A 72,089-nucleotide genomic window follows, 5' to 3' on the forward strand; every position below is an offset into this window, starting at 1 on the left:
CAAAAATGTTTGGCCAAACCTGAAAACTTCATTAAGGTTTCAGATTGAAAATTGATATTTGAGATGATCTATTATTGCACAAGTACTCTAAGCAAATCTGATCCAACTTTCTCATTTTAAACAGACTTGATGCTTCTGAAACAAACTACAATACTCCTCATACCAGCACCAAGTATGAACCAGGTCCTAAAATACCACATTCATGTAAAATCTAACTCACCCTAAACCCAGGTAGAGCTGTAAGCAGAAAGCATTTGGGAAACATCAGTATATGCAAGCAACACTTCTCCAATCTGGGTTGACAAGACCACACTTTAGGGGATATTGCTATAAGGTAGAGAGAATTTGAGTAGCAGGAAAAAAGGGCAGCTTGAGGATCTTCCTTGAGGAAGAAATATAAAAGTAAGATTTTTAGAAGGAGATTGGAAGAAACAGAAAGGAAAGGTAGGTGATAATGTGCCAAAGAAACGGTGAAAGAGAAAACTAAAAATATCAACACAGAAATAGCAAAATCAAAAGAGAAATAAAGCAAAGTAAAACTTTCAGGAGTTTTCTGTGAAGGAAAAATTACATTAGAAACCACCTTCCACTAAAGCTTAACATAAAAAACAAAACAAAAACAAAAGCTCTTAACAAGATAAAATTAACAAATTAGGTTGAATGTACTTCACATGTTTTAAATGTAACGACAAAATAGAAACATCCTGTCAAACACACCAGGCAGTGAAATACAACATGTGACCAAAGAGAAGGATGAGTTCCACACTTTACTGAAATGAGAACCTAGGCATTAGAGATGACCCTTGCCTCATATAGATAAAACTGTACAACCAAGGAAGTGAAAACTTTTATTCTAATAAAGTATGGACAGAACATCTTCTGAAGAAACAAAATGTTTGGGGAGAAAACTAAATCTGGATGGATTCTGTGTGGTTTCAATTTGAAGGGAAAACTGTAAATGATAATCGTTTCCACACAAACGAAATCAAGACAACTTAAAAGCTAATGATCAGCTTTGAGAAAAACTTCTGTAGAGGAAGGTTTCTGTTCTTCAATGGAAGTTTTTAAGTACACTTTTAAAAGACATGCAGCCAAAGGCATAATATATGTATAAAAACTGAAAACCTGACTGCCACCTTACCAGAAAACTGCAAGGTAGCTGAATGAGAGGATGAGAAGGAACTTTGCTATGCAATCTTAGCATAAATCACTTAAACACAATTTACTGATTTCTTTAGTTAAGATATTTTACAAACAGGTTATAATTGTGCTCTCCTCCTAGTCAGAAGTAGATGCTCACAGAGTGCTAAATGGAGCAGCAAAAGATTTTGACAGATTTCAGAAGCGAGGGAAAGGAAGCTTCCCAGGAACTAGGAATTGAGCAACACTTGCTACAAACCAGCATGGCCGACCACTGACTGAAAACAAGCCTGGAAGCAAAACCCTCCTGCTTTTGAATTTCTTAGATATTTGAGGATTTTACCCTTTTTTTTCTTTTTTTTTTTTTTTTTTTTAACATGATACATTGCTTTGATCAAATACAGAAAGCATAATCCCTAGAAGACCTCTTATGTTTCTGCAACTTTGACTCGTGCTTAAGTCTGAAGTAGGTTAACTACTAATGCAGAAAAGATGCTTTAAGACTGGAGAGCACATCCTTCAAAACACTTTATATTACTTTGCATTCCTGTTGCAGCAATGGTGAAGAGAAAAGTAGTTCCTATTCTACACTGCACTACACCCACATTAAATAATGTGACAAACCCTCCCTTTAGTTTGTATTTCTCAGGAATATTCTGGCAGCCAAAATCCTGACAGCCTAGCGAAATAATTACTGAGAACATGAATATTCCAAGGCTGGAATGACACGGATATAACTGTATGGGGAGCAACTGATAATAAAACAGCACTGAGGATATCTAGCAACTGACAGAGTAGCAACTATGAGGTAAAAAAAGAAACGAATCAGCTGAACAAAAATTCCCAGTGAAACCCGCAATCATCTTATGAATATAAAAACTTAGCCCATGAATACTGTTTCCTACCTATGAAATAGCAGATTGCCAATTAGATGTGGTACTCCCTCATTTTAGGTTGCAGAAGTTTCTATTGCGAAGGAGACTCTAGGTTTCCAGCTTCTTCACCTATCTGGTCCAAAGTGTACATGTGCACGCACATTTGTTACAGAACTTTTTATCTTCACTTAAAAAATAATGAAAAAAATTAACGCTGCAGAATCAAGAAGTAAAAAGTTATGAAACATCACACACTGATACAACCTTTTTGTTTAGTTTCACTCCAGTGGGTTTCATCATATAATTTTTAACATAGTATGATTAAAATCTGCATTTCCAGCTTATTTGAAATAGAAGATAGTACAAAGAAGAGCATGAAATCATGCATTTGCCACTTTCAGATTCTCAGCTCCCTGAATTTGCAACTAATAGAATAAATTTAATATTATATATTCACATAGCTTTCTAGAACAACTATGTTTCAAGAAAGTGTCAAGAGTCACCGTATCACATGAGATTGAATGCTCTGGAAAAACAGCATGGGTCATCAAGCTCCCAAAACAATTTAAATAGACATGAGGAGAAGTAGAATTTTTTCTATTTTTTTCCAACTGATGATTTCAAAGAAGCCCTCTCCTCTCTTTGTGCAGTAACACAAAACAGTATCACTAAAATTCAAAGAAATATTTTTAAGTGTTTATTATATAAATGTTTTATCACTTTTCCTTAAGGAATGAAACTGCATATTTTTTGCTCACAAGATGGGCATTCAGGAAAAACCACAAAGTATTGAAAATTGGAAAACTGTATGCTATTCAACTTAACTGCCCAAGTCATGCTGCTCCACAGAAGTTAGTTAATGCAATAGCATCTTTCCATTTCGAGAAACAGAGTACTTGATGTCAAAATATTAAAACCATCTCATAACTAACAGCACAGATTTCGTATTAAAAAGAAGATCTAAGTCTCAGGGTAAATCTTCCTTTGAAAGCATTTATTGATCTTCCCTTCACAGCACTGTTCACCATTTCTGTAAAGCAATACTTTTGAGAATGGTGATGTAAGTAATGAATAAGTCACAATGACAAGTCGGTAATAAATAATGGCTGGCAGAGTTTCAGAGAACATAGGACTGGTCTACAAAGGACAAGGATAACTCTGAAGGTGGCCAAAAGGACTATTGTATCACAAAGCCACTCAGATTACTGAAAATCTGTAAGCTCTAAAAGAAAGTTAAGGCATGTGAAAAAAAAAATACTGACAAACTGTAGCAGAATGAAACATAACTTTACGAACAAGAAAGATTAATAAATTAGTCCCAGCAACTATAAACCATTATCCAACTTTGTAAAATCCCAAACATTACAGTTTAAACTTAAGTTCAACAAAATATTATATATATATACACACACACATTAATCCTATTTTTGTGCTGGTACATTGGCCAGGAAATAACAGAATTTGAAACAACACAAGATGACAAAGCTATGCCAGTTAGTGCAACTATTAGATGACATAATCTGTAATAAACCACGCCTTCCTGAAATACAAGGGTATCACTGTTCTAGATACTAAAAGAACACCACAAAGAAAAAAAAAAAGGCCAAAACCCATCTACTTAACAAGTCACTATTAAGCAAAACAGAAGAAAAGAAAAAAAATGGGGTTTGTGGATAACACAGAAGACAGTAAAACAAGATGCTTAAGGAATGTTGAACAAACAGGTCCTTAAGAAAATACCTCAAAGGAAAAGTGTTCCATTGTTTTGAGTACTGAACTTCTCAGTAACTACTGATGCTTCACAGTCATTTTGAGGATTTATCTATATTTCCTGAAGTTATAAAACCAGGCCATCAAGTAACCAAGTTAAACCTAAATGCTATATTTCTTCCTTTAAAAATAATATGCCATCAAAGATTCTCTCTCATGTGATCAAGTTCTAGAGAAAGAAAGAATGCCTTGAAAGCAAAATAAAAAATATCTTTAAAAGAATATTCTAACAAAAAAGGATTAAAAAAACCTTAAATATAATCATAAAGGCACAATCATATGTCCTAGGGTCATAAAAAAAGAGTCTTATAGATGTCTCCAGTGAGAACTCATTAGTTCTCCTGTTATGTCAAATAATGTTCCATTTTAGATAGCAACATTTGTTTTTCTTCTTATAACTAGTGCTACAGTGTAGCAAGTAGCAAGTGTAGCAAGTGTAGCAACTGTTAACCAAGGAACTTGGAATAGATATTTATTATTTTATATATAAACTACATTCCCAACATTCAGTCTCCACACCTTTTGGTATTTCAAAGAAATACTAGGAATTAAATTAAGACATTCTTCAGAAATACACTTAACTACTTTGCATCAGCTTAGACTTTATGAAAGGACATTTGAAAACGATCATTCTTAAGCAAGTTATTTGAAAACAAGTATTTTCATCTACAAATTCCCCTAAACATTTATTCTCTTTCATTAAAGATTTCAGACATAGATCACATAATCCAACTAAATGAAAAGAAGCTGGTATTTTGGGGGGCAGGTAATGATTATAGAATGGGCTAAAGTCATCGACACTTTAACTAAACAGAAAAATATGTGGACTAAACAGGACATTTCCTAAAAGCATTTGTCACTTCTTTGCCCAGTCTTGGTAAATTACGCCAGCTCTCAGCAGACAGAAAAGCTGTAATTCATCATCTCCAATATTGTAGTCTATATTTATCACTATTTTTTTTACGCTGAATCTTAATTGGCTAGTTTCATTGCAAGAAAATACATATTATTTATTTTTCCAAATAGGCAACATCTTATCTATCTTGGAGGTTGCAGTTTAAAATTAAGATCTTCCTCACTGCTAACTAGATAACACTTATAATATATCACCTGTACTTGTTTTCTTAATTAAAATATTTTAATTAAGAATTCATTTTCTAAGCAAAATTCCCACTGACCTGTATGGTAGATTTGTTTAAAGACAGTGAACTGTGATGAAGTTCCATTAAAAATATAAAAATTACATCTAAAGTAGATGCTTACTTTAAAGTAGAAATTTATATTGCCTCTTTTTTCTAATACTCAATCTCTCCCCTTCCTTCAGGAAGTAAGCTTTCAAGATCACTTTAAAAACAATCCATGGTTTGACCATACTGTTTAAAAAAATAATACTTGTTTTACCATAAGAAAATCCCTATGCATGAAGAAGTTTTTTAATAAAAATGAACACCCTTCTCGCCTCCCAATACTTAACAATAATTATGCAATTGGTGCAAGAATTAGGCTTGATTCAGAGTTTAAATTTAGAGTGAAGGAAAGTACTTTTGACTAAATCATCTTTATTGTCAAATTACTTGACCACTTTACTTTTCTGCCAGTAGAATAAGAGTTGCTTTACTCAAATAACATGGATAATCTTTTCAGTTCTGTAACTGAATTGTGTTAATGAATACTCAATATAGGGTATTTTCTGGATTAGCCAGTGTACATTATGCCACAATAGTTGCTTCCTCCAGCAACATTTTGGTATAAAAAATCCCACAATAAAAAGTAAAGATATTGTATGACTAGAGGCTAGTGATTACCCATAAAACAGAATAAAAAAAAAAAGCTTCTACACACTACAGTTCTGAAGCATCTCACCTCTTAATTTAATATTAAATTAGTCTTCATCTCTATTTATTACCGTATCTCAAATCCTGCAAGTGGTTTGTGATGTACTATTTATTCCACCAAAAATCTTATCACTTGTTACACAAAAACAATGGTCTTCAGATGTAGAAAGCTAGTGCATTTATCTATCTACTGTTCCAAACAAACTAAGCCATGTGGTCAGTCATGTGTTTTACACAAATCATTAGAGATACAGGAATGTTTTGAATAGCCATCAATGGTTACATCATTAACTATAATTTACTGCAATGACTTATGATTTTCATTTCACAGAAGTGCATTAAGAGTGTGTTCTACATGTACATTAACACTCCCCATCATAAAATAAAGCCATTTAACTTTTCACAGAGTGACTTTTATGGTGCTGTTACAGAAGAAACTAATTGTAGTTAAAGCATTTATTTTTTTAAAAGGTCACGCTTTTTTATTGTAGTCTATAATATTTAAATGGCAGCGTAAGAGTATGAACATGCACGTATGCGAATGCAGGGAACATGTATGTTCAATTCTGCACCTATCCAAAGAGTTCTGCAGAAAACACAGACTAAACAGTTATTTGCACATTAGGCTACAATGAAGTAAAAGAGAAATCTAAATTGTAAATGAGTTTTGGAGACAAATCAGTGCTAATGAACAACAATTACTTCACTCACTGTGTGAATTAAACAACATCGTTAATAAAGCTTAGGTGTTCTGATGGCGAGCATGTCTTTAGTCCCTGGCAGATCATGTAAGAACTAATTTAGGAGAAGCAGCAAGCACAAAGGAATTATGTTTAAAATTCTTTTGTTTTGAAGCTCCATTTCAAACAAAAGCTTCAAAAAGCCTAACAACTCAGAAAATTCTATCCAGTTTTAATGACTGCCCTGAATGAATGCCTGATAAAATTTCAGATTTTCACAAGATTAATGACAGGAGATCTTATAGAAGATGACTCAGAACAGCCTCTTTTGTTCCCTTTCTTGCATATAAAACAGTCAGTGAAAAATCAAAATGTTTCCTTAAGAAAAAATGGGCTTTTGTTTGAGCTAAAAATAAGTCTAAACATCCTATTCTTTACCTGAATGCTCAAAGCCAGCTGCAGGTAGTAATCATGTAGGGAGAAACTACAGAGGGCACTGTTGTATCAGTTTTCAAAAGTTATAATGGTGATAGGGCCCAAGAAAAGAAGATTGTCAAGAAAATAAATAAATAACTAAGGAAAGAATCTGGAGTTAGGAGAGCATGCAAATGCACTAAACCTAAAACAATAATAAGGTAAAAAGACAGAAGCTGTATTTCTGAAAGAAAATGGACTGAAAAAAAAGTTCATGTAACAGACTGTCAGGCTGATAGGAACACTGCAGTGCACACATTTAGCATTTTCCTTTGTCGTGCTTTCCATGGAAAAGGTAACTAATCATAGCGCCACCTTATCCTTTGCAAACAGCAACCTATTACTGGCATCCCGCTCATAATCAATATGAAAATGAATGATGACTGTTATGCAATTCTTCCACAGGCAGAATTTATCAGCAGAAAGAATATCTTCACACTATGCTGTCCTTTCACAGTGTAAAAGGCCAGTTCCGTTTTATTTCTTTTCATAATGATAGTTACAAATCAATCATTTCTACTTTGAAACAGTAACATTGGTACAATATAAACCAAACAAAACCCCAGCCTTTCCAGAAGAATTACCTTTAAATATACTGATCAGAAACAGCAAATGTCCAGCTGAAAAAAACGTAACCTTGAGATTGCTGCATATATGACATCCACATGAAAGGGGAAGGTATGTTAAATAAGTCAGCCTAAATGACTAAGTAATTCCATGCAAAATGATTTTTACACAAAGAATGGGCTTCAGAGATACAAATATTTATGAAAAGACACTTGATAAATGCTAGTTTATATGAAAGTTTGCCTGTCCCTGATTGTATTTTATTAGAAATAACCCCAACTACATTTCATTAAACACTAATGAATTTTAAAACGTATATTACTACTGCCTAATGAGAAGTGTAAATAATATAAAACAGCCAATTAATTCAGTACAGAATAATTATTTTTTTATATATATATTTCATTTTTATCCTTTAAAAGCATTATGAAGATGCCAAGCAATAAACCAAAGTATTGAAATAAGATATGGAAGGTATCAATCATTTCATGAAACTTTGGAGAAGAAAGGTGTTGCTTTTTGTCAACATCGCAGTGGCAAAACCCACAAGCAGCATGTTTTGCAATACTACAGCAAAAGAACACAGGACTTCTATGAACACTGACTCAAATTTGCATTTCCAGAGTAAAGACTACATGGAAGGTAATTTTAAATTAATTTAGGTAATGACTTCATAGTAAACCAAAGAATAAACATTAACAGAGAAGATGTTCAAGCAAACTAAACATACCAGAAAATTGTCTAAAGCTATGTGAATGAATGAACAAAACAAACAAAATCAAAACCACAGACGGTGCCTGTGGATACTCACTCACATCCACCTCCATAAGAACTGTGATGGTAACTGTGAAAGAATTGTGTCTCTAAGCATGCAAAGACAGATGTATTACATTAAATTTCTGCCACAGAAAATGAAAATCTATTTTTTTTTATAAATTGCAAAACCAGGCAACACAAATATACTTACTACGCAAGACTCCCAGTTCCTTCACAGACACTAAGACCTAGAATTTCTTCTAAGTGGTTTAAGTAATATTTCAAGCAACTTATTAATAATAGATAAATTGAAACAAAAACTAATTTTCATGTCAGAAATGGGTTTTCATCCAGATTTTGCCATCTCTGGCTTCCAAACAGCCTCTGTATATGCAAAGTTAAGTGGAAAAGTTCACTAAATCTCAAATTCACATATATTCTGTCTTCAAGCTGATTCTAAATAAGAATTGCTTTAAAATTGTTTAACATATTCTACCAGTCTATAATCTCTTTTCATTAGCATCGCTTCTAGCAGTCTAGTTTTGCTAAAATAAAGTTTCACCTTATTTTATTGTTTCCAGCTGTTGATAAAAATTTCACTGGTATTAGTTTTATACTCTTTTTGAAGTGTATATGATTGCAGGCAGGCAGGCAACTTGCATGCATGTAAAGAAAACTAACAGATTTTTAGATACACTGTCTCAATAAAAGACATGCATAAATGCATATTATCCTGCTATATATACACTATGACACTAGGCTAAAACAGGTGAAGTTCTCAAGTTAAGATACATGTTTGTTCTATGTAAAACTTAATTGCATTTTGCAGTACATTCCTAGAGAGATGAAATTGGATCCAAATGGGGCTGCTTCAGAGACTATTGCATCTATGCATGTCATTTAAATAAAATTCAAATGATGAAAAAAGTTTTGATAATGTTTTCAAAATTGACTTAAACATCTTTATATTTTTCCATTTAACTACAATACTGAGTGCCAAAATGTTAATAAATAACTCTCTAAATATTCAAGATATTTAAGGTTCCTTTCTCCCCATGCAATAGAGAACATTAAAACCAATTTTACTATCATAATTTATTCAAAGCTTGATTATGAGCAATAGCTGTGAGAAGAAATACAGCATTGTTGATTCATATACAAGCATTTCACTTAACTACATTGGATAATAGCAGTGCTCCTAAAGGAGTATAAAAGCAAAGTGATTAGAAGTCATTACTGTTAATTAGAATTCACTTTACATTGATAGGGATGAACCTTTTCTGTGCTGAGCAAATGGAAAGCTTTTAGCTGAAAGTCTACCAAACCTGGTCAAGGTAAGCACTGAAATAAAGTGTCAGTGACCAGTAAGCTGAATTCAAAACATCAAAAACAAAAAAAGCAACCCAAAAACTAAGGATGTATCATCATCCAATTAGTGAATTCAGTTTTTAAACAGGAAAAGGTCTGAGGGGAAGGAGTAAAACTGGAAATTCATACTTCACATTCTGCAATCTCACTGATAAAAGGAGGAAATGTGTGTTTATCAAACTTGCTGTGAGTGCACGGTTCATTTGGCATCCTGTAAACAATGCCTGGCTGCCCATTCCCAAATGTATGTGAGAATCTTGCAACCCAGAACATCATATTCAGCAGGCAAGGTCACACTAGAGATGCCCTGGAAATGGGAAATTAGGAAAACCTGGCAATCAGAGGTTTAAAGCTGACCAGAACGAGCCCTCCGGCTTGCTTACCATCTTTCACCACCAGCCTGACTGTCTCTGCTTATTCAATATTAACACAACAAGACTGAGAGTGAGTGAAAACAACTCCACACATCTAACTGGGAAAAATACAGTGACTTTTTTGTTTATGTAAAGCTCAACATTTCTCACAGGAAGAAACTACCTCAAAGATATTGCTGAAGATCCCCTTCTGGAAAAAACCAAAAATTGACCCCGCCTGAACAGTTCAGATGAGACACAGAGAATGACAGGCATCCTGTTGATTAAAAAATTTCCTTGTTCCCATCTCATTTTAAAATTAATACTAAAAAAAAAAACCAACAAAACAAACCAACCTAAACAAACCCTGTCTTTTGAATGGAACAAGTTACTTAATTATTTTTACAGTGCTTAAAGCACTGCCAACTATGCAATTACTTCTTACCCTCTTCCTTTAATTCACACTCTTATTCACTTCTGATGACAATGGTCATCCCCAAGGTGGAGGAAGTTATGGAGCTCCAATCCAGAATTAATTAAAAGAAAAAATAACAAGTCGATTAAAAAAAAGGAATCATTTAACATGATGAGTGCAAAGGGACAATTCAAATCCTTGCAGATAAAAATCTACTCATTATAAAAGAACAAGGAACTTAGTCTTTGAAAAAGACAGTAAATACTTTCTCTCAAAAAAAAATCCTACTTTACAAAGAAGCATGGTTATTTATTTCTTGTCCGTCTAGGTAGCCACATCACACAATTTCTAAAAGTTCACATTTAAGTTCCATGTCCTAGTAATAGGTCCAGTAAATAAATTCCATTGTTTTATCTATGACTGTTCCCCCTAACTGGGCATTGAAGATTTTTTACAAATTTTTCAATATTTGTAATTTCCCTTGTTATACATAAATTCTATATTTCAGCCGCTGAATTATATATAAAATTAAGCTTCCAAAATATCAAGGACACAGTATTTGTGATTTGCAATAATTAAAATACAGGCAAAAAAATATGGAGGAGTGATTATTTTGGAAATTAGCATAAAGAAAAATACTTCTCCCTCTAATTTAATCATTTTCCAAAATTGAGAAATATAACTCTGAGGAGTTAATCTGTACATCTACAGATAATTCAGATCATAATAGGGAAAACACTAGATTTTTTTCAACTGAAAACATGGGAAATTACTAGAACAGAACTCTTCTGCACACTTCTAAACTCTCTGAATCCCATTAGTGAGAGTAGGAAGCTACTTACTTTGTCTGAATTTAAGAACTGGAAAAATAGTTCAGTAAACATCATGGTGAGAACCTCAGATTACGGATTCTTGAAGTCAATCAGGATTCGATAGCTAAGAATTACTGAGATCTTTAAGATTCCTAAGAATTTGTGCAAACCTTATTTCTATGAGTTAAGAGAACACTCCTAGTCTTTATCATGTACATACCATAACTGAAGCCACACAGATATATAGCAAGAGTTGATTTAAAATGGACATCTAAAAGCCAAATGGTTCTTCCCATATACCTTACTATTCTTTTAAATGCATTTTATGACAGTGAAGACAATGAAGCAATGCCTGCAGTAACACACTATGTTACATTTATACATGTATTTTTCCTGGTGGGAGCACCTAAACCTTTGGCTGTACAAAAGCCACAGAAAGTCAGTCACCAAATTGGATCTGAGAACTCTTTTTAACCATTGGCCAAAGCACCTGAATTCTGGAGAAGGGTGAAAGGAAGATTGTTTCCTTAGCATGGAAGACTATTAGCAATACCAAAGAACTGAAAGCTTTATCTTCTGTGAGGGAATTAATCCCTATCTGAAGGCCACAGAATAACCTTGTGTATTTTATCCATTCATCTCCACCCCTGAAGAACTGATTTCTGAAGAAATCCAAGTCTCAGGGAGTTTCACTGAATATTTATAGGATCTAAGTTACTTCTATTCCACCTGAACCCATACAGCTAATGTACCTTCTCTGAGACAAAACACCATCTTAAATAACATCTAAAATGTCATTGCTATTGCAATTTTAACTCTTAGGCAGGAATACTTTCCGCCTTCAGTAAAAATCAGTCTGGGACCATTTAAAAAATCATGATCCTGTCCTTAAAAACAACCATTAAATACAGGAGTCAAACTTCTAATAAGCTCTTTGTTTCTGGAACTAAAAAATACTTTACTTAGTTATAAGATCACCACTCCAGAATGTGACGATACTTCCAAAAATAAATTTTCTTTCTTTGCCCTTCCACATTACTGATACAATGAAACAGTGCCATAAGCAAAGGCTATTATTATTCAAATGGTTCATACATCAAATACATCCAACATCAATTCTTATTTTTCAGTTGATGATCAATAGATGATTTCACAATTAATATGCCTTCAGCCTGGAGAGCCAATACATAAATTTCCTTCAAGTGGACTCCATTTTTTTTGTAAACTTGCAGGTTCTGAATCCACAAACTGCACAATAAAAAGAATTCTGCCAGATATTATATGTTGAAACTGAAAATCCACTAAAAATCCATTTCCATGATTTATAATAAACACAGGGTAATATATTATAAAGGAACTCTATATAGAATCAATTTTAAAAATATTCACTAAACAAGTAATTAAACATGTTATTGAAAAAAAATGAAAAAAAGCAGATAGAAGAAAAACATTTTTATCAAATTCAAGAACTCTGCAAATTACTTCAGCAGTGGAAACTTAGCAAATAAATGCAAAGACTTCACTGAGAAGAGGAGATAAGGAAAGAAATTTGAGAGAAGACAGAACTGTCTACTGAAACCGAGCACTGAAATAAATTATCATGTATTGGTTTGTATAGTCTGGAAGTTGCTAAACAAAAGTTAAGCCATAGTTCCATGAGATACAGAAAATAATCCAACATTCAACCCATCTAATAGCACTTCTGTATGTGTTTGCTTAAATCATCAATGCATTATTTGAACAAGACCATAATTACATAGAAAAGAGGAGAAAACAGTTCAATATACCTAAATTGAGAGGTTGTAGGAAAGTTCCCCAAACCTCTCTGCACTCCAGTCTTTCCCACTACTAGAGGGAATAAAATACAGTTCCCCCCAACATTTCTAAGACAGAGCCATTATAAAAACTGTGAAGGATAATTCAGGTAACTAAGAAACTCTAGTGCTTACATGCTTTGATGGGAAAATCTCCAATACAAACATGGACAAACAAGGGTGTCAGTAATCCCTGTTCAGTAACACTGATTAAATTATTCCTTAGAGTTCAGGATTTACACTTCTCACAATGTAAATATTCTACTATCAGATGAGGACTGCCTAGTGAGATACATTTAGACATCATATAAATACTCTGATATGTTTCACAATATATATTGAATACAGAATCTAAAACATGGTATTAGGCAACTAAAAAAAATACACAAATTTGCTTTATACCTATCAATCACCTGGGTTTGTGACAATAAAATTAACAGGTTTACAGTCATTGGCAGTCAATATCACTCGCTGAGTCACATGGACTAGAACAGGATTGTTGTCCTGGTTTTCCCAGAACTGCAAGGGAGTATTTTACTTTTTAGAAATCTTGTTCTAATAATGTTGTTTTTAAAAACACTGAATGCTTTCAAATTCATACAGTTTTTCAAATGTGCTTTGTTTTAATTTTTTTTGAAGAAATACTTGCAATACAAGCATTCTTTGCAAATGGAAAGTGAGGCACACTATGTTATTTTGATCTAGACACACCTTTGCCGTATTCTTAGCCCTGAACCATTTAACAGAAAAACAAAGCTATGACCAGTGGTTTAAAATTACAACCACTCAAGGATGGCTTTGACAAGGCTTCCACAAAATTCCTCCCCTCCCTTCAAGAGAATGCAAATTGACCTCTCTGCTTAAAACTATTAACATCTGGGGAAAAAAATTCCTAAAGCAAAATCCTCAGTGATTATGACTTACACAGTAAAGCTACTACACAGCAGTTATTGAAAAATATGAAAAAATAAAACCAGAAAGCTTTCAAAGGTACTGTTAACACACAGAAAAAAAATGTTAATGCCTTTTTCTTAAAATTCAAAAAACTACAGCTGCTGTAGTTTACGTCCCTCTGATAATTTTGTCATTAATCATCAAAATATGCAAGACATCTTCCTGAAACTTTTGTATCAGAATTTCATAGCTAGGTTTGACTCAAAACATGGTTATACAAAAACCTAACATAAAGGGGCTATATTGTTAATATGTATGCTTTAAGATATCACACAGTGAAATTAATATTTCTATACAGGAAAGAAATAGTTATTTAGTTCCAGACAACCTGATAACATCTCTTTCAACTCTAGCTATAATTATCATGTACAAACTTCCAAAGCAGAAGTTGTCAAGATTTAACATTAGCATTAATTTATGTCAGGCATCCATTCCTCCAAAGACAGCAAGAATCATAAAGGAAGTATCATCTTAATTGCCACTAATTTGTCCATTTTTAATTAAATTGAGCAGTAATTTATTATCTTACCCAGCAGCAGAAAGCTGTTAGTATGCAGCTTTTAGAGACAGCAGATACTAGTCCTTCCACTTTTTAATACTATCATGGTTCAAAAATAATTTAAAACTGCTGTATCATATTGCCTTTGATTCCTGTACTGCATGATACGCACATTCCATTTAAAACCTCTGTGAAGCAGTCTAGAGCATAATCATAGAATCATTTAGGTTGCAAAAGACCCTTGAAATCATCAAGTCCAACCTTTAACCTAACAGTGCCAAATTCACCACTAGCCCACGTCCCTAGGCACCCAGTCTGTAGTCCTAAATACCTCCAGGGACAGTGACTCAATCATTTCCCTAGGCAGCGAGTTCTAATGCTTGATAACCCTTTCAGTGAAGAAATTTTTCCAGTCTAAACCTCCCCAGAACAACTTGAGGCTGTAGCACCTACATGCACTGTTCTGTTTTGTAGTTTCATACTCCAGCACAGGTGTATGATCTTAATTTTACTTTAGATGAACAGGATTTCCCTGACAAAAATGTTTAGAAGATGTAACATCTGACTGCAAGATGGTTTCAGGAAGCATTCTGCACTCCCACCACATTTTTTGGTCTTATCTGCAGTTTGATCTGTTTTTAAACTGAAACGGAATAAAACCTGAAGCTTTTAGGTTCATGAATCTCAAGTGTCATTTCAGTGAAGGAAAGGGATCTAGACAATTAATGTCCAATACCTGAGCTGAAGACTAAAAACATATTTAATTGAAGTTTCAGAAAATAGTCTACCAGTTTGATCATTAAAATTATGTATTTACTTTCTTTAAGATAATAATTATGATTTTCTGAACATTGTATTGGTTTTAGTGCCATGCACAGCAGTTATCAACATAATTAGCTGAAATGGACATAGCATGTTCATTGAAACTCTGTGGGAAACCTCTAGAGTCAATGGGAGATTTTCTATTTTTTCAATGAGATTTGATTTAATTCTGGTAAAAAATAAAGTACTACATGACAGATTTTGAAAAAGAGTAGAGAATAAATTTTAAGTGTTTTAGAAAATAAGCTCATCAAATCTCCTTTTAATTGATTTTATAGCTAAAAAGGATTGATAAATGGATTGATAAACAGTATTGCTGTTATGTCATATATTAGAATACAGAAACAGGACTACCAAGATTAAAACTATCACTGTAAAATATTCTGTAATACTTTGTACATGATAAGCAACATATAAACAAATAGCAGATTCTGGTTTTCAGAGCTCAAGTGTACTCAAATGGAAATGTCTAGACATTACTTTCAATACACTGATAAACGCCCCAAACACCAAAGATCTCTCATTACATTAATGAAGTGATGCATTATTTCAAATACAAAGCAACTTAAACATTCTATTACAGGTGATTGTCACAGTTATGTTTTTTGTAGTATATGCCAAGCACCTGTTACAGGTGCTTTTACTAAATAGAAACAAGGTTTTGGCTTGAAACGGGGATGAATAAGTCTGATTCACATTGCGGGAAAAAGCAATTTAGTTACATTTTATATTTACAGTGCCAGGAAGAAAGAAAAGAATAGAAATAAAACCCGTAAAATAGTTCCATTTTTTTCTCAAAGCTTTCTGTAAATACCTAAGTGGATCATTTACTTAAGTTCATAAATGAGTTAAGCAGTATAATTATTCCCAACTATATAATTCTTGTCTATCAGCATACCTTAACAAGTTTCATGAGATGGTAAAGGTCTTCAACCTCATCTTCCTGGCATGCTGTATACACTCTCCCAGTATTTACGCTGGTACCCCTTATGAAACCACGATAGAGTGGCAAATCCAATGCATCAGCATACAGGTCAATGGCATGGTGTCCTACTGTCTGATACATATAGCTGTCCAATTCATCAGTCTGCCCTGCCACAATTAAGAAACAAATGTATTAGGTAGATTATTTCAACAATTATAGATAATACAAAGACTTCAAAGCACCGACAAAATCTAAATGTTAATATTTTTCAGTTCACAAACAGATGTTTGGTGACAATACCGCTATAAACATGGAAAGAAAAAAAATAGATTTATCCACCCAACAGACGTATGGAGAGGAAGACATCTGTCACAAACATGCTGCCTATTTGCAAATTGTGGTGCCTTTTCTTCTTCCTGCTTTATCTAAAAATCTCATACCGGTCCAATTCTGACTCTATTTATATGGTAATTTTAATAGGAACACAGTTCAGAGGCACAAACCCAGATATATTTCAACATACTTGGAGCAAGAAATCTGTAGTGTGCTACAACTGAGAATAAGCAATAGGTTGTCAAAATTTACAAAAACTTTGCTGTTAAAATTGTTATCATGGTCATCATGAAAGGAAATTATTTCTGCTTAAGTACAATAAAAGCATATCACTATAATGTTTTGATATTGTTTAATAAACACAAAGCCATTTCCTTAACTAGGAGAAAAAATTAACTGTTTGTAGCTAGCCAATGAGAAAAAAAACCAGCTAAAATACAGACATCATGGATTAGAATTAAATCTCAAACTACACAATAAACCATCTACATATCAAATCTTTCAGACAATCTTTCTAACAGATTGATAAAATAATACATCATTATTGGTGAAATCTCCACTTTATTAAAAGCTAACACAGCCCACTATTTTAATGCTAATTTATAATATTGGTACTTCTCTGAATTTACATAGAGACATCAAGTACTTCTACTGTATACCTACAGAGCACATCTCACAAGGAGAAAGGTCTCTAACATTGATCAAGATAGCTAATTCATGATGTAACAATTAGGTCATGTCACATTTGATGCCACACAACAGATACATTTCTGCTCAAAATAAGTGAATCCAAACCCATAATCACAACTAACTATCCTAGACCAGAAGAGTCGATTTAAACAAAAATTCAGTATTTTTCAACATACATCAATATGACAAGGTCTTTAACTGATATTCTGTTTAGAATACAAAGTTTCTTTATTAATTGAGACTCTCCAGGCAACAGTGGTACAAGATAAAATAAAAAGAATGACATAGAATCTGCTCTTGCCTGAAGCACCTCAATTAACTTCCTACAAAATTTCCAACTACACACTTAAAGAGAGCATTTTATGATTTTAATGACAATATTCTACATTTCTGATGTGGATAAATTAGTTTAAAGACAACATATTTCAACAAGATTAGAGATTATTACGTCCTAGCTACCCAGAAAATAAATTGTTCCTGTACTCCCCTAGCATTTGCCAGTTCTGCCCGTGACTCATTTGTGATGGCAGCTCCCTTTTTTATTTCACTTTCTGTCTATCTTCCCACTATACAGTTACCAAATACCATACTTAATCACTAAACATATGTTGAACAGTCAGCCTATGTTAACATCCTTTAACATTCTCCCCTACCAACTGGGAAACAACTCACTTGCTTTTCAAGTCTTGCTTCAAATTCAATTTATGCTCCAGTCCAACACAAAAGTACTTAGCTCACCCTCTCACCTCACCACTGGCTACCTGAGTTTCTCCCATTGTCTTTCACAGAAATAAGTCTAGGTGGAGCCTTTGAGGAACTAATCAGAAAACTGGTCCAAGCTAAAAGGAAGGGAAAAAGCAGGAAAAATATGTGCATCAGGGTCAATTCCAATCCAGATCAGTTCCCCAATTCAGTTCACAGACGCTGGGTTGGAACAATGAAGGAAGACAGACAAAGACAAAAACAGATGAGCAACAGTATAATAGCACATTTTTTGGCAGCTGGTATAGTTTATGCAAGTTTAAAGCATTTCTAGAAATATAGTGTTACTTTTGGTTGATTATATCTTCAGTCACCTTTTAACATTTGTGCTACTGAACTCTCACAACCCCTTTGTTTACCACCAGGATATCTGCATTCTCTTTTTCAAACTGTGAAAGCCTTTCTTGTACGGATGTTCACCTTCTTATGGGCTTTTTTCCCCTTTAAGGAAAAATAAGTTTATTACATCTTCACAATACTTTCTTTTTCTTTACCTTTTTTATGTTTTCTATATTGCCTTCAACATGCAAAACTATAAAAACGCATACAAGAACTTAATTCAGACACAGTTGTGTTTTCACTGTTTCTAACATATATATAAAAAAAATCTCCTATAAGAAACATGGTTTTCATACCTGTGTTTTCAGCAGGTCTTAAATTTGCTAGAGCAACAATCTGATGCCCAGCAGCAACACACTGCATCATATTATAACAGCTGTCCTTCCCACCACTGTAAGAAAAAGAAGAGAGTTTTATTCCCTTATAACTTTTGCCTAATGGCTTAAAAATTAGCATCATCAGAGCTGGTTATAAAAGTTTGAAATATGAAAATAGTCGTAGGAAAAGAATTATTTCACCATAAAATTACTATATATGTATATTGCCTAAATACAGCATCCATAAAGCACATAACCAGTTCTGTATCTTATTATTAATCTGAGAGGTTCCATGAAGAACAGCCACCGACACTGGAATCCCTTCAAACAAAGACTGTCTTCTACCCCAGAGACAAATTACTTTGTACTCATTACCAGATAACTTGGATCAGAAAACCAAAATCTGTTCCAGAGTTGTCAGCATTAGCAATCTTTTTAAATTAGGTCTGTCATGTAGATGTGGTGCCTAGAGACAAGGTTTAGTGGTGGACCTGGCAGTGATAGGTTAATGGTTGGACTCCATGATCTTAGAGATCTTTTCTAAACCTTGTTGATTCTGTGTTAAAAATAACATTTCACCTTCATGGGATACTTAATCTAAACTTTCAACATTTTAAATGTCCTTCCCATTCTCTAAAACTTTAATTATTATAGGCAGCAGTTTCAGTTGACACTGCATTGAACATACACATTTTTTTACTGCATTTAACTCCAAATAAAAATTACTGCTAGTAAGAAAAAAAATGTAAACCCAAAAATAACTATATTCTTCGCTGAGGCCAACAGATGATATTCCAACACAGAGAATAAAATTAATTTTGACATTCATTCAAGATCTACTGGAACCTTTTCCCCTATCAGTGAGGAAAGAATCATGCTCTTCTGATGTAACTGAAAAAGTATTTCTCATGGATTTTTATCACTAGCAAAAGAATTATTATAATCAAACAATAAAACTAAGAGCACTCCAGAACACATACAGCTTAAAAGATCCATGTTTAGACTCACAGCCTTCAAACTACAACTGCAGGTGGAGATTCTGTGCAGCTTCTTTAAATGCCATGGCACAAAAACCAGGGCAGGAATAGGAACAGAGATCTACACAAGCTCTGTAAAACTGCATCTTTTCTTAGAATCACCAAGACATGCAAAGGAGAACAGATAGTACAAGCAGTCCTTCCTACAGTAGACCACTGATTTCCTTGTGACCACACTACTACTATTTCTACCTGAAAGGTTGTAGCAAGGTGGGGGTTAGCCTCTTCTCTCAGGCAACTAGAGACAGGACGAGAAAAAAACAGCATCAGGCTCTACCAGGGGAAACTCAGGTTGGACATCAGGAAGAATTTCTTCACAAAAGGTGTTGTCAAGCATTGGAATGGACTCCATTACAATGTTACCATCCCTGGAGGTATTCAAGAAATGACCGGATGTGGCACTTAGTGCTATAGTTTGATTGACAAAGTGGTGATTGGTCAAATGTTAGACCTCTTGGAGGCCTTTTCCAACCTAAATAATTCTGTGACTCTGCAACAAACTTCTTCAAAATTTCCAGTGTAAAGTTCCCTTCTTTATCTAGCCCTCTATGCAAGAGCTTGAACGTGCCTTCCAGGAATGTAACCATCGATTCTGGCTTCTATCCATGCTAAAATTCTGTATGCTGTACTTCATTTGCTACGTAAACCTGAAGTAGAACTAGCATAAAGAACATGGTATCTTTTCATACCTAACGTATTTTCATAAAGCAGTTGCCTGTATTTCAGTGCTACAAAAGTAAATATAAATATGATAAACAGATTCCTAATTTGAGGCTCCATCTCTTATCTGACATTCTTCTCATGCATATCTACAACTTTCTTCTAACCTATATATGGCAAAAAAAAAAAAATTAAAAATTCATACATTCATTAATTCTGAATACTGTGCTTCATAGTTTGAAAACATGGATAGTATTCACTTCACAATATGAAATTTCAGGCTTAACAAAATCATAAGACAAAGGTTCTTTTCTTGCTGAATAACTTTATGCTAAAAAATAAGTCTCCCACTAGTTTTGATTTCACTGACAAACACCACTTCAGAAAAAAAGAATCATATGACAGTAGATAATTGCCTATGCTGTTTACAGCATTTCAATATTTAAAAAATTAAAATGTCAACAGAATAAATCTGTTAATCTTTCCAATTATATGTATACATATATATAAAGTGACATTTAAGATGAGATTACATTTGTATTTCCCCCACTGGACCACCAACTACTTGACGGAAATTTTTGCTCACTGGATCACATGCTACTGTACTGTTATTTAATTTCTGTATTGCTTATCACTAAAAACTAAAGTACAAAGAAAAAATCAAAACCTTGCCTACGTACAAGGCCTTCCAAACTAGCTGCAAACACATTATGGTTAAGACCAATGAAGCCATGACAGCTCACTCTGTGGGAGAAAGGTGGACTCAGCACAGTCCACACAAGAGAGATGAAGGTAGATACTGAGATAGGCCAGAGACTCCTCTCAATTCTCACCACAGAAAAAAAACACAAGGCCTTTTTGTAGAAAACTCCAAAGTGGGGCCAAAGTCAGGGTTCTTTTGGACACATTTGCAAGTATATTAACAGGTAGGCTTATAAACAAACAAAATACCAGATTAAAAAAAAACACAGTGACCATTAAGATATGAGCCTATAAAGGACTTCTGAGAAAAATTCCTTTCTACAAGCAAATGATTTTTACAGTTTAAAAAATTCTAGAAGAATTAAAGAGTCGAAAAACATCGTATTTCAGGTTGAAGACTGACTTTAAAATGTCTATGATTTAGCACAAGACACAATACAGGGTTTAGCCAATAAATACCACCTTAAAGCAAGACTATCAACTTTAAGTGTGGCCAGCACTTTAGAAGGAAAAGAAACAGGTTAAAGCAGTTTTATATATAATCCTGACCTTTTCAAAAGCAAGAAGCACTTTTCAAATACTTTTGTTCCCCTCTAATCTTTGAGGCTAGCTCTGTTACAAAGATTTCAGATACTTTGATGTCTCTTTAAAACTCTTCTTAAAACTATTACTGAAACTAAATCCATCCTTGTAAAACAGCCCATTAAAATAGCAATTGTGTTAAAAACCTGGTTTTAGGATTTTATTCCATCCTGCCTTTTAACACATTCCTCTGCTTAGAGAAAATCAAAGTAAGCAAACCTGGAAGACAAAATCTTATCTATAAAACAAGAAAAATCACCAAAGTTGATTTTTTCCTACTCTGTAATTAAGCAAATCTTGAAAAGCATAGATAACATTCCCTGTTTTTCTTCTCTTTGGATGATGCTTGGAATGATTTGTAATTGTTGTGGCCAAGACCCAATTTCAATAAGGTTTGATATTAGGAAATGCCTGAAAGAATTTAATACCTTAAAGGCTTAAGTAAACAGCTACTGCATCCAAAAATACACTGCTCACACCTGCACAATCCTTTTTCATTTACAGTTTTTCTAGCTTGTTCTTTTTAAACTAGTATTATTTCTTCAAGAAAACACCTGTCCTTGTTAGAAAATGTTAATGTTTCTAAAAAAAAATAAATAAATATTTATTTATTTATTGCAAGAACTACAGAAACTGACTAAAAACAGCAGGGGCGAGGGGACCGTTGGGACGTTAAACACAGTAGCCTCTGGCAGATAGGGCTGTGTCCCGTTCCAACTACTTAAACGACTGAGCTTCATCTTTAAAAAAAATAAATCTCTCTCAAAAGAACTACCCGAAAAATCTAGCGTTAAGAGTTCAGGAAATTTATCTTGAGAGAGTTTAAGATACTTGAAAAGCAACAGCACCTGAATAATGAACTGCAAATGAGCAGAAGCCCCTCTGTAAGCGCAGGACATGCGGCCGAGCCCCGCGCACCCTGGGACGCCGCCCCCGCCCCGCGCAGCGCTGCCCGCGGCTCCGGCTCCGGCTCCCGCCGCGCTGCAGGCGGGATAACCCGGGACACCGGGAGAGCGGCGAGCCGGCGATCAGGGGAAATAATCGTGGGTGGTGGTTTGAGGGGTTTTGTTTGTTTGGTTGTGGGTTTGTTTGTTTGTTTTGGGGGGTGTTTTTGTTTGGTTGGGGGGGGATTGTTTGTTTGTTTGTTTTTAAACAGACACCATTTGTGAAGCGCCTCGGGAACACGGGGAGACCAGAAGAGAAACTATGAACGCCTCACCCTCAGAGCAGAGCCTGCAACCCGCCGAGAGAAAGTCGCCAGGGCAGGGGAAGGGGGGCGGCAGGAAACGCATGGGCGGGAAGGGCTGGGCGGGAAGGGCCGGGCGGGAGGGTTTCCAAGACGGCGCTGGGTGGAGCGCGACCCCCGGGCGGGCACGGCTTGTCCCCGCGCCCTCCCTCCGCCTGCGAGTCGTGCCTCGCTCGCTCACATGGGCGCTCCCTCAGCGCGTTACCTGATCAAAGCCACTACTCTCATCCTGGTCACAGGCCACGGCGGCAACACTGACAGGGAGGTGCGCGGCAGCCGGGAAGCGCGGCAGGGAAGGAGCCCGGTCGCCGTAGCTACCCTGGGCCGCGGACGCCTCCGGCTCCTCCGATGCTACCGCCTGGCCGCCTCCCTAGGCGGGCCCTCCTCCCGGGGCAGGCCGGCAGACTGCCTGCGCAGGCGGGCGGCTCAGCGAGCCGCCGGCTCCCCAAGGCCGGAAGGGTGTGTTGCCGCCGCCGCAAGGCTGCGCCGCGGCCGGGACGGCGGAGCCCGGGAGCAGCCCGGCTGGGGGCGGGAGGAGGGCGCGGCCGCGGAGGCAGAGCGTGGGGCACCTATAGCGGGCAGGGCGGCCGCGCCGGCAGGCCCGGGCCGACCGTGTGAGAGAGAGCATCGCCCGGCGCTCCTGCCTCCTCCTCCGTGCCCGCTTGTTGCCTTCTGCTCTTCAGCGGAAGAGCCAAGGACCTGCTGCCAGCTAGTGTTGTGTGGGGTACGGGGCCGACTGAGCGAGGCCGCCCCCTCCCCCTGGGGTGACCGCCGGGGACGCTGCGGGGGCAGTCGCAGCCCCACTGCACCGCGTCCCGGGGCTGGGAGGCCGGCGGGGCCCGCTCTGAGGGCAAGAGATGCCGCGGGGCTTCGAAGTCGCCGCGGGTCGGTTGTAATCGCTGCTGCGAGCAGGGAGGGAGAGCAGAGGAGGGCTGGCTGCCTCCCTAAGGGGTCTCTGCTCGCCGGCGAGCACAGAATGTCCACCCGCACCCTTGGGTTCCGCTTCTGCATATCGAAGATCTGAGCTTGTCATCTGAACCCTGTTTGGGGGCAGTGTTTTGAGCAATCCCGCCATGAGGCATACAACAGGCAGCACTGCAGGTTTGTAGGCTGAGTCCATTAGAAGCGTACCCATAAAAGCGTACTAAAAGGTGCCCAATCTCTTGACTCCAGACACAAGTCTATTTCTCCCTTGTCACAGAAGAAACCCGTGCGTTCGTTCCGCCTATGAAACTGTACCACTTAACTTATTTCAGGAGTCCTGTACTACCAGAGAAAGCCATTGCTGGTGCATTGTGGCAGTGTTTTGGGAAACAGTCTGCGGGCCCACCACTGTCCAGGTTTTGCTTCGAAGGGCCCGTGAATCTAAAGTGGGGACAAGAAAGCACGGGCGTATTGTTGGTTGCTCTCCCTCGGTGGAGCCTGGTGTGCAGGGTCAGCGGGGACAAGTGCGGTGCCTCAGGGTGAGCCTGGGTACCAGCGTGTAAACTGGCAGTGACCAGGAACGTCAATTTATGGTTCCTTTTGAATTTAGTTTCAGCAACCACTGCAGATATCACATAAGGCTTTGTTTCTCAAGCCTGAGACAAATGCTTTATGCACTCTGAGTGCTAACATACCAGTTGCCTGTAACATTATACTATACAGTGCTGTATAACAATCTGTACCACTCAGGCTTTACTCAAGTTCCTTGCACACAAATTGTTTATGAAGGTCCCAGGAAGAGAAAAATGGAAGAAAATATTCTAGGAAAAAACATTTTGTTATAGTGACAAATGTACCAAAATAAATGCCTAGTGAGACAAATATATAAGTTTTTTTATGCACAGCTCATGAAACAGCTTGAAAGACCACTTTTTTTTTTTTTTTTGAAGATGATTTTAGTCAGCACATGATTTGTACAGTAAAGCACTGTAAAATAGGAGTGGATAATTATGGGCAGATATGAAGGTGATGATGCCTTCCTAAATACACTTTGAAAAGTTAAGAAGTGACAATCAGTATAAAACTTATTTGATAAGTAGTTGGAAAGACGTAGTAAACACAACATGGATTTTCCTGCATTGGAATAATTGCAAAAAGCACATGTTTAAAACAAAATAAATCCTTGGTTCATGCTTTGACCATCACAGGCCAACAGTTATGAGACAGAATATTTGACTTGCCTTGGAATTTCTCACAGGACAGTTGAGTTATTGATGATGACATAATGTGTAATTCACTGAAAGCTTTTTCTGCTCTTCAAGACATTTTAGGTGATCTGAAAGGGTAACTTAGATGTGAAATTCTGATGAAAGGGCAAGAATTTTGGTATGATTTGGGGCTTCTGTTTTTGGCTCAGAAAGGTAACGAAGACCTGTTCCAAATGAAAAGGGGGATTTTAGCAGAGATTGCCAAATTGAATGAAGCAATACTGCACAGTATATGAACTAGTAGAAGATAACCACACCTCCGAGGAACTGTAAAAAAAGGCAGACCAAGGGTATTTGATTTATTGACCAAAAAAAAAAAAGAAAAGGAGGTAATTTTGCCGTACATCACCTCTACATTTTCTGTGTTTGAATGTAATATGTTTATTATTATCACAAGAAAAAAATAATTCAGCTAGTAGTTGTGAATACTGAAAAGATACTAATTTACAATACTTAACAATGATACATGGGAAGTCTAAAAATCATGTATATAAGTTATATATGTAAGTTTATAAAATGGAGAGGCCGTATAATCTGTAACTTAAATTAGACAGCTTTAGAACAAATATTCAAAGACTTGTAAAGGTCTCTTCTAAGTAGCACTGTTAGAAGATCTCGAAAAGAGTAATTCTGAAGTCCCACTTCTTTGCAAAGGTCTGTTATTACTAATCTATTCTTGATACAATGTTGCTGTTTTTTCAGCAGATGGTTCTATTGCATTCAGTTTTACAGCTTCCAAAAAAATCAAATTTCCACTTACAAGTCAGACTTGTTTGAAGTAGAAGTTACATATGTCACTCTAGGACCAAAGTCTGCTTTGTGTGCTAGTGAGACTGGAATTTTTGCTTCCATTTGATGAAGACATCAGTAGTTATTTGCACAAATAAAAAAGTGAGATTTGGCTCCCAGAATTTGTGAAATATATCAAAATCGAATTAATAAAGTGGGGTTTCAAAACAGATTTTCCCCAAAAAGATGCTGTTTTCCAAATATGTGGAATATATTCTGTGAGAAAATCTGTTTGCTCTCATTCACCTGATGGAATAGCTCTACTGTAGTGTCAGTGCTCTTGAAAAGTTCTGCCATATGACGGTGGACAAAAGGCAGTGCATCATCTCTCAAGCTGCTTGCCCCGAGACATGCTGCTCTACTGCCGCAGCAGCTGAAACAATAAAATCCTCCAAAGCTGCCTTTCATCTTGGAGGAGTACTGGCTAGTTTGTACAGAATGCCAGCAATGGCTCAGCGTTTCTTTTTCACCCTTTTCTGCCTAGAGAGTTGAAAATAATGATAACGAATTAATATAACTGGAGGAACCTGTCAGAGGATTAAAAAATGCAATGCAGTATCCCTAATGATCTGGAATAGTTAATTAAGTCCTCTTATAAATGAGTTCCAAAAATAACTTACTTTCAGTAAGTTATTCTGAGAAACAGTCATTTTAGCATACCTGAGCTTCAGTGCCTCTTAGAAAAGGGCCAATTATCTGGTGATTGGCACTTAAAGGTGAACTAATGAAGTTCTTAATTAAAAGATTTCCTACTATAATCACCAGTAAGTAATAGAATACTGCATATATAAAGCAGATGTAATATTAGAAGAATATTTCCATTTTGAAAAAAAAGGTTTTGAAAATCATCCCCTCCTTTGCTTACCATGCCATGTCCAAAACGGTAATGTCAGAGTTTTCATGGGTGTAGCTGGCAGTGTGCCACTGTTGCCTCTCATTAGTGTGCTGCTCTGACTCTCCTACAGTCAGAGGTGTTTTCCTCATCTAACAGGTGGCAGAATTTTTGCTGCTCTTAATACCCAAAGCTGTTTATGTAATACAGGAAAAATGGTTTGAGATTTTACAAGGGAATATATCGGACTTTTTCCACTAAGAAACTGGCTGCAGAGTTCCTTTAGCTGCCTGTCATTGACAACTTTCCTGAATTTTCACTTACTTCACAGTAAACACGGTACTAACAATTCTTCCATAAGATAAACTTGAATTAAATTTTGGGAAAAATATTCTGGTTTGGCAGCTTGAGATGTATTGACATACTACTAGAATCTGAATGAAAGAAATTTCTCAGGCACTGCATCTCCCCATTCAGATGTAGAAGGACTCAAGGTCCTTCTGTCAACATTTCTACAGCTCAACAGATGTAAAGAGCATTACTTGAATGCTGCATAACCATGCTAACAGTGTGTCAGGCCCAGGATAAAACAGCCTGTTAAGATTAGCTCGAGCACATTGTCACACTGATCATCTCTTTTTTAGACAGAAATAGGTATACATAGACTTCTGGTTGATCTCCGACCACTCACACAGATATTCACACTGATGATCACCCTGGTGATCAGTGCTGTATGTGAGGAATGACATACTGGACCTGTGGGCTCCTTGCTGTTAAGTGCTCCATATAAACACTACTAAATATATATACAACTAATTCTATAGTTCTTAGTTCTGGTAAGACAAGAGTTGTCATTTTCATAGGTGATTTGACTTGTTTTTGTGGAACTATGAAATTCAGCAACTTTACTTTGTTCTTTGTATAGAATTTTTGAAGACTCAGACCTGTATTTATTAACTGCTATGACAGAAACAGAATTTAGCTTAAGGTAGCTTTGTATAGATTATTGACTAATAGGCAGTTGTCTTTATATGATGCCAGTTTTTCTGAGCTTCTTGAACTTAATTTTCACTAACCAATCTACCAATCTTTAGAGAGTCAAAAGTATAAAATTAGCCTTATACCATCATGCCTCTTTCAAAATGACCACTGTTTCCATTTCCATCAGAAACTGCTGCAAGCCAAGATTCATATTCACTGGCAGTTGAACAGTTTTTTCACTTGACTACATGAGTTTTCAATGTTTTTAATATATTAGTAAAAGCACTAATATTAATTACTACCAAGAGAAACTGTCAAGCGTGACTGGCAAAGTCATTCATTTACATTTTTTCTGTTCATCTTAACCATGGGATTTAAATGTATTTTTCTCTCTCTATGAAGTCTGTAAGTAGTTTCAAGGGGAAAAAAATATGTCTCCAGATCACCAGAAGGCCTGTAGTACCAAAGGAGGTCTTGTTCTGCATATATTTATTTTGATTGCAATTAAAAAGTTAAGTGGGATTGTTGTATTTACAGGTTTAAAGCACTTCTATATTTTCTTGTCTTTTTCTCACTTATAAAGAAAAAAATGGATATTTTTAGAAATAAGCATTTCAATTTTTTAAATTTGTGTAAGTTTTAAATACAAAACAAATGTGAGAGCTATTCTGATGTTACTTTGAAAGAAATGTAGGTCAGAGATGAGTTTATTGTAAAGAAATACATGTACAGGATTCAAAACCAAGTCCCTGTTATCTAATATGGCATGATTCCTGTGAAGCTATATTAACTGTATGATAAAGACTATGATCTCCTAATTAACCATTCTAGGGAGGAAGAAAGATCTTTTAGGCTCAATAATCCTTGTAATGTGTCCATCATCCAACAAATTTGAATCTAAACCTATAGACTTTAATTTATTGGGAGTTAGCTATCTATTTGATGGCTGCAAAACACCCAGGAAAAATATGACCATGGATAATAACCCATGATAACAGAGAGAAATTAGCTATCTAGTTAATGAGGTTAAACTACATATCTTCTGCATCATCGTGAGCTAAACCATTGGGATCTTGTATGCAGAAATGGCTGGGATATTTTTACAGAGTCTCAGAAATTTAGAGAAACAGTCTTCAGTGAAAAGAGTCAGGAAATTGAACTGTTGCAGTGAAAATTTAAAACAGAACTATAGTCTCTTACAGTAGTGTTATATAATTTGAGATCATTCCTCACTTACTAAATGGTTCTGTGGTTCATCATTGATTAAGAACATTTGAGTAGGTTAAAACTGGTGAAGTTTCAGGGGAATAAGCAAACAGCAAGTTTTTTGGCCCATTTGTTTCACTGCAAAAATCTTCCCATACCATAAAATATTTATAGCAGAACTTTAAGTAATGAAAGTAATAAAAAGGATTATTTTCTTTTCATACCACTGTTCCTATTCTGTTCAGTTTTGCCAGTAGAAATAACATTAATAACTTTAACAATCCAAACAGTTTTTAACTGTGTCACTTTTAATACTCTTCATCTCAGAGCTGGATTTTTCAAGAAAGAATTAATCTAATAAATATGAAGCTGTTCTGACCTAATTAACAAAGTAGCGAGCTTAATTGTGAGTGATACTGAGAAAGTATTTTATTGCTGAAAAAAGGCAACAAATCAGTTGTAACTTTCAATGTCCCATTGAACTTTATGACATCATTTGTAGTATAAACCACTGACATAATCTGCCTCTGATTTTGAGTCCTGAAGGAAGGGTGGTTGTGACAGTGCCCTTTGAAATAACATTGAGGCTATGGCTCCCATGTCAACATCATGCTCTAATCAGTGAAGTCTTTTTTGTTGCAGGGTCTTCCACCTTATAATTGACCCTGACATATGCTATTCACTCTACCCCTTGGCTTCGGACATATAATTCCTGTCATGGTCAATTATTAGGTGATAGAGCCAGCAACCACAGGGACCATTGCTTAAAATCGTCCAGTAAGCCCTGAAGTGACCAAATTCAAATCTAACTGGAGGGGAAGAAGGGATCTAGTCTTTGATAAAACTAATATTCTTTTCAGTTCTATATAGAAAAATGTCAATTTCCATCATCCTGTATATTACCGAGACAAATGGTGACAGTGCTATTTCTGAAACAGGTTAAGAAAAAGTACAAGAGCCTTTACCAAACTCAACATACTCTGAAATGAGGAAATTGTCTGTATGAGCATACAGTATGCATAAAAATTAGATTACACTACATTTGAAAGGCAGATGAGAGTTTAAGAGTGACAAGTGGGCAAGTGCTAAAAATAAGGGCATGTTACTTCCTTTCCAACACTGCTTTGTCTGTATGCTTTCTTTGATGTTGTTTAAGCCTTGAAGTAAAGAAATACTTTCTGAGAGTCTGAAAGATACTTCTGATTACCATAAGAACTGGTTTTGAACAAAAAGATCTCTTCTTGGCCCATAGGTTGTGTAGTGCCTGAGAAATTGGGCAAACATGAAAACCAGGACACTTGGTCTCTGGTTTTCATGTAAGCATTATGATTTTCAAAAACATGCAGTTTTGCAGTCATTGTACTACTGCAATAACATTAAAAAATCGTTACAACTTCAGAAATAAGAGCTGAGATGAGCAAAAGTTTACCACCCATTTGCAGAGATTGAAAAGGAGGGTTGTGAACCAGTGGTTCATTTCAGAGATTCCCTGTCTGTAGTCAACTATGCCACTAACCCATAGGTATAGCCTCCCCTGGTTTTTGCTGCATGAACAATAATTTCAATTTGCTTGTTGCCATTGCCCAGCTTGGGTTGCTTTTTTTTTTAGTTTGGGGTTTTTTTTTTGATTGCTTGGGTTGTGGGTTTTTTTTAAAGTATTGGAGGGAATTTCAAAAATCTCTAGTCTTTTCAAGTCACAAATTATTCTTTATGGGAATCTCCCATTGGTTTGTTTCACTGTTGATGATTTACTTAATTCTCTTATGTATAAGAACACAGCTCACAAATAATCCTTAAAAGACCTTTGCAAGTCTGCTCTTTTACAGGTAATACAAGATACAATATTCTAAAAAATGTAATTTGGTGATGTCTTTATTGCATATCTTAGCCTGAATAAACAAAGCTCTAATTAACATTTGTGGAATTATCTAAGTATTTTATAATCCCATCTGTCATAATGATGTATACATAGCGTAGCAATCCCAGTAAATACCAAGCACATACAATGCAACTGCTTTTAATTTAAACCCTAACACTGATTAATGATGGCGTGTTCTGAAGCTCTTGTACATATTCTGTATTTCAATTGTATGGTTGTCATAAGGCTTAAACACCTTCCTTCTGAAGTACACAATCCTGCATATATTTGGGAGCTGTTAGTCCAGCAGCTGCTGTTACTATGTACAATATCCAAACTTTGGAAATTAGTGATTTAGCTAGATATGAGTGACTTCACCAGATTGCGTAACCCAGCTCAGGTTTGCAAGACAAAAAACTTACATTGAACATACTAATAGATGCAAATACTAAATTTCCACATCTTCAGAATAAAAAAAAAATTCTATTCTTAACGTGCATTCTTTTATCTAACCTGCACGTATCACATGACATCCTAAACATTATTTCATAGAAGAGTTAATTCAGCTTTCAGCAGTCTGCAGTCTGTGAAGCAAGGAGAATAACTCCTGGCCGATTTAATGGTTTAAAGCATGATTGAATATACTAACAGGGCTTTGTGAAGTACTCATTTCAATATATATAATGTATTTTTAAAATATTTCATCTCTATACAGATCTCATCCTCTAAATAAGTGGAGCATCTCTATTGAGCTTAAGAAGCAGAGGCAATAGAGCCCAGAAAGACTGAGACAGCACCAGTGGTCTGAATCTTAAAATTTTATTTTCTGGTCAATAACTTGTTGATTGTTGCTCAATCATTGCTGCTTCTTTAGCTGCTCTTTGTTTCAGTTTCTCTGTCTGTAAAGTAACATAGCTATACCTTGCAGAATATTTTTTGATTTAGGGGGTTTTACAACTATGTGGGTTACAAAAGATCACTGTAATAAATATTTTAAAAAAAGTCTTTTCATAAACCTTTTAACTCAATGGTTCTAAAGATAACTCTTATCATTAAGATTATGGCAATTAAGGTAAATACTTTGTGTCTAATGAATGAGATAATTTATAATCTTAAACATTTATAAGATTAGTTTTAATGTTTATATGCACGTTCCTCTGGGGAAGTATTCAGGGACATCACAAGCACTGTTTAAATCTCATCACAGCAACTGATTTTTCTGTGCTCTATCAATAACATATTTGCAAAACTGCCAGATGGGGAGAGAAACTGCAGTGAGAAAATAATGGTGAGGTTTGTAGTACAGGGAAAAAGGATCAGATTTACATACATGATTTTAACAGCATATTATAAGTAACCTTAAGCATTTTACAAACTTCTTAAATAGCAGCTTCTCATTGATCTGTCTGCAAGGATGACAAAAGATAAGGGTGAAAAATGTCATATAGCTAGAGCTGACATAAATCCTAATGAAACAATTAATAAGGAATATAAAAAGGGTAAATATTTGGATGATAAATCTTGTGGCAGCATGGGAGTCAGAAGGTTACTATAAGTTAGCATTAAAGATTTCTAATAGGGTACATCCAGACTCTCTTTCTCCCATTACGTATAAGAATGGTTAAAATATAGTTTTAAAAAATTTGATTCTCCCAGGCTCTTATGTATACAACAGCATTAAAAACAGTTTAAGACAAAAAACTTGCAAAACCTCAGTGCATTTTTAACCCATTTTCAGGCAGCATTAGATCAACAACAGAAATAATTGCTGTCGGTTTGCACTTTTTGACCAATAATTCTCTGTATTTTCTGTAAGGAACTTGAGTGATGCAAATGACCTTATTTTTACAGCATGCTTTTATTAAATAGTTTATTATTTTGGCAGACTAATAAAGATTTTGGTATTTGCTTTTATTTGCAATAATATTACCACAACATAAAAAAGGATTTTATGTTCTTTTTGAGGAACAAGGAGGATAAAAGTGTTGATGGATAGTGCAACTAAGGCATCAGCTATGAGCTGGAAATGAGACACATAAATATGAAAGCAGAGCTAAGAAAATAGAACTGCACCCTTGGCCTTTCTTAAAAGAACACGCACATGCTATGGTTCATTCATACAGTTACAGAAACTCCTTTTGTTTTCCGTGAGTCAGTGAAAATATGCAAAGACTAAAATATTACTAAAATTCTCAGCTGTTTGTTATATTTCAGGAGTTAATATAGTTGGGAAACGTTTCTAAAACATTTAGAGAAATAACTGTTGATAGTGATTTGATTCTTTGGAAGATGTGTGTTTTCTTTGATGTATAAATTCGTCCCTTTTTCTAGCAATGTCTTAGACAAAGGTGGTGAAACAATATCAGTTTTCAGTTTTCCCTTTTTTGCCCCCCAAACAGACCTAAGTCTTCAAAGAGTTGAGACCTCATAGCCAGATTAGGCAATCACACACAGATTTTAAAACCAAAATTATCAGTTCTCTAATCACACACAGATTTTAAAACCAAAATTATCAGTTCTCTAAATAAAAAAGAAAAAACAAACCAGAACCTAGGTAGCATTGATAGCATTTGTCTTATCTTGTATTGGATGGGGAGTTTCATTTCAGATTGAAAAAATTGTATTCTTTCTGCAGTAATCTGAACTCCTTGACAACGGGTGATGTTAGATGCAAGGGGCAGTGTGTAAGAGTTGCTCAACATATTTTATAATCTGAACCTCAGTTTCTTAAGTAAGAAACATATTGATTCAAGCAAATAATTGGATATGCCTTAGAAATATTGATATTTGCTTCATTGAGGGTACTTAAGATCTGAATTTTACTTATATCCACCCCTCAAAAAGACAGTCTAAGCAGAAAAATACAAACAGAACAAATACTACATGAAAAAAAGGTAAACAGACAAACAAAATTTCCCCTCACTGGAAATTTGTTGTTCCATTTGCCTTTTCTAAAAGGCAACCAGTAAATGGGAATCATGAAGTACGTTTCATAGAAGAATAAATCTAACAATTAATTATATGTCAAGGCTTAAGAATCAAAAAACTGCTTATGCCCATTGCCAGTCATTCACTCCCTGTCAGTAGTAGTTCACATCTTTCCTGGGATGGCATCCAACCACAGTGGCATCTAAAATATAGCAGGCTATATTGTTACAGTTGGAGGTGAAATCGAAAGTTGCACCAAACAGAAGTGACAAATTCACATTGCTCAGTGTTGCCTAGCAATAAGAGATGAGTTTATTATGAACACTTGACTCTAAATCCATCGCAAAGAGGCTTTGTATTCACACCAAAATGCCACTAATCTTACAGGCAAAAGGGGCAAAAATAGGGTAGGCAGAAGGAGGGAACAGTCATAGTAGTTCTAAGTATGTGCTTCAAGATTTCTCTCTGTCTCATGGGAACTTACTCAGGAGGGAAAGGCAGAGCCTACCTCTAGCTAAACTCTTGAGATTGGCCAGGTAGCTAGTTACCAAATTAATCATCCTTTTGAATGCCCCCAGTAGTACTGTTTCATTAGCAATATGATAGTAGTTCAGACACTTCAATTACATGAAGTCTTTACTGAATGTACTCGAGAACTGCGCAGTAGTTGTTTTCATTGTGCAGAGCTTTCCATTTGCTGCAGCTTTGGTTTTTTTCTCTCTTTTTTTTTTTTTTTTTTTTTTTTTTTTTTTTTTTTTTTTTTTTTTTTTTTTTTTTTTTTTTTTTTTTTTTTTTTTTTTTTTTTTTTTTTTTTTTTTTTTTTTTAATGGAATAGGGCAAGTCATCAGGTAGCATTTTGTTTATATGGGAGAACATTTATTTCTATCTTGGACATTAGACCATGTCTCTTAAGGTAATAATTACATAACTGTTCAGATAAATGGGTTTTTCAAGAAACATTTATTTCAAGAAACTTCAAGGTATCCTTGAAGACCTTAGTGACTACCCACCCACATATTTAGGCACATAATCCATTTTAAAAACCTATGCAATAGCTCATATTAAAAAAAAAAATGATTCCAATAACTGATCTGTTTCTGTGTTTTTATGCCATCTGCATTTTTGACAACTGATTTTTTTTGACAGCATGGTCCATTGTGTCCAAGTTCACATCAGGTTTTTTTCTCTTTTTTTTTTTAAACATCATGTGACTACATATATAGTAAGAAAATGGGTTATATCACAAATTTTGGTTTACTGGTTTTTTAACTGAAAAAAATTGTAAAAGAAATATTTCTATTATAAGGGTGAATTTATATAATAAAAAGAAAAAATTCATGAAATGCTATGTAAGTATATTGGGGTTACAAAACAATTGTGATTCTAAGAAGCTTTAGAAACAAATACAAAAATTAAGGATGATGTTTAGAAATTATATGGTTTACATATAATAGTGTGAAGTATAGATAAAAATTGCATTGTTTTATGAAATGTTTAATTAAAAAGGCTAATGCAGAATTATCTCCTTAGCTTACGTGTTCACCTAGACAAATTAACTGAACCTGTGAAAATTAGAGAGTATAATTTTTGTATTTTTTGGTGCAAAGTGCAGCTATTGAAATTGTCACTTATGCAGTAAGCTTTGCAGGTACAAAACCAAGCTACATACATTTTGCAAATGTTTTTGTAAAACCTTTAGTAACTTTGGTCCTTTCTTTATTTCAGATTCAACGTGTTACAAACAAACATATTCCACCTGTTACAACAATCTGGCATATTACTTTCTTGATACGTGATGATACAATACCTCTCAGGTTTGCTGAGTAGCAAAGAGAAATGTAAGCAAATGAAAAGGTTTTCCACTTTCACAGTTTTTTTTCTGCTTGGGGTTCTGTTTGTCTGAGAACTGTATGAATAGAAGCCATATTTTATAGTATTTCTTTAACCTCTGCCATCTGGTGTAGGTTAGTTTTTCCACTGCCAACATATCCTAGAGGCCCCAGTACCAAAATGTTTAATTTCTAAGTAAACATTTGGACTTAATAAATCCAGTTAAAAAAATAGAGCCTTATTTTTTTAAACTGTATGTTACATTTGCCACTAGTGATGACATTAGTAAACACAGAGACAGGTATGTGGGTTTAAAGGCTTCTGGCCATGACTTTTTCCATAGCAGACCTCCAGAGATGTCAGGTCACCTGACAGCTTTAATCAACGAGTTATGCTCAGTTATCAGGAAGGAACTTGAATATTACTTACTGACCTAAAGTCTGAAGTTGTGTCGAGGGATTTGCATCACCATAGCCAAAACCTTTTCTCTATTTTTTTTAATATGGACCCAAGTTATCTCACTGCAACAAGAGGGGACTGTTGCTACAAAAGAGCTTGGGCAAGTCACTAACCACTTAAAAAACCCAAGCAATATAATAACCATATCTCTAGGAACTTCCTTATGTCTGAGGAAGAGAAAAACCACAAAAATTGTCTGTCAGAATTCTACTACCAACAGGAGAAAGTTCTTTCTAAGCTTACAAAAGTATACTGTTTTGTTTTGTACTAGCCAGCAAATTATCAAATTTCAATTTGAAAAAATGAAGTAGTGTTGATTGTCCCAAGTTAATCTTTAGTCAGAGTGAAAAACTGAAAAAAACTTGCTTCTGCTGAGCATGAACAGACAGACAGGGTTCATCTTAGTATTTTTCAGAGGCATACAGTCCCCAGGGAAAAGACACATAGATAATAAGGGTGCACAGATTATAAAGGAAAACATTAAAGCTGTACATAAGCAAGATCTGAAGGGTAAATAAAATGAAAATAACTACTATCTTGTTACTTAATTCAAATTTGGGGAAAGTTGTGAAAAAAAATGTAGGAACTTTTGCTTCTTTACATGTCCACATGGTTAAATTTTTGAGTGTTTGTTTTTTTCCCTAAATTATAAAATACCAAGGATAGCTTGGTTTGCCACCTTCTCTTGAAGCATTTCCTATTCCTGAGGAGTATTCAGAAACATGTTTTTGGCATGAAATGAAATTTTAATCAAAATTCAGAAAAGGTCTTTACTTCTTACTGTCATTCAGTTTCAAATTAAACGTCTTAAAAACAAAGAACAGTAAATAATCTAATTAATGAGTGGCTCTTTTCTGAGCACCAAGATGCATTGCAAAATTATGCCCATTTAATTGAATTAATTTAGAATTTTACTAGTTTAATCAGTGCAATCTGGTAATGAAGATTCATTAGTATTTTAGAAGTATTTGTTGAATTTAAATGATAATTCTCTTGGGGATAATTCTTCTTGCTGAACAGCATGAATGAAGAGATGACGTATCACCTTTCAGCCAGTCTGGGATGTGAAATTCTGTGTTACTTTGCAAGACCACAAATTGCATTTATTCTATTATGCTTAGTTATAAACAGCAGCATCTTGGGAGTGAACATCCTCTATCCCACAGGGATAGTGGCTTCTTCTGCCTGGATGGACAACTGGTTAAATTGCCTCAATATGAGTCATCAGAACAGATAAATCAGTGCCCACGCTGTGGTCTGTTTAGTCATCAGTAAAACTTATTTGGTTTAATTTAGTAGTTTTCTAATTCTAGCTTACTTTGAGACCATTCACAGTTTTTCACTCTGCTTCTTAAATCTTCTTGCATTGGAGTGACAGTTTAGACATGCCCTGAAGGATTTACCTCAGTGTTTCTTTGTAGCCATTGATTAGTCCTGTGAACCTGTGCTCGGATTGGTATTGTGCCTGAGCTTACCCTGTCCTCTCAGCACCTCTTACCAGTCAGCTCACTCTCTGATTCACTTATGATTTTAAGTGAACTCAAGCCTCTATGTCCTGTGTCTGGCTAGGCATTTAAGACTGAATTTAGCCTTAAGAACCTAGACATGTGCTACCAGTCCATCTTTTTATCTGCCTTCTTCTGCTACAACCTTTCCTGTAAATGTTTTGTTAATGTGAATTTTTCAAAGGACTCATGATCACAACATTCCTGCAGATTTTATGAACCTAAACACCTATATGAGAAGGAAGAAAATCAAAGTCAGACCTCCAGCAAGGAAAAGACTAGCTTTGGTAGTTATATATTTGGCCATCCACTAAGTATGCAGCTCAGAGCCTGCCACAACACTGTTTTACGGATCAGTAGTAAAAGTAATTTTCATGAAATTGTACCTTTTGTCATGTCTGTCTTAAAACTGGGTGCAAAATTGGTCCTAACTCTCAATCTTCTCCAGAAGAGATGGGAGGGGAGGAATCTCAGACTAAATTCTAGCACATACACTGGACTCATAAACCCAACTCCTTCTGAGGGACAGATTCTGGGCTCTAACCCTCTTCTCTGTATATCCTGCTTAACAGCAACCTTCTCTGTTTTTCGCTAACGTAAATCCTATTCAGATTTGTCTCCATCCAGTCTACCTGCCAGGTGTGGGCTAAGGGTTTCACTTGGCAGCCCCTTGACATGTTAGATACTTTGTGATGCTGTTGCGAGGCCTTGGGTGGTTTTGACACAATTCTACTGTAATCAGTCCAATAGGAATGAAACTCTTATATTTAGACTCTCTATAGAGAGTCTAAATATAAGAGTTTCATTCCTATTGGACTACAATATTTGTATCTACAAATGCAAAGTGGTATTGAAGTCTGTGGATTTTTATCAGGAGTAAATTGGTAGCATGATTTAGATTGTTATGTTTGCTGAGTACCTAAATTCTCACCCAATAATTACTAGGTGTTTATAAATGTGGTATGCACATAGGGGACATATGATCATGGCACGTATATGTTGCCAATTTTTATTAGGTGACATACATAGAGAAAAAGAAGAGGTACCATAAATATCATACATCACATGTATCTGTCTAGGAACAATGAATAATAAACACTCTCCGGAACTTGGCAGAAGTTTAATTCAAAAACCATCACGGATTTTACATGGTTTTGTTAATTGTGTAATAAGTAGTCAAATAAATGTTCAGAAATTGAAATTGCATTCTTCTATAATACACATTTTTAAACAGGTTTCTTGGCATGCATTTTGTTTGTACTGTGCTTGAAGTTGTTTATGGCATTAGTGGTTTGTGTGTTTGTGCATGTTTGCATTCTGTCTGTTTATGAAGTATTTCACTGGTACCCTTACACAGCATGTGGTCGTTTGAAGATTATTTTTGATAGCATGTGTAGTCATGCATTTTGGTGAAAGGCATTAAAATAAGGTAGGTTAAACACTGCTTATATGAAGTTATGTAAAGCCACGGTTGCAGGATGTACATGTCTTCACAGAACTTAGATACAAAAAATACCTGCACCATTTTGAAGATGAAAGTGTGAGTTGGTGACAGTTTGTCAAAGAACAATTTGGTATATTTGAGTTTCATATAGATAGGGTAATTCTATTAATAACTGGAACATTCATGTATTTTCTTATCTTTTAGGTCCAAAATAATTAACAGATGACTCATTATATTATAATAATACCATGTGTGTAACTAATTTTTGAAATGATCTACGGAAGAAAAAACAAACCTCTAACAAGGATAATTTAAATCACTTTAGTCTCTAATTGACAGCTAAGTATAGGCACTCCTTTCAGGACCCCCAGACAGGGCTGTGAAATTAATCTGTGAATTACTCTGGGCTTAGAGTGTTAGTTGATACTATTCATGGTGTTTTGAAAGTATGGGTTGTTCAGCATGTGTCTAATGACATTACAAGAATATTATTTGCAGAAAATGTAGATGCTGAGCAGCTCTAGACACTTACAGGCTTCAGTTCTGTGAGGATTTTGTGAACGTTACAGAATAAAATATTGATGCTTTATTTAGATACCTAACTGTGATTTTAAGAGCATAATTCTTTCCATGAATCTTGTCCTACACTTCAAGAAACCCTTCTCCTGCAGAAATTAATGAGAACGTGCATGAAACTGAACAGAAACAGAGCTGACCAATAATAAATTCTTATGAAAATTCCACTTGTAAGTACTATTTCATTACTATTTTTACTAAAGTTCTTCACACATAGGAAACTCTACGTATCAGCTCTGATTTTCCTGAGAATATTTTTGTGAAAGTATACCTTTTTTTTCCTACCAGCATTAGACAATTTTCTAACACTTCTTTTACATCGCTGAAGTGCACACTTATGAGAGCTTAAAAAGCATTTCATTAAGTTTATCTGTCTTAGAATGTGGGAATAAATGTATTGAATATCATTGAATAGCATTTATCTTGTGCACATTTTTTTAATCTAGTTTCTGAATATAATGTTATACAGCTGTATCATTTATAACACCATGCTGTGCTGCACAACTCCAGTTGCTATTTATATAGTGCTGTAACATATACAGTGAAACCTTTGCTTAAGAATAATTATTTAAGGGACTTTAAGTGAATTAGAAAGAAGATAGTTAAAGGTGGAATTCAGACCCTCTAGCTACTCTTCCTGCTTATAACATTCTATACCTATGTTATTCTTGAGAAGTTTAAATTCAATCCACAGAAAATTACATTTCTATCCCTCAAGACATAGGAGCCATTCATATAGAAATGAGAAACAAAATGTGTACAGAAATAAACTTTACATCTTATGACAGTAGCACCAGGTTCATAGTGTCAGGAAGAAAAAAAATGATGAAAGGAAGCCAAGCCTGACAAACTGAATCATGGCTCATCTTAATGTTGTTGAACTTCATTTCACTAACAAAGCAGTCAGTTAAAAAAAGGAAAAAGTATGAAAAATCCTTTTTGTCACCATAATATACTAGGTTTAAAACAAATGTGTGTATACTATATAAATTCATAGATCTTGGCAACTATAGAGATATTTTTTAATATTTTAAATTGGGAGCAGAGAAGAGGATTTTAGTAAAAGCTATATGATGATGCAAAGGACTAGATTTGCTAATAATTTGTATGGTAGTATGCTTCCATACAAAATCGATGTAAAAATCCAAATAACTGTCATATAAGGACTAGTAAGTTTCTACAAATTAATTTGCAATATATTATGAAATGTAGAACATGTATTTGATATTATATAGAGAGATTATACACAGCATATGGAAGATGCACACATTTGTATATATACATATATATATATGTACATGAGTGTGTGTGTATGTGTGTCTTTTTCCATATCCTATCTATGCATAGATTCCTTCTTCAGGTTCTTGTGGGGTTTTTTTGTGTAAATCAGGAGTCATTTTGATAAAGTTAGTGTTTAAAATGTTGTAAGAGGTTATCGTCAAGTCCTTTATATACAGTAAACACATATTAACATTTAAGAGATGAGCCAAGACAAGACTTAACTACTCATTTTGGGCTGTGTCCAAATACTGGCTCACATGCCAGCTATTCACCAGTATAGTATTTAGATAATATTCTTTAGCTAACATGGATTTATGTTGTAAAGAAAGACCCATGTAATTTAAGTGTTTTTGAAAATAGAACTTAACTTTTATTTTATTTAAGTGTTTTAAGCATTTTAGCCTTGATATCTTCCAATTTGTGCATTCACTGCAGTGAGAGTACTGCTGGAACAAGCAATTGGACTTCCAGGAAAATTCAGCAGAACTTTTGGACTTAGAGCATATAACAAGTCCGGCACTGTTCAAGTGAGCATGATATTCACAACCCCCTAGAAAGCATTTTTAAAACCTGAGAAAGTATTTTTGATTTTGCAAAAAATATTACAATTATTGTCTAAAATTTTACTTTTAATATATGTAAACATCCCATGGGATTGAAAATATGTTAAGCTTCATTATACATATTGGCTTCAGACATCATCGTCCACTAAAAGTCACTTCAGTTCCAGGTGTGACTATTTGCCATGTAAGAAGTCAAGCAGTTAGGTAATTACCTGCTTTAAAAATAAAATTCTGTCCTTAAGACAAAAGGAGAAGGACACTTTTCATTCAATTTCCAATGAAGTGGGACTTTTGTTTCAAATGATATTTCAAATACTTGCTTTTCGTCTTGAAACTGGGTCCGAGTTTTCCTAGCCTTGATACAATTGGCATCCTTTCTCCAAACTGAAATATGCAAGCTATAGTACTTTTTCAGTAACACAGTTATCATGCAGAAAATCTTTGATAAGGCCATATTATGCAATACTTGTGCTATAGAGATCCATGAACCTGCAAGGTTATGTGACTGTGAGTAACCCCTTCTGCCATTTGATGTTTCAAAGACTTCAAAAAACTTGACTGTGAGACAGACTTCTTTTCCCCCAAAGGCTCAACATTCTTTTTGTGCTACATTTTTCAGAAGAACTCTTTGTTTGAAGAAGCTGGGCAGGGTAAAGCTGGCAGACTGGAACACTGCCCTGATGTGTTGTGACAGACATGTAATCTGCCATTTGACCACTGGTTCACACATCAGTGTTAATGTGAATGTGACACCTCTCACCATACTGTTAATCATGTATTACTCTTCTGTCTAAAATGTGGAGATGTGGAGTAGACTTTTATTCTTTTCAGAAGACTATGCAAAAAAATCTAGTGAAATGAAAATTTACAGCCATAAAGACAAACTGATTGACAGCTGCAAATCATAGTCACAGCAACATTGATATATACATATTTATAGATCCCTAGATTTCAAAACTAAAAAAGATCATTAGAACAGTTTGCTTAATCTAACGCATTCCCACTCCAAACGTGCAAGGAGTCAAACGTGTAGTCCCATATCAAGTGTGAGGAAACCTAGAAGATGGCCTTCTGTAGTCCAGAAATGAGATCAATTCAGCTTCTTTTCCTCACTAACACTTTTTCGTCTCTTGGGTTTTGTTTCTTTTTCTCCTGGTGTTTCATCACCAAAGTGCCCAGGAGTTCATCTGCTTTCATTCAACTGAAATGCATGTACCAGATGGTGCAAATAGGCCAGTATATTTCAATCCTGTATCCATGTCAAAAAACAGGCAGACTGCTGCAGTTCTTGGTTGCTGCACCTCATGGTATCAAAGGCTGGCTAAGAAGAGTGACACTGCTTGACAATGAATAAGATTTTTCAGGTCTGGCAGGGAAGTTGCTTTGGAAGCTAAAATCCTGCTTCCACTCTGTAGGAGTTGCTTTTCATGATTAATTAATTGTGTTTACGCTAATCTACAAAGGATATAAAGAAATATAAAAACAGAGCTACAGAAATGTGTCTAGTTAGATTACTTTATAGTAACCATTTCATCACCTGTGTTTTCACCATATGACCTACTTGCTTGTTAGAATTATAATAGAAATTGAACTACAATAGAAAGTTCTATATCGTACTTTTCAACACACTTTTGCAGGACAACCACTGCAATCTGTGTTTGCTGTATGAACAGCCTTGACTACCGATCACCTTAGGTCAATGAAGTTTGAAAGTATCTTGAGGGCTAGGCGGTGTGTTGAAGTACAGTGGCCGCTTTCATCTTATAACAGCTGCTTGGAAATTGACCTCAAGACTATCAAAATATCTTTGTAGTAAAACCTTACACTTGCAAGAGCCATAGCTCTAGAAAAATTATGATATGAGCTATCAAAGAGTGGAGAGTTGTCTTGGGAAACAGAAACTGGAGAGGTAGTGGTTGCAAGCTGTTTGCAGGAGGAGTTGACATTTTCTGTGTTGGTTTTCTAAGTGCTGTAATGATAGTATGGAGTATAAGAAGAGTTATACTTTCCTATTCATTCTTCTGTTACTAATCCCTCAAGTAAGATTCACATGTGATACATTTGGACAACAATGTAGTGCTTTCTCCCCCGTCCACTGTCACATCTGCAGGAGTATGTGTCTCTTTGAGACCAAGGCAAAGTATTCCTATGCCTGTTTGGGTTACCTGGGCATTTTTTGTCTTCCCATTGTTTACAAGCTAGGATATGAGAATATAATTTTAAAACCTGCTTAAGAATTCTGGTTTGACTGCTTTTAGTGGTCTGTGGGATAATTTATAAGCGGCCCTGGAAGGGACAGCACTCTTTTGCCAGTTTAACCTCCCTGTCAAACACTAAAACTTTTCTCTATATTTTTTATTTTATTGAAAATTCTTCATTTTTCTAAATCCCCAAACAATTTTTTTTTTGTCTGAAGAGACAGACACCTTATTTGGAAAGCTATCTTCCTTCCTGAACAAAGAATTTCGCAACAGAAAAAAGTACCATTATAGAGTTAGCTGCATGTTCATTTTGCATAGGTACGAGTTTAGCACATATATGGATATCCTTGTTGACAAATCTATGTGTATTTATATATTCAGAAGGTCTAGTTTGCCTACAGTCACGATATAGCTGATTGTTCTCATATGCATTGTAGTTACAAGAGTATAATTTTAAACTGAGGTTATACTGAAAAGAGTTGTTTATTTAGCTAAAGGCATGTAGTAGATTAGGTAAGAATCATCAAACAGGCCATGGTAGCAATTTATATTTAATGGAAAGGTGTAAAAAATAAGTCAGGAGAGAAATGTTATTTAATATGATAGATGGAAGTGCCATTAAGGCTAGTGGGATGAAGGTAATAAAAGAAAGTTTAGACTGTCTACCTGAAAAATTCTGGAGAGCAAACTAGTTGCACTAAACAACTGTATAATCTCTATGGGTAGGCATTAACAGTCCAATCGCTTGAGATTTTTGAGAGGCCAAAGGAGCAGCAAAATACATGTTGTGGAAGAAGCTTGAATTGGCAGGTAGATAGATTAACTGACCTATTAGTTCTTTTCGATTGCAAACTTCTATGATTTTATGTGGGGAAAATTCCTTTTCAACCCACGCTGGCAATCTGTTTATGTTCTGAAGTATGATGATTGACATCCCTTTTAACTTTTAACCTAGAGAATGTCTCTGCAAGTGTTATTCCTACATATAAATGTCTAATGCTTTTAATAAAAAAAAAAAGTCTCTCAATTAGGGGACTGTATCCATGTGCAAATGCAGAATGGAGATCACAACAGAGCCTGAGGTGTTATCGCGGCATGGGCAGCACTCCCACTCAGGAAGGATGGGGCGTTGAGAAGGAAAAGGGAGCATTTGGGGCTGTAAAGACTAGATAGAGAGTGGAGGAAAACAAGAGAAAAGGGGATAAAAACAGTCAGAAAAAAGGGTATAATTTTTGCCGAAAGGGGGAATAGAGAAATGGGAAGGTTGAAAGGCATAAGAATAGAGAAACAAGATAGGAGGGGAGAACTAATTTATAGAGTAGAAGAACAAGAAGAACAAATAAGGATGTACTCCTGTTACTATGGTGCCAGAGTAACTTCCACCCTGAATGTGTTTACATTTGGTTCATCTACATGGAGGCTTAAATTTTTTTCCATTTCAAACAGTGTAATGTTCAGTAAGCATCACTGAAGCACACTCTATAACAAATAGTGTATTTCACAATTAAAACCTAGGCTGTCCACCTTTCCTGTGAAAGTAAAACTTACCAAAATATAAAGCATGTAGAAAAATATAGCACCCTACTAGAAAGAAATATCACATTGTGCCAGTCTGTTCTGCATTTTACCCCAAATTGGGGGACTGGAGATGGATTTATGAAAGGGAAAACACCATGAAAGAAATATTTAAGAAATTATAAACTAGCAAAACGTAGCGTATTTAAATTATATTACAAAAAATTTTCTTCAGATTTATAGCATTAAACTAAAGCTCAGAATACAAAAAGAAATAAATATTACAGACATTTCCAGTTACTCAAAAAAATATCTTTGTAATGTTACTTGTTCTGACTTAAAGAAGTTAGCTGAAGCATCAACATCATTTCTGTCGAAGACTGTAAAAAAGATTGAAGCTGGGGCCTGGAATATGAACAAACAATGCATCTAAGTTAGTGCCCCACAGAATATTTTAAAATTATTTAACACAAATCATCTCAGTGTCAACAACTCATCACAGATAAACTATCTAATTAACAGAAGCCATCATAGTATTTGAGAACTCAGTCTTGGCTCAGTTGATATACCAGAAGGGCACTCCTTGATAAGCAAAATTTATAAAGGAAGGTTTAAAAAACATTACTGCCTGAAGTAGATTCTTCTTAGTTTTAAATTAACCCTCTACTAGGTTAGGGTTTTCAGTTGTTTGGGGTTTTTTAATCTCTAAGAGATAACAAGCATAGGATGACCTCATGTTCTCAGGTATATTCCATGCTAAGACTCTGTTACATGGTTTATTTTATGATGCAATATTTTTTCAGTGAGTCTGCCATGCACTTGAAACCATGCCAAAATGACAGCTCAGTTAACAAAAGTGTCCCCAGCTTTTGTAACCACTTCTGAGATAGTTTTATCCCACTTCTTGAAAATTGCAAAGGTTGTCAAAATCCTGAGGATATAAAACTTTACTGCAAAACACTTTGGGGCCTCAAGACATTGGCTGGTTGTTGCAGCACCAAACCTGTCACTTACTGGAGCTGCACTTATTGCACGTTTCACTACCTTGCAAGAAGTCTGTGGGGAGAGAAAGCTGATAATGGGATCCGTAGAAGTATAACATAGACCAAAAGTTACTGAAAATAACTTGTGGAAAATACCGAAAAGAGAGATCTCTCCTAAGTCTCTGAGAGGTGATATTTACACATTGCAAGGGGACGATTTAGGACAAAAATATTCATTACCCTAAAACTGCTCCTGCAAGTTGTCTTTTCACAGAGGAGACATGAAGTAACACTAGGTAGGAGTGTTACTCCATCCCATCCCAGGTAGAGTATTTGCTACAATATTTGCCAAGGGTGTGGCAGATGTGGGTAGAATTGATATTTTCTGAGCTGAAGCAGATCACATTTCTAGCATCAAGTCTTGGAAGATAGCAATTCATCCTCAGCCATTACACCATTCCTAGAGCATTCCTAAGCAAACAGTGGTTCTGAGCTTCCCAAAGTCTTTTAGAAAAGAATAAAAAAATGAGTGATGAAAACAGTATAATTTACAGATCTTTTTCCCCATGTATTACTCTGCAGCAGAAAACAAGTTTTTAGACCTTAGTCTGACTAAGACTTACTGTCACATCTATGGAGGTGTTTGGGCACCTAACTCAACCATCTACCTTTGTAAATTTGAGCTCTAGATTTAAAAAGAAATTAACAGGAAAGTAATCAAGAAGATACATATGCATGGTAATAATAAGAATAAAATATATCTCAATATTTTCAACAAAACACTTGATAATCCAAAATTTTCACTGGACTAACTGGAAAATGGGTTATTTTCTACAGAAAATGAATTTTCTTATCTTTCTTTGAAAGATTTGAGGGCTATAAATTTATTAAAGATTTCTGATAGTCAATTAATTAAAAATTATTTCTCTGTTTCAATATAACTGTGTAACTGGCCAAAACTATTGAGGGAGACGCTGATAAGCAAAATGTCAGGTCATAATGATCAATTCAGTGGTGTTAACATGTCATACAATTAATCAAATGTAGAGAAATTAATATTTATTTTGGCTTTCACCTGACACCTCAGTAGAGGTGATGTTATTCTCAGAACATTCTGAAAAGGAATGTAGGAGGAGTGACTAGAAGGAATCTGCAGGGATCATTGAGCTTTAAGTGCAGGCAGCCATCTAATAGATAAGCAAGACATGCCAGTGTAACCCTATCAGCTCTAGTAAAATAGACTAAATAAAATCACAAACGTTGTCAATTGCTGAAGGAACATAGCTGGCAAGACCAAGACAATTGACAATGTGTTTGGTCTGCCCTATACCCAAAATTTTTTCAGACATTTATCATTGTATATTATATACACAATTTGAGATATAGTTTACCTAAAGTTTTTGGGAGACTATTCTACTGAATAACACTCCAGAGAGACTTCTACATGTGTTGCTCATTGCATGAGTGCAACAGTTAGAGAGCATAACTGGATGTGGATATGTTACCAAAATCATTTCTGAATGCTTTCTTTCATATTTAACGAATTAATATACCACTGAAGTTAGAAGCATGATGATAATTGTACTGTTGTACATTCCTCAAAAGATACGGAGTATCTCAGATTAAGTGTTGAGTAAATAACTCATTTTTCAATTTCCTGGCAGATCTAGATAATGATTTCAGATCAATTCAAATTAATGGCAGCTCTTGGACTATTTTCAATGTTTAACATGCACACATATTGTTTTACCAGACACAAATATGCACAAACTTGATGTTTTCAGAGGTCTTCTCCAAGTCTAGGGAGCTACTACATGTATGTCCTACTGTCTTGAACAGTTCAGTCAAGTGATGATCCTCATCACTTCACAACAATAAAAAAAAAATTAATAAATCCTAACTGATCTCATTTAATTTGTTTCTATAGAAAGAATAGCAAAATCCTCAAAAAGGCACTAACAGCTCCTCCCACACCCAAGCCCCCAAAATGTCAGGTTCCCCCCAAACCCTCCTTCACAAGAAAATGTGACAATCTAGGAATACCCAGAAGTTTAAGTGGATAGACTAATTTCAGAGAAAGACTCTTCATCAAAAAATTGAAATCACATTATTTCTCAAGGGATGATTTGGATTTACACATTCTTTGTATCTACAGTGAGTACACACACAGCAGAATGACTGGTGTTCAAAAACATCTCTAACACCATCATTGTAATTTCCTGAATCTGACACTGGAAGCATGCTGAAGCATTGTGTCATAAATGTTATAAAATGACATGGTTTGCATATGATAAATGTTAGAAATAGGGCTAGCTTTCTTGGGATGATTCTATCAAATTGGGATTAACATTTTCTACTTAGTCCCTTATGCTTCTGGAGAGGCTGACATAATTTAGTGACTGTGAAAGTAACACCTTTGTCATTTTCATTGTACTTCATTTCACCTTCTCATTTGTGTCTTTTTAAAATAAGATGTCTAACTGAATACAGTAATCAATGTGCCATTGATTTATATCATACAATTGTAATCTTTTTTTTTCTATTCTCTATTCCCTTCTTAACACAATTTAACATCTTATTTGCTTTTTTAATCACCACTGAACAAGTCTCTTCATTGAGATGCCTACAGTAATGCCTGGATTTTTTTTTTTTCCTGGATCTTTTTTTTTTCTAGGTTAAAGCTAATTCAGAAGACATCATTATATATGAGATATATATATTATATATATATCTTCATATAAATACTTTAGACCATTTCCATTAATATGTTTGGTGGGGGGGAGTATAGAGGGGGGCTGGTGTCTCATCTGTGTTGAGGCTTATCTGCTACTCAGTTGTTCGATCAGTTATTTTTGCAAAAATCACCTAAAGTTCTTCATAGTCCCTTAATTTAAATGATGCAAATAAATTTACAAATTCAGCTGCTTTACCACATTTAGTCTGTAGCCTGTCTTCAATTTCAACATACAGAGTGAGCAGTACTTTTGCCAAAACTGCTTTTACGTAGTTAACTCTGTGTTTGTCATGGTGGAAACAAGAATTTTGTTGCTGCTCTGTTAGTCTGTGATGATATAGTTGCTGTATCAACAACCACTAAATAGGATAAACACCTAAGAAACACCTAAAAAACACCTACTATACAACTCTGTAAGCCTGACATACATAGCAGTCTAGCCATAGCTGCATGTCACAGCATTGATTTATCCTCCTAAAATCAACCTCAGTCCTAGGACACTTGCTTCCTGTCGTTATGCCTGTTATTTCTGTACTATTAAATTTTTAATAATTAAGACCTTTATTATAAAAATTTCTGCTGGTGCCCGTGTGAATTAGTTTACAATTAAGTCACCCATGTCAAAAATACACAGTAATCACTAAAATTGTGCTGGCAGTGTAGAATATATTTAAATGAATTTTTATATTTTTGGCAAGCAACATTTTGCCTCATTGTTTTCTTGCAACGAGCTGCTTGAACATCACTGTAAAATTTAAAATACTTGGAAATATTTACAAAATTATGTTCCATGTTATCTCTTTTTAAAACAAAAAAAACCCAACTCTTAACATTGCAGGAGAGCATTCTGATATTTTCCATTTTCACTGTCTTTTTTTCTGTATTTGTCTAGAGCATATACAGAGAAATCTTAATTCGTGAGCCTCTCTTTGGTACAATCACATTACGATTAGTAGGCAATAAACACAAGAGATGTGTCTCTCGTTACACCACTTTTAGGTTGCATTATATTCATCTGTTTAGAGTGTTAACTGTTACTGCAAGGCAGCTCACTTTTAAATGATTTCCAGGGCAATCTAACTACCTACTAATATGTGCAGCAATAACTTCAATTGTTTTAATTTTATGTTTCTCTCTAATTTGGAGACTGGTGTAGTTACATCTACACAAGTAACTACATTGCATTGCTGGATTTCCTAGAATTTCCCTCATTAAGTATTATTTTTTTTCATTAAATCTGTCCATTCAACCTTTGTATAATAACTAAGGGTAAAGAATCTTCAGCCTTCTCAAAAGATGAATTTTCTGCTATAAACAGCATGCCATTACAACTCAACTGATTGCAAAGAATTTGGATTGCAGTGTGATTCAAGTCTTTCATTGAACTGATATTATCCACTCAACCTTAGCAATACCTTAGAGAAATACAAAGCAGAGTAACTGTCTTTTATATTGTACTCTCTTGGTGCAGAAATAATAGAGATGCCATGAACGTTGCAGAGGTGTCACGTTAGCTGCTGAACTAAATAGTGTAAAGGAAAAGGAACTCGTTAATTTTTTTACAAGGATGGAATAGATGAACATTGCTTACAAATGAGCTTTATTTAGTTTTAAACACATTTCATGAAGTAAATAGTATATTTCCCTAATTTTCATGTATTTTGGTATGCTTCCAAAAACTTGGAAGTGAATTAGTGTGCAATTTGCATCCAAATCTCAGCCAAGGGGATGTGGTTTATTATAATACATGGCCCTCCTAATTATTGAACAGCCCGAGAAAACTAGGCACAGTGTGCATCTGTTATTGCTTGACCACACTGCCAAACATAATTTGGCAAGCACAGAAATGTACATTGAGCAGACCTAGAGTCTAATTTGCATTAGTTTGTAGTAATTATATGAAAGCTATAACTGAACCAAGCTTGTCCTCTCTTTTTAGAGCACATCATTCTTTTTGAAAAGATATCTGAACCAAAAATCCAAAACAATTAAATAGCACACACATACACAACCCTGAGAAATTCCTTGTTTGCACAGTAGACTTTCTCAGTATTATTTAATCATTATCCAAATGTTATTTCTGTGTATTCTGTCAAATATCAAACAAGGTTTTTTTCCCCTGCAGTGTATATATAGGCTTTTCTGTGTTTTCTTTTATCCCCATTCAGAAATTTTTTACCTCTTCTGCCAAATTCTAAAACCTTGTATGATTCAATACCCTGTAACTGGTGATTAAAGTCAGTGGCATTTTTAAATTCAATTGCTATGGAGGAATGGGAGGAAAGTCCTGCCTTTCATAATTTGCCTTTGCCCCTTTCTATAGTCATTCAATTCAAACTCTGGTTAAAACAAAGCAGTCTCATTGTAAGCTATCTCATGCAACAGTAATGCTGGAAAGCATTTGCCAAAGCTCAGGGAAGCTGGGATGGTATTGTAAAAATACCTGCAGGTTTTGGCCTACAGAAGTTCCAAGGGAAAATTCTTGTTTCCTCTCTTATTTTTGTAGTGAAATTATGTGTTTAGATACACAGACATGTACATCATGATTCTGCATAAAAGATGATGGGAAACCTAAGCTAAGTCAGTAGATGAGGAATTAAAGCAGGATCTCATCTACAGAAAATGTAGTTGTATGATATTGTGTAATATTTGCCAGAAATGCAGAGGGTGGCATAAAAAGGGATGAGAGAGGCAGATTCAATTCCTATTGAAATCAATAACAAAAAACTACTGTTCACTCCAAGAGCAACAGAACCAAGTACAGAGGAAGGAGAAGGGTTTTTCTCCCCTTCTTTAAGTAAACACTGGCATTTTTGGCTTCACTGCAGGAGCTGAGAAGCAGAGGCACAGTCTTTGTTGTTGGTAACAGCTTGACATTTCATAGCATTGAACTAGTCAGAAGGCTTTCAATCTAGAGTTTGAATATTAAGAAATAACTGTATATTCAGTGTGTAGTGGGGTATTCTCAGATAGCTTAGGGTAATTATTAGCTAACATTACCAGAGCCACAAACAGTTACTGTGAAATGACCATACGGAGATTATGTAAATGAGTTTCCAAGAGCGAAAATGCAATGATGTATAAAAGTGAATAAAACCTGCTGAATATCGCTGAATGAGTGAACACTAACTCTACACTCCGATTAGCTGATCAAATCTATTTTCATAAACAAAACCAAACTTGCAATAAATTAGAGGGGAAAAGAAACCCCAATGAACCATTTACAAATGGCATTTCACAGTTGACCAAAAAGCACTTAATTTGCTTTTGCATAGTACATGGAAAATAAAGGTACAATTGCTTATACAATACCTACTGCAAAACTGCTGTATTTCTTATTTTAGTTTTTTTTTTTACTTTAGTTCTACAATGAAATAGTAACTGCATAAAAAAGCAGCTTTTTACTGAATTAATCTCTTTCTACATAAACATTCTCTTACTTCAGGGGCTGGAATAAAGCAATGGAGCAAAGAAACTGGGGGAGGGTGTTGTGAAGTAAAACCACACTGGTTTACTTTTTTTTTGCACCAGAAATTGCCTTCTACTTTGATGGTATTTGTGTTTTGTTTTGGTTTGGTTTTTATTTACCAGTAAAATACTTAACTAAAACCCAGTTCTTGACTAGTTTCTGCTGCTGATTTGGGTAAAAGTGCAGAGTTATTTTCTCTTTATTCTATGTTTTGGGCTTTCATAGATCTGAGAATATTACTCATCTTTGCACAGGCAGGGCCAGAAATAAAGTACCTCTTCTTAATGATCCCTACTGTTTGAAGAATATTTTATTTAAATATCAGTTTTATTGTAGTTCAGGTATCTTGCCAGTAGATGTTTTTACACTTTCTGTAATCATTCTTTATTACACATAATGCAAAGTTTTCTGTGCTGCAGCTTCCTTATGAAAAGGGATTTGACATGTCTGGTTTACAGACTGTTTTTTTGTCTAAGAGTCACATTCATGATGATGAACAAATAAAAATCACTTTGTTTTCAGAGCAAGAAAACTCCTGCAATACACAAAGGATGGCATGTAATTAATAATTTTGAATAAAAATATTTTTCACCCATTTTATTATTTGATTCCCCCCCCCTTTTTTTTTCTTTTACTCAAAAAGAGAGCCACATTCATCCAACTTCTGACTTGTCCAGAAAGGCAAACTCTTTCAGAGCATCTAAGTTAGGTTTCCACTCTGAACTACAAAGAATAGCCACTGAACTGCATTCAGTTCATACATTGTAGTAAAACACCTTAAGACATAACGTTAAAACCATAGTTTTGGAGATACTTATGTAAACCACTTTCTGTTAGTGAAAGTCTGCACAGAAGATCTGTGTACTACAGTACAGGTACATGCATTTCATTTCAAGAAATTGATGGGCTTGTAGAAGTGCATGAACTGTGTCTGTGTATCTCTTGGAAACAGATGTCACGTGAACTTCTTGTAACATGACTTTACGGGCACTGCTCATTTTCAACTTTTGCAAGTTGCTGCAGCACAGTTTGATTTCCAGTCATTTCCAGCTGCACGATTAGACGTGGTATTACTTAGAAAGAGCCTTTTGAGTGTATAGTTGGGTTTAAAGACATAGAGGAGACACCTTGAAGCTTCCCATAGTTTTGTGCAAAGGAGGGGTAAGCCGAGACTTAAGGAATTCACGGCTTTAAAATGAACAGTTTGGCATGAGTGAAGGTTATCTGTCTGCTGTTTTAACCTCCAAACAGCTCACTGCAATAAGAGACTGGCGTACAGAGTGGTAGGGAAGACAAGGAAGATGGGCTTGAGTTTTGGTTTTCTTCCAGGATAAGTCCTCTTATCTTTTTTTCCTTCCTCTTCAAATAATTACTAGATTCCCAAGCCAGAGAAAATTTTCTCTTTAAAAAATAACCAGTCTGTAAGGAGTAGGGCTTTTGTAGTCAGTAGCTACACTTCCTTGAAAAGAGATTTTTTTCTTATCCTGAAGGTTTATACTGAAAATAACTGTATAATAGCTTGCTCTTGCCTTAGTGTGTGTGTTTAACCTGTCCTCTTTACAGGCCCAGTATCAATTCTCTTAGTAATTCCTAAGACTAAATCCTACCTTGTTTTTTTGATGCCATCCTGTAGTCTTTTTTCTATCAGCAGTAAAGATTACCTGTATTAATGATGCTTTCAGTATATGTACCTTTTTATTCCAGTCTTCAGAATGTGTTTAGCAGCACCTGAGCAGGCTCTATGGCTCTACTGAGCTGTAAAAGGAGTAGCGGGCTGGAGTTTACTAAGCTGAAGCTTAGTAAATGAAATAAAATATATTACAGTCAGACTTAGCTGTGTGTAAACAGATATGTTCCCTGGCCTTAAAGAGAATGCAGTTAAAATTATTTTTGCTACAATACTGCAGAAAAGACTGATTTTTTTGAGGGGTTAAAAATCTAAAGAACCACTTTTGAAATTAATCAAAGGAATATTTTCACTCCTGGAGGATTTAATTCTGTTTCTTGAGTGTACTTGTATGTCCTAAAGATGCTAACAGAAACTTATCAATTTGAAGACTAAAGAAATCCCTAGGTTATCCAGACTATTAGATCTCCATAAAACACAAGCACATAAAATTTTATCTAATGTCTTTTTTCTGAGCCAAGTAACTTGTGTGAGGCACCACTCAGGAGCCATTTATCTAAACCATCCAAACCTTGCTGGTAAGGAAGTGCTATGCAAGTATCACACACTTAGTATAAGTTATCAGAAAAGGGGAGTTCCCACATCTTTATCTCCGGCAACAGATTTTGTGTCAGCTTTGGATTAGTCAAGCAGGTCTTTCATGGGGGAAAAAAATCCATTTCTGTTGCAGATAATATAGGCAATGCAGAAATTACCACTTACTGAGTTAATTTGTTCCAGGAGTTAATCACCCTCAGTGTTAGGAAAACAAAATAAAACTAAAATCTTTATTTCTTATTTTATCTTTAGTTGTGAGTGACTTGCTCAGTTCTTTTGCTAGATGAAAAAACTGTTTCATACCTGGTAATTACACATCCAAATAAATTGTCCTTGATGAACTAAGCAGTTCCTAAATCTGCTATTTGAGAACATTTTTCCAGCTTAATGATACTGGTTGTCTAATACAAAAGATCAACATGAAAAACTATTTTGTCAACATCTCTTTTTTGTTATATAAATTTTCCATGACCAGACTAGAAACTTAACATATTCACTCTTCTTCATTCATAAGGTAACTTATGAGTGTCTTCCACAAATATTTGGTCTTGATATAGTACAGAAAACAGAAAGTGGCTAAGTGAAAAAAAAATTTTGTCTATAACTAATGCAAGCAATAATTGTAATTTTTTACCAAGGAAATTTATTTTTTAATATATTTTTAATATCATGCATAAGTTTATACATTGAGCCTACTTACCTTGGTTAACTCTTTTCAGAAAAATTTCAAATAAAAACTATCACTGTTCACAGACTTGAAAGGAAATACAAAACCAAACTGTAAGGTGTTTTCAGACTTTGTGAGCGTAGAACTGTGGAGAGAATATTCCAGCATGAACAGCAGGTAATTAATACAATGATGTCTTGTAAATGCCATATTTTCATTGTCAACACCATGTGATTTCCCCTTATATTTTGTTAGTATAATGGCAGATGTGGGCCTGAGATTTACCTTGACTAGCTGCATTAAAGTGAAATTTGTCTTTTCCTTGTTTTCACTAATTTATAAAAGTTTATATTGCTTGATGTAAAATACATAATTTCTGAACAGTGAAAGACATAGCCTGAATCTTCAGACAGTGTGAAACAATAGCTCTAAGGAAAATGTAAATTGCTTGCGTTCACTTCTGTGGTGTTATAATTCTGACACTGAATCCTAAAAGGTAACGTTTTAAATGTTTTAACAAAATTTGGTAGCAATGCATTTCTTCAGTCTTCACTAACTGATTTCCTGTTTACTTTTTTCACAGCACAGTTATCCCTGAGAACACTTACAGCCTGAGGAAAGTGAAATACACTTGTTGAAGGGCTTATTGTGCTGTCTGCACTATAGTATGTAATTCAGTAGAATTAATTGCCATCAGTGGAGAACTCCCAACTGACTATTAAAGATGTGGTTGTTAGACACAGAACAACCTCATTTCTCCTGCAAACTGAAGTCAAGGATGTGGTAGAATAGATATGGCCTTGAATCTCCAGATACTATCACAGAGTGAATTTTGAAACCTGTCTTGTAATATTACAAATTTGTAGTTTATTCCAGCATGGCTTATAGTTTTCCTAAATATGACAAAAGAAACTAAATCATATGATTTACAATGCAAAGCTAATACAGCAGGAATTATATCTGCATACACAATTAATAAACAATGTACACTGTTTTCATATGTCACAGAGCACAATATTTAATATAGACATAATTTTGGTTGCTTGTGAATATTTAAAAATTTTGACGTGCTGTTCTGTTTATTGTGGTGGATGGTCATGCTAATAAACTCACAGATTCAGACATTTCCATGAATCAGAATGGAAGGTTCACATACACACACAAAAGTTAAACTGATTTTTGTTTTCAGTGTGAATGAAATAAAATGTTTTGTTTATGCAATTAGACCTACCCGCATGTATATTGTCTGTCTTAATTTTTTTGTCTATACTTGTGCCATCCATGATAAGTTTGGTCACCTTGATAGTGCTTTTTGAGTTATGAGGCCACACTAGATATGGTATGTGCATTGTGATTAATGACTTGCTATTTTGAGATCACTGACTATTTGCATTTCAGTGAGTCATTATAGAACTGAGACCCAGGAGGCTGAAATTCCTAATTTTTTCCCCAACAAAGAAACAGATTTTCTAGTGAAATCTAAACAGAAACATTAGTATCAGAATTTAATATCAATATTGTGATATCTAGATTGAGATCATAGCTAGAAGGCAGAAAGAGAGAGACTGCTTTCCACACATATCCTTTCCTGCACAAGTCTATAGTATCTCACATTTTTTGAAGGCTTATTTAATTCATGTTGGCATTCACCAGCATTTGATAAACATGTCACTCCTCACCAGGTGTTCTAACTGAAAACAGAGATGGACGAAATATATTCTGCAGTCTGCTAGTAATAGTGGTCCATTATTCTAATGAAAATGTAAAAAAATTTGTTTGTAAAAATATTTGCAAAGTAATCTATGAAAATAAGGATAATGAAAGGGTGCCTACATAAATTTACATGATTTTGTGCAAAGTTCTTTTTCATAAAGAGATTAATTTTCATGTACTGGAAGCTGCATTTGCATGTTACTTAATTTTTTCTCTCTGTGTTTTTTCTTCAGGGCAGTTCGATGATCAGTACCCATCAAAAGGTAAGTATTGTGGCTGTGTTTGCCTAGCAGAAATCAACCAAGAATTCTAAGAATGTACTAAATTCCATTTTCAAAGCTCTAATCTGTAGAAAACATCTACTTCATCTGAAAAACATGATTTCAAATCAGGAAATAGCTCACAGTCATTCAATTGGATCTGACATCAGCGGTATCCACACAGCCATTCTGAGCAAACTCTCTGCTTTTAAAGGTCTTCCCATCACTGTTATTGGTCTCACAAATGATGAAGTATGACACTCCATAAACAATGAGCTGGGCCTTTTGTAGGCTGCTTTGCTTTTTTGGCTTCAAACTGCCACTGAATGTCAAATCAATTTGGCTTTCACTAGAACAGTTTTATATGTGCAAATGTATTTGTGTCTGGTTGCCATTTTTTTTCTATTTTTGCCTTCTTTTCTGTTTGCTTTTTCTTTTCATCCTTTCTCTTGGATGATGTAATTTTTCTCTAATCAAAGCCAACACCTGTTTCTCTAAAATAGGATTCTCTGTGTAAAGCTCTTTATCACAATCTGAGTACACTCTAGATGGACTCATTATGAATCAAGTTCCCTCAGAACAAAGAGGAAGTGCTCTGCTACATTGATATTGTACATCATGGAGCCTGGATAAAGTCAAGAGCTGATGTAACCTTGACTTTTGACATTCCAAGAGACTACTGTCTAGATAATGCAAGGTGTGTAAGCCACTGTCTTTGATAAGTAATAAAACAAATAATAAATCTGACCCTGTGTTTAAGAGCAGCTTAACTGTTACACAATGCTGTATTGACTTTGGTGGTTTTTTTTGGTGTTTGTTTTTTTCTTAACCAATTTAAAAGGAACACAGAATTGCGACTTTGAGGATTTCTGGTTTTGTAAACCACAAGCATGTTTAGCTAAATGAATAATACCATACAATGAAAGAAATAGAACAAAGTAGGGGTGATAGAACTCCCAGTTCCAAGTCACATGCTGTGTGCTCTTGCTAGGTTTGACCCTTTTGCAAAGAACCAGAAATATTTTTTACTTCTTTAAAAGGGAATATTTACATTTTAGAAGCTAGGGAACCTACAGATAGACAGTAAGAGTGAGACAGAAAAAAAAATCATGCCAACTATATCCCAACACCCTCTAAATATAAATGGAGAGTTGGTACTTATGAAGGAAAAAAGCTTTGTCTGGACATTGCAGAATAGAAAGAAGATTAAAGAACCAACCCATGGTTGGTTCTAAATGGGCTAAAACATCTTCAGAGGACCTCAGGCTGTCCAAGAAGGGTCTTTGCCCAGTTTGTGAGTGTATGAATTCACTCCTGTATGATGGAACTCTGTCAGACACTCTCAAGGAAACTGCCTATTTTCAGAGCTAAAAGGTCTGCTTGGGTCAAATACTCACTGATTTCAAATCCAGTGCTAACTCTAACTGAAATATATTGGTAATCTGCCATCTGTGGTTTTCTTGAGTGGAAATTTTGACTGAAGTCCAGGTTTTAGTAGATATGAGGCCACGTTACCAAATCCATCCTCCTACTCAACATCATCCTTCATAGTGTCTTACTATGTCACTGCCTTTGGATTAAGGACCATAGCAAAGTACAGAAAATGCAGATACTTCAGTTGCCAAGTCATTTCTTGGTCTCTCTTTTGAAGCTATCTGTAGTGAATGCTTCATTGCTGACATCTATTCTAGCCTCAGTATTGTCAAAGCATTTTTTCATGTGTAATAAATTTGCATAAACACTTCACCCCAAATATAATGAAACATAGAAAGGATAAGAAAGACCTAAATTATATTTTAAAAAAAATACTAAAAGACTTCTTGATTGATTTGTAGAGGCATAGCAAAATTCCTTCATATAGTGGCCTCATGAATGAGATGATAATATGCAAGTAAAGCATAATGATTGGCATATTAAATGCAAGATCTTTGTCACCATCTGTTTCCTGATTGTGTCAGCAAGTTGGGTTTTTTTTCATGGAAGTGTGAGAATACACCATGGCCTCGAAGTATCAAAATGTCAATTATACATCACATTTTAAGTTGGAAGCCCAAATCACAATTGCCCCTGAATTCTGCTTGAAACAGTGACAAATTATTACCTATCCTTCACATTTAGCCTTACTGTAAAATAGTGTAGTTATTGTGCTGAAAACTAAAGCAGAGCAGGAACACTATAGAGGCCAGGTTTACAATTTAGTGATGAATACTTTTTTAAAAAAATGAGACAGAAGGAGATAGGGAGAGAACTAAGAATTCAAAACAAAATAAATAGTTGCAGAACAACCCTATCAAATACTTGTTATTTCAAGCTCAAGTACTTTGAAAACAGTTTTGCATTTCTGGTATTTTCCATTGCAAACAGTGCTCACTTATAAGGAAGACAGTATTCCTTTTTCTATGTTTTCTCCTGTACTGACAGAAAAAAAAAAGTATCCTGATTAGTGCAATGAATCAGTAGAAACTGCAGAAGCAGAAAACCCATGTAAAAGCTAAGTAAATAAAGGAAACTTTCTACTAATAGAACAGACCCTGGTTTACACCCTCAGTGGTCTTATATAAGAGTTTGTGGGAGATAATATTTTACTGTCTCACAATAGGATGAGGTTTACTAGCACCATTAGCTACCAGTATCAGCAGCCCAGAGGAGAAGACACACAAGAAAGCCCCTGATTGTGGTTCAGAAATATGAATGCAAGACCCTCCTGGAACTGAAAAGCCCACTAGGGTCTCAAGGTATTAGTTCTGCTTGGGGGATAAAATAGAAGAAATAGGTATCATGTAAAGTGATTCTTCACTCACTAAGGACACAGTAAGATCACCAAATAAATGCAATGGCTTTTCGATTTGCTTCTAGACCAATTACTGTACCAGTGAAAATGAGATAGCTTTGTGTTTTTTAAATATGATAAAGAGCATAATTGTGTCCAACCAATATAACATGAACTAATCTGGAAGAAGGAACTACAGGGGGTTAAATGAAAAAGTGACCTTCCAAACTTGTCCCTTGTTGGACTTTTGATGAAGCGTAATTTCTTCTATCTAATAATTTCTGATTATAGTAGTATTTATACATGATAAAATATACAGTCCACTGCTTAAACACACTGCTTATATGAAGTTTTCAGATGAGTAATAAATTTTTGTTGTAATAAGACAGCAATTTATAAGATGCAAAATTTATTCCAAATGAGACTGGTTCCAAAATGAGGAAATTTTAAGTAGCATAACGTGTATTACAGGTTTGGGATCATTCTCTGTGCCTGTGAAATAGAGATGCTAATACTTAATAATTATAAAGTACTTTGACTCTAATTAATAATAATGCAATTTTTAATATTAAGCATGCATGTATGTATATGTTAAGTCAAAATATTTGATAAGATTCAATTTGGGGTTCTGATTTAAGCAGTTCTCTGTTTGCAAATGTGTATAGGCATCTCTTCACTAGCAATGTAAACCTTTTTCCTTCTTCAAAGTTTCATGTAAATGATCTCTAAAGTTTCAACAGAGGTTTGTATATTTCTAGTGGAGCATCATGCTCGGTCAGATAGTTACCAGTTTCTCCATTTATCAGCAAATCATAACCTGCTGGGAAGAAGAAAAGTCAGAGTTGAAACATTGCAGCAGTAGTTTGATTGAGAAAAGTTTGTAGCCTGAACCTATGTATACATAGGAACCAAGACTATAAGCAGAAAAAACAACTATGTGAGAAAAAATTATCTTCTGAGAACTTTCATTTGTGTTAGTTGCCGAGATAACCACTGTATGTCTGTCTTCTGAACAGGTGCCTTTTGGGGATCTGACTCCCAACTCGTGCATCTCCCATCAAGAGGTCAACTGAATACAGGTAGTGGAAACACACTGTGAAAAATATTTGAGTATTACTAACAGGTATGATTTTATATGTGTGCATAGTGGTGGTGTCACTATCTTCTCTGAAGGTGAGGTCTGGATAGATATGTGGTAATTAAATATTTTTGAACTTTGTCTGTGAACATCACTCTGTGTCTCAGGTTCTTAAAGCAGGGACTGAAGGAAATTGTCCTTAATCTATCCTGTCTCTTTAACATTTTTTTCCTTTCTGTAAGTCCATTCTACAATTTGTCCCTTCATCCTCTATAAGGCCCATTCTCAAATCACTCTGTTCTGTTCACTAACAGAGAAATAGCTTGATTTTTTTCTTCTTTTCTGGCTGCCTTTTGTTTTTTTTTGATTGCTCTGTTAGGCATCCCAAATGAAGCAAAAAACTCTCTCACACCTTTTAATTAAAATTTTGCTATTAAGAATGTGATCCTGAAACAAGTGAGCTTAAGAGAAGTTTTGTTACTGATATCCATGAGTTTTTCTTCTCCCTCACATCAGGAATATGTCATACAAAGTAATATGCTTTGTTTCATGTATTCACCTGGGCCTTTGAAAGAATGCTTTGAGAATTTCTGTCATTCTCAGCTCAGTAATCTTAGCAATTATAGAACTATTGTAGTCTGCATATCCTATATTTTTCTGTATTTCTGCTTGTATTCTACATAAAAATACATTGTAGAATAAATTATATCTGTATTATCCTAGAATCATAGAATGGCCTGTGTTGGAAGGGACCTTAAAGATCATCTACTTGCAAACCCCCTGCCATGGACCAGTATGATTGGTCATACTGGATGAGCAATCACTAGATCAGATTGCTCAGAGCTCCATCCAGCTGGGCTATGAACACTTCCAGGGATGGGGCATCCACAGCTTCTCTGGGCAACCTGTTCCAGTGCCTCACCACTCTCTCCGTAAAGAATTTCTTCCTAATATCTAATCCAAACCTACTTTTATGAAGTCTGAATCCATTCCCTCTCGTCCTGTCGCTACATGTTCCTGTAAATAGTCTCTCTCCTTTCTTGTAGGTTCCCTTCAGGTACTGGAAGGCTGCAATCAGGTCACCCTGAAGCCTCTTCTTTTCCAGAGTGAACAAAACCAATTCTCTCAGCCTTTTCTTGTAGGATAAATGCTCCATCCCTCTAATCATCTTCATGGCCCTCATCTGGACTCACTCCAACAGGTCAATGTCTTTCCTGTGCTGGGGCCCCAGACCTGGATGCAGTACTCCAGGTGCAGTCTCATCAGAGTAGAGGGGAAGAATCCCCTCCCTTCACCTGCTGGCCACACTGCTTCTGATGCAGCCTAGGATACAATAGGCTTTCTGGGCTGCAAGTATACACATTGCTGGATCATGTCCAGCCTCTCATCCACATGCATGTGCAAGCCCTTCTCAGCAGGGCTGCTCTCAATCTGTTCATCCCCCAACCTGTTGTCCTGATGCAGGTGCAGCACCTGTCACTTGGTCTTGCTGAACTTCATGAGGTTCCCATGGGCCCATTTCTCCAGCTTTTCGAGGTCCTTCTGGATGGCATCACATCCTTCAGGTGTGACAACTGTACCACTCACCTTGGTGTCATCTGCAAATTTGCTAAGGGTACCCTTGATCATTTCTTCCTTGAAGAAATTAAATAACACTGCTCCAAATTTAAACCCCTGAGGGACACCACTTGTCACTGATGTTCACTGGGATGCTGAGCCATTGACCACTACCTTCTGGATGTGACCATCCAACCAATTCCTTATCCATCTAACGGTCCACTTATCAAATCCATGCCTCTCCAGTCTAGAGAGAAGGATCTTGTTGAGGACTGTGTCAAAGGCTTTACAGAAGTCCAGAAAAAAACATATTATAAAATATATTTATTTGTTCAAAGAGAAAACAAAACCATTTGCTTAAGTTTTTAATTGAAAATAAATAATCTCGCTAAGTTTTCCTTTAGCATTTAAAAGGTAAAACGAGGTGTTAAACTGTTTCAGAACCACAAATACAAGGTTGTCTTGACAGTACTTGCACAACTTTACTCAGAAGGGTTGTCTTGAGTTTAAAGTGAAGTCAATTGAATTATCGATCTGAGTAAGACTACTCAGGTGTTTAAAGTGTTTAACCAGGGTTTCAAAACAGAAGCTATGTTTCTTGAGGCTGTAAATCTGTAACCTCATGTCAGTCCTTACTGAGGAAAAAAAATCATATTCAGAGTTGACTGGTAGTACAAAAAACTATCTGTACTTTCACCATGTTAGTTTTAAAATGAGCTGGATTCAGAAGTATTCAGTTTCTTTCTGTTCATTTCTGCAGACACTGAGGCAATCAAGCTTTACTGGCATTAACATATGCTTAAACTAAAAATAAAATTCAGAGAAGTATTTGTATAATGTGTTAAGTTTTATTCTATCAAAGTATTTGTCACTGAAACAATACTTTGTCACTTAGTAAACCAAGAGCAATTAGACAGCACAATTGAATTCCTTCACATGGAGTAACAAAATATCCAAGAAAATGAAATGGGATCAATTACCACAGCATTGTAAAAAAAAAAAAAAAAAAAAAAAAAAAAAAAAAAAAAAAAAAAAAAAAAAAAAAAAAAAAAAAAAAAAAAAAAAAAAAAAAAAAAAAAAAAAAAAAAAAAAAAAAAAAAAAAAAAAAAAAAAAAAAAAAAAAAAAAAAAAAAAAAAAAAAAAAAAAAAAAAAAAAAAAGGCAAAGTAAAATTATAATTTCTCATTGGTCCTAATGCTGGAATTTTTGTTTAACTTCCATGGCTTTTGATCAGGTTTATAATGTCCCCCTTCCTGCAGTAAAAACAGAATAACTTACTGGTTAGAAATTATTTACAAGGATAAGTAAAATAATCAGAATAACTGATTAAAGAAGCATCATAATAAAGACAAACATGTAAGCCTAAAATAAAGCTTAAATAGAGGTTGCAAAATCCAAATTAGAAATACAACTTTGGTTTATACGATTGAACAACTGTTTTACACTAACTACCTCATTATTGTGCAGAAGCAGTTAAAATAATCAGATCAATATTTTGATCTTTGCATGAAACTACTGAATCACAGCAGGAAATCTGTGTTATTCTGAAAACTGAGATCTCATAATGAACACTCTACAGATCACTTTGAGGGTAAAATGATGAAAATATAACATAATCTATCAGGAAATAAAGATCACACATAACACACAGAAACCATATACATAGATTATATTTAATTTAAAACAATAATAAAAGATAATATAGATAAGGAAACTGGAGTCTTTTATTTAGTTACATCTTTTTAAAAGAATAGTTACTTTTCAAGGACTAGGAGAAATACTCAATGAAAAGTGTACTAAAATCTCTGAGACCATGGTTAATACTAGGTTTAGGTTCGGGAGAAAGCTGGTGACCTTGGAAAGGGCAAAGCAAAATGTGGGCTGCTATGAGAAATCTTCCAAATTCAGATTTTCCTCTGGGGCTTCAGTATATCCTGTGGCAGAATTTTCCTTCAAGGCTTAGGGTCAGTTAGGAGGACAATCCTTCCTCCTCTTGGGAGAATAGCTCTGACAGGTGAGACCTGTTGGAGAAGCCACAACTGACCTTACAGTTCTGCAATGAAGATCTGGAAGAAGCTGCAGGAGGAGTTCCCACTTCCCCTGCTGGCAGCTGCATTAAGAAGAGGCTCTCATGTTTGGCAGGTCTATGGACTCTGTAGCCATGCCTGTGTCTGGGATTGTACCCTGTTGATCTGGACTCTGACCCTAACCCATGGGCTGAATTCCTGACAGGACTAAGCCCTTGTGTGGGTGAGGCCACAGCTTTTGCCTGCCATGCTGTGATATTTGGCTTCCAAATTCTCCTTTCTCTGCTAAGGAACAATTGCCTCTATTGTTCCCTGAGAGAGATAAAAGACCCATAGAAAGAGCAGTGCTGCAAAAAGGTCGAGGGAGTAAAGTGGGTCTTCTGTGAGAATTCTCCCAATTGCCTCTTTTCCACAACCCTTTTTCACAAGGGTCTTCTGCATGTTTCACTACAAAAGTGTCCACCTACACTTATGATTAGGGCTATAGGAGGAGCAAAACTTAGGAGACCCATGAAAAGAGTGGAGTTGCCGAGAGTTGGCCAAGCCATAGCAGCACTGTGGGCTAATATGGGCAATCTCTCTCACCTACTATTTCCAACAATGGCTTCAGTATGTCTTGTGACAGAAATCTCTGCCCAGGCTTGGCACTAGGACTAGATTTATGGGCAGAGAGTCAGATATATCTTTTAGACAACTGTTTTAAGGTTTAGCTGCCTTAAAACCAGTGGGTGTCTGCTTCCCACATTTCTTAAAATTGTCAGAATACATTCAGGTGAGGTTTTCAGTTTAAATTAATAGAAAGTATTCATGAAAGGTTTTGGTGATGTGAGAGCTTTGAATTTGAATTAACTTTTAATGTTCAAGTTAGAAAAATGCTAATGAGGAACATTTTTAGAATAATATTTATAATACTTCTGTAATATTCTAGATTTATATAATATTTATGATACTTATATATTGATAGTTGTTGTGCAAGATGAAAATAGTTCAGCAGAGATCTAGTTAACAAAGAATAACTATAGTCCGTGTTTCTGTTCCTGCAGCATGTGAAGATTGCCATTCATGGCTTGGAAAAAAGTTCTCATAGCATCCATGTTTATGCTATTGTACAGAATGCTTACCATTTACCACTGAATATAGTTGTGGGATTAAATCAACAGATTTGATTGAGAAATACATGAATGTATTGGAAGGAAGGTATAAATTTGTCTCCTGAGAGTGAAACAAAACCCCAAAGTTACTGTGCATCCAAGAACATTGAAAGTCTTGGAAAGAGAAAAATACAGTGTAATGTTCTCCAACTATGTTTAAAATATTTTCAGAGGAAAGATAATACCAAGCTAGATAGGCTTACATATACTACTGAAAAAAAAAAAAAAGACTGTTATATTATACAATATTGATGCTATAATTTTGGCAAACCCATTCAATAGCATTTTCAAGACTGAATACAGAATCACAGAATCAACTAGGATGGAAAAGAGCTCTGAGATCATCAGGTTCAACCAATGACCCAACACGACCTTGTTAACTAGGTCTTTTCTTAAATACCTCCAGGGAATGGTGACTCCCCCACCTCCCTGGGGAGTCCATTCCAGTGCCCAGTCACTCTGTCTATGAAGAATTTCTTCCTAATGTCTGACTCAAACCTCCCCTGGTGCAGCTAAAACCATACCCTCTTGTCCTACTGCTGGTTGCCTGGGAGAAGACACTGACTCCCACCTGGCTACAACCTCCTTTCAGGGAGTTGTAGAGAGGGATGAGGTGTCCCCTGAGCTTCCTCTTTTTCAGGCTAAACAACCCCAGCTCCCTCAGCCTCTCCTCACAGGAATTGTGCTCCAGTCCCTTCACCAGCTTGGTTGCTCTTCTCTGGACCTGCTCCAGCACCTCAATATCTTTCCTAAAAGAACTGGACACAGTACTTGAGGTGTGCTCTCCTCAGTGCTGAGCACAGGGGAAGAATCATTTCCCTTGTCCTGCTGGCCACACCGTTCCTGATACAGGCCAGGATACCATTGGCCTTCTTGGTTGCCTGGGTACACTGCTGGCTCACGTTCAGCTGGCTCATGTTCAGCCTACCCTGCTCTTCTCTTTTTGCTGTGTTTAATTGTTCAATTTAATTTGGTTTGTCTAGTTAGAATTTTTAGAATAGCAATGATATGAGGTCTAAACTGAATATAGGCATGCGGCAAGAAACCTTGAAGGATATTTCAACAATCCGTAGTGGATATAATTGTTTGTTTTAATTTGAACTTAATTAATGTGAGATCTCAGGCTCTATAAAGACAATGAGTGTCATCCATAAATGCTAATATAAATCAATAAAAAGAGGGAGGTTAAATGATTTATGTTGGAACTGAGCCACCATGTAATAACTGATGCTCATTACAGCCTCAGCAATGAATGGGAAATCAAAACATTAAATAGTGCAAACAAGGAGACCATCCTATTTTGCAGGAAGTTTAAGATGCCCCATTCATAATCCATTTTTATCCTATTAAAGGGTAGGTTAAATCTTGCATTTAAATAGACATCTTGCCTAAGAAAGGGCTGCTGGAGTTTTCCCAATGTTTCCTTTCTTTGAGCTGTTGCCAGCTTTGCCTGAAAAATAACAAATGTAGCTGCCAAAAGCTACATACTATAATATTACTGTCAGAAGAGTATTATAGGTACAAGTTTTAGATATTCACTGCTTTTCATATCTATAGTACTGTTGACTATATTATTAATATTTCATTTTCATTACCATGTATTAGTAAAATAGGACTTCAGAATTGTTTTGCATACCTCTCTTCAAGAATACAAACAAATAGTTCTACTTTTGAGCATTGATTGGCACTTTATGAAAGCATCAAAAGAGTCTCTGTAAGTAGGGCTGCAATGACACACTGAAAGCAGATCTAACATTTCTCTATTAGAGATTTTATTTATTCTTCTAATTTCTCCTGATTTTATTTATTTTCCATATGTTAGGACACATTTTCAGATGAGAATTGTACTTTTCCTATAACTTCCTTAATTAATTTTGTAGATAAAAGATTTTAATTATTCTTTCTCCATACACATTGTTTTAGCTAAAAAAAAAATGTGAGAATAAAAATAGTCTCCCCTAATTTGACTCTCAGAAAGGCTTAGAGACGCTCATTCTTCACTAATATTTTGAAGAGAGATCAGTTTTGAAGCTTTTTCTGGGTAACTGAGAGAAATGTCATCAAGAGTAAACAACTGTACTGGAACTTGACTGAAAATGTTGTCCTAATGTCCCTGTGTCAGGAGGCTGGCAGGTGAAGCTTTTTTTTTTCCAAGTACTATTTGTGTGCATTAAAATGAGAAATGCAAGCCTATATGGATTCTGGATTTACAGCAGTTTTGGCTCTTTTGCATTCCATAAGGCATTGTCGTGGAAATTTGTGAGCATGGAACTACAGAGGATATGAACTATACCTGTGATTGAACTATAACTTTATACATGGGAGTATTTTACATCTGTGCCCAGTATTCTTACCAAATTTGTCCCTTTTGAGTAAGAAAAAAAAAAACAAACAAACAATCAGAGACTGTTTCAGACGAAGGATTTAAGAGAAAAAGAGATTCATAGAAAAGAAGACATTTAGGTTAGTTTTCCTTCATGATCAGTGTTTGGACTTATTTTCGTATCCTATTAGGAAAAGAATTCTCTTTATTTAAATGTGACTGGAACTAACTCTTGACTCAGCTGAAGAAAACTTTCCAAGGAAGATAACCTCAGTGCTGCAAGTTTAGTCCTACTTGTCTGTAGGTGGACACGGAAGCTGCTTGCCAGCTCTGGTGCATTTGTTCAGTGACACCTAGTGAGAGTTCTGGAAGTTTATTATCATGTCTGTAGAACTTTTGTCGATTTCTATGATTCTTCAGCTAATATTGACCGCCTTCTTCAAGGGTGGGAGACTTTCAATTATGTTGATAGGTGCTAATACTGCGGTTTGAGGTGTAGTGGAGTCATCCCTTGAAATAATAATGTTGAAGACACACAGAGTGTCAGAAAACTCTTTTCGTTAGCCTGAGACTAATACTTCTAGTCTGAATTTGAAGCCACAAGGTTCATGCAAACCTCTCACTCTCCCACTTATCACTCTACAAGCTGTCTGCATAGTTCCTAAGCTTGAAGAGTATGTTGACTAATAGTGCTTTATACCAATGACATGACCTTTCACTTGAAGGAGTTTAAGTAACAGGCTTCTAGCAACATGTTTTTGCCCATTTTAGCTTTTTGTTTTCCAGCATTCTGTTCTTTGCGTGCATGAAAGGATAATTGTTTGGATATGTGAAATGATGATTTATTGTCAGGATCAGTGTTAAAAACAAATAACTCACCAACTGTCTGTTCTCTTAAATGTGGTATCTGAGTGCTTCAGTGTTCTCTTCAAAGCAGTCTTTATCTCTGCTCATATTTAAAAAAGAGCCCCTTTGCATTATTTACTTTAGATTAGCTTAGTGTGTTTTTAACAGTCATGAGTATGTCAGAAATGCAAGACTAAAACATTATATTTAGCTTGCCAAAATAAAAAATAAAAGAATGAATGGGAAATATTCTAGGAATTTAAAATATTTGAGTGTTTGAATGCAGCTTTTTTAAGCAACAAAAAGAGCAAAAAAAATGTGGAAGAATGAAGGGAAGCCTGCTCTCCTTCAGCAGAAAATGACACAGTATTTTTATTTCTGACAATCTAATTGTAAACTCATGTTGTCTAACCTCCCTTTTATCTCTTGATCTGTATGGGATGTTTCTTATAGAATCATAGAATATCCTGAGTTGGAGGGGGCCCACAAGGATCATCAAAGTCCACTTCCTGGCTCTACACCCCAAGAATCACACCATATGCCATGTTCCAGGTATTAGTCAATGATTTTCAAAGGGTCTTGTTTTCCTGCTATATATTATGAATGACTTTTAAAGAAATACCTGGAAATGCTAAAATTGTGTGGTGAAAGCAAAGTGCTGGAATAAGAGAGGGAAGAAGTTGGATATCCTGACAGTTCTGCAGTTCACCAAGTCTGTTATTTCTGTTCTGTCTTTATAATGGCCATAAAAGATGAGGTGGGAGTATGATGTCAACGCATCCACTTTCAATAATTGATATGATGAACAATCTCAACCTTCTGACACTTTCTGTATCTTTTCACATCTCAGGAAACTTCATTCATCAACCACATTTGAAATGTTTAAGTAATCTCAGTGATGTATGGAGCACTGAAACTCCCTTGTTAGAAATCTATGTTACTAACATTCTATCAAATTAAAAAGCCACTGAGCTCTTGTGCATAAAATTATCATAAATTATCTCTGAAGGTTCATTGCTGTTTGGAATGTTTAATTGCTCACTCAGCTGAACTTCAGCAGCTCAAGATTATTAATCAATTTGTCAGAAGGTTTCTCATAATGTCGTCTTTTACACTGCAGTTATATGCATGGAAAACTCATGTGCAAGACAGTTTTATGCAGCAAGTCAAAAGTAGCCATGCATACCTTTCACAATATTAATTTCACATATTTAAGAGTATTTTTTAGTTGTTGATTTCTCACAGAAGATGGGAAAATTGTAATTAGCACAGTCTGATTTATCTAGATGGAAAACTAGATTCTCAAAAATATATTTATAAGGAAGAATGGAGACAGATAATAAGAATGGAAGTTTTGAAGCATTTAATCCTGGCCTAGTGTTGATTGTTCTCACTAAAGTAAATAATTCTGCTAAGTTTAGTAACAGTAAAGCTGCTTCAAAACTGTAAAAGAAAAAAAAAAAAGCAACAGTAAAGGTGCTTCAAAAACCTTAAATGTACACAGTTTCTTCAACCATTTGTCTTACCAAAAAATGAGCCTTTGCTTTAAAGTAATTTTTCAGGAGAGAATTTGGCTTTGATGACATTCTAAAACAATGATTTCATCTTAACTGAAATACATTTCAGCATTAGTTTTGAAAATATCTTTTCTTTTAGGAGTTATGAATTCCTCCTTTTTATGCAGTTTTCTTTCCATTCTTTTGTTTTACAAGTGCAGTTGAGGGTGAGACTTTATGAGAGATGTGATGATAATGTTTGTATTTATCAATTTTTTATCCACCAAGTTTTTAGGTGTTTTTTGGTGCAGCAACATAGAAATAAAGGATTCTGCATATTCTACTCTGGAGAATTTAAAACTGTTTTAAAGTAATATATTTAAGAATTCTTTAAGGTACTCTATACATTTTCTTAAGCTGAAAAATTTTAAAATATAAAGACTGGAAACATTTTGGACTTCATCCATTGTGAGTGATCATCATATTATTTCCTATGCATGTAGAAAGATAGAGGGTGAATGCAAACATATAGTCAATAAATTTCAAATATCTATTGTAGTTTAAGCATTTATGCATCATATCATACCATGGTATTTCTACCAGAAACTGAAAATGAAAGAAAATATCTGTGTTTTTTCTTTGTCAAAATTCTCTCAGGCATCAGAAATATGCTGAGAACTGGCATTAGTATTTCTTTTCAACATGTATTTTCACTGTAATCCTTTAAAGCCTTTCTTAAAACAAATTATGTCCTTTAGCAGATGATAAAATATATTTTATCATGTGCATTTCTATACTTTCTGACATCCGGGATTATCAAAGCACATCACTACAAATGCAAAACCGCTCCTTGGTACAATTTCCTCACCATTACCCATCTCTATTACAACACAACTTCTAGCACCAAGAAATAAAGATTGTCATTATCTTTGACATTGATTCAAACCCAAAATGATATGCCAAAGATTGAGTATAAAATCTTCCAAAGAAATATAAAGAGAAGCCAGGTCTTCAGATTCCCAATAATATCTTAATGTATGAATCCTTCCTTTATCACTCTGCTCAACAGATAAACAATTGAGCTGTGATTAGATAGATTATAGACTCTCCAGTCTATAATCTTTTTTTGTTATTTGCACTATACAAGTCTTCCATAGCGTATATTAGCTTTAGGAAAATATAGGAGTAGGAAATGAAGAGAGGAAAATGTTTAATGCACTATGTATGTGGCAGATCACAACAATTCCTAGAAATGTTCAGTTCTCTAAGGTCTGTCTTTTTCTTCCTTTATTTAGCATCTATTTATCCATTGGTTGCTGCACATTGGTCACATTGGTCACATCTGCACATGCTTGTCTCAAGTTATCTCACGACCCTAGTGTAAACAAACCCATCAGTAAGAATCAAGACTGTTGTTACTGTTTCAATAAAAAAAAAAAAAAAAAAGAGGATCACACATCAGTTTTGTATATTACAAAGAAGGTTATGCATCTCTGGCTGCATACAGAGAAAATGAAAGTGGTGATATAATTATTTCATTGATAAATCAATGGAAGTCAATGATAACCAGCATAGTTTGTATGTTAACAATCCAGAAGGATGTGTGTACAATAAAATAAAGATCAAGAACCATAATAGAGTCCTAACTTTACTTATTTTTATAATATTTCTGTTAATTTCTTCTTCTTTCACAACTCCACCCTTCTTCTCATTTAGGTATGAAAGCTAGAGTAACTTCTGTTGTCATTCAACCATTTAGAATGGCTCCCTGGCAACTAAATTTCTTCATAATTTATATCAACTTTGAGCCTGAACCAGAAATTCTAGTGATGTAGGTGTCAGTCCTTCCACACCCAGAGACAGGTATGTTATAAGTTAACATTGTTAGTGCAGATTTTGTCTTTC

At 35.3% G+C, this 72,089-nt stretch overlaps 1 protein-coding gene and 1 long non-coding RNA gene across 5 annotated transcripts in view; one reads left to right on the top strand and one right to left on the bottom strand.

Moving 5' to 3' along the window:
• Positions 1 to 23,621, bottom strand: part of DPH6 (diphthamine biosynthesis 6) — a 200,179-nt gene extending 176,558 nt beyond the window's left edge. Inside the window, exons 1-3 of one of the 4 annotated variants that reach the window (XM_027879274.1) lie at positions 23,427 to 23,621; positions 18,480 to 18,574; positions 16,033 to 16,226 (exon numbers count right to left, since the gene is read on the bottom strand). In XM_027879274.1, coding sequence (XP_027735075.1) covers positions 16,033 to 16,226; positions 18,480 to 18,549 — 264 coding nt within the window. In that variant the 5' untranslated portion in view covers positions 18,550 to 18,574; positions 23,427 to 23,621. Of the gene's footprint in view, positions 1 to 16,032; positions 16,227 to 18,479; positions 18,575 to 22,932; positions 23,197 to 23,426 lie in introns of those variants that run through there. The other 3 variants (XM_027879272.1, XM_027879273.1, XM_027879275.1) reach the window with 3 other exon arrangements.
• A 15,783-nt stretch (positions 23,622 to 39,404) lies between these two features.
• Positions 39,405 to 57,679, top strand: LOC114055310. Its single transcript, XR_003570704.1, has 3 exons — positions 39,405 to 39,497; positions 56,911 to 56,940; positions 57,441 to 57,679. It is a non-coding gene; the product is annotated as an uncharacterized LOC114055310 (long non-coding RNA).
• The last annotated feature ends 14,410 nt before the right edge of the window (positions 57,680 to 72,089 follow it).

Source organism: Empidonax traillii, unplaced genomic scaffold, assembly GCF_003031625.1.
Source record: "Empidonax traillii isolate 1590-97213 ecotype Southwest subspecies unplaced genomic scaffold, ASM303162v1 scaffold53:size2875158, whole genome shotgun sequence".
Lineage (NCBI taxonomy): Eukaryota > Metazoa > Chordata > Aves > Passeriformes > Tyrannidae > Empidonax > Empidonax traillii.